Below are 72089 nucleotides of genomic sequence, written 5' to 3' on the forward strand. Positions count from 1 at the left end.
AGTACGTACAGCTGCAGTCAATTTGACTGTCGCTGGAGGAGTGGAATTGTAGTCTGCTCACCGCACAAACATCAAACTGGCCCAAGTGATTTTCCAAAAAAACAAATGGAACATTGACAAGGCTCGACCACTATTGGTTGGATTTTTGCGGTAACTGTCTCTTGAGTGGTAGTTCTTGCTAGGAATGTTTGTAGCTAAATCACCAGTGGTTTGCAAAAAAAGAATGAAATGAACAAAAATCTTGGTTGAAGGCATGCTTTTATTTGGGGGGGGGGGTATAGGTGATAACAGAATAATTGTCGTACTGATGGCTGGTAACACCTTTGTAAAAGTCATGCCATGCCACTGGAGAACATCATCATGCACAATAAAATGTTCTACCCCATTCTTATATTCATTCTTCTTCAAGGTTCACATAACCACGTATTATAGATGCATCCCTTAGAAGTGTAGGATGACTAGTCATGTAATGTTTAGTGATGTGCATGGGGTTATTTTGGCTTGAGAGTTCTGGGAAACAAGACAAAACATTGCATGAAAGATAAAATGATCAATCACGGCTGTGAGTGTTCTGCACTGTTAGAAAGCATAAATTCTAATGTAGGCCGACACAATGCAAGAAACCGAAAATTATTCTACACGGAGAGCTCAAGGGTCAACACGCATAGGTTTTCACCTGCAGTGCGCATGCAGGACACGGTGAATGAAGTATTAAAAAAAAGTGTAGACTTTGATATGTTCACAGACTCACTGTGTGTGCTGAAAAAGAAGATAATCACAACAATAAGTTCATAAATTGATGTAAATACTGTGTACATAGACGTTCATACTTTCATGTATTCTTTTTTTTTCTCTTCTATCTTGTTATTTATTCACAGTGAATTATGTTCAACGTAATTTTGAAATGTATCCTGTGCTGAACAAATAAATAATAATAATAATAATAACTGTATATTATTTTGCATCCATTATAATATTTATTAGGTGCTTTTGTGGTTTTATATCTATTTTTTTTAAATTAAGTGACTAAGTTATATGTTTTTGTTATTAATTTTAAGCGCCATAAGATTCAATTTCCCTAGATGCAAGGGTGTTGCCAGCCTGGCAAGGTTGAGAATCCCTGAATTATGATTATAACAAAATGCCCATTTGAACTTGGAACTCATATTTTTCCAAGATCATGTGTCAATCTCTAGATTATGGAGGCACACAGAGTTCCTGTTATAAACTTTCCACAAAACACTGGAAATGTACATGGTATAGATTCTCAGCTCACTGAGGTACCCGCTGAAATTTGCTACTCCTCAACCTTGCACATAACCTGTATTCAATTTCTGGATCTACACCTCGGTCTTAACCACAATTGAAACCAACAACCGATGGCAACGGAGTGCACCATGCTAACCATTCTGCGACACAGATCAGCACACACTCCTATCTAATCTGAAACATAATAGAATAACAATAAAACAGGATAAAATTGTGGAGTCCACTTACCTGTTTTGGAGAAGAATGCGACCGGATAGTATGTTCAGGCGTGGGGGCAACTCTTGATGCTAACAATGGTGATGGGTGAGCTGGCGAATGGTGCAGAGTCATAGGCGATGCATGGCCTATTGGAGGCTGTTGCTGTTGTGGCTGGGGGCGTAGGTTCACATGACCCTCTCGGTTTCTTTTCTTTGGGGCATTCTTCATTCCTTCTAGAATCCTCATGAGGAGGACATTTGGTGGGAGCTCTTCGATTTTGGCTTCCACTAAGATTCTGCATTCCGGACATCGGAGTTCTTTGTGGGTGCTTACAATTTCCTCCAAACACTTTTTACAGAAAGTATGCTGACATGGTAAAACTTTGCTTGAAGTGTCCAGCCGTTCCAAGCAAACTGAACACTCTAAAAGGTCATTTAACGTCCATTCATCCATCTTGGCTTACAAATGCATCATACTCCCTTGGTGCACTTAATATAAATAATCACACACACTAGTTTATTGGAAGAGATATACATCCTCAAGTGTCATCCATCACAGAACCCGCAAGACCCATTGCAGAAGTAGCTGAAACAAAGGAAATAAAATACTTTACTATTATTACAATAACTTCAAAATTATAATAAATGCAATTCCTAATATTAACAAACGAGTGCTAAAAACTCTCCATACCACAGCTAGAAAAAAAGGGGGGAATCATCTCTGTTGTTTTTAGTTATACATGAGATTTTTGTAATTCTAACGTGAAGCATTATCAATTCAGACAGACAAAACGGCTCGATACATTCCAACTTCCTGAATATGTTTTCCACCCTGCTTATCCCTTCATATCGGAAGTAACAGACACTCTTAGAAATGCAAGTTGCCTATTAACTTTGACATAGTCCTCTCTCAAAACAGTAATCTTTAGATAAGAAAAACTGATCCTAATGTTTCAGCATGGAATATAACATCAGCCTTCTTGAAAGCAAATATTCATATGGCTTGAAGACCCGAATATAAGCATTCTGAAGGAGAGCTTATAAAAATAGTATGAAACTTTAACAAAACTGCTTTTACATAATTCATAATATTTATTTTATAAAATTGAACTTTCTCTATGTAGCAGTGGAGTGACTTTTTCAAAAGTGTTAACGGCCATCAGTAGACAATTGTTCTGCTAAACGTTATCACCTAGATTCCCCGATCCAAAAAAATGTGCCTTCAATCTAGATTTTTTTATTCTGTTCAATGATTTAGCCACAAACACTCCTAGAAAGAACTACCTACCACTCAGGAGACAGTTACCGCGAGAATCCAATTAATAGTGGTCGAGCCTTGTCAATTCTTCATTTGTTTCTTCGCAATTGAGGTGGAAAGGGGAAGAAGAAAGACCACACTTTTCTCGGGTCAGTTCGACGTTTGTGTGGTGAGCAGATGACAGAATTCCGCTCCTGCAGCGACAGTTAATTTGTGAAAGGAAAGTCCAGCTGTACGGATTACTGTTGCCAACTTACTTATTTGGAGCTAGGTTTGTCCAAATCACGAATCGCACCAAGTAACTATCTATTCGTTTATTACCTAACCAGTCTGAGTTGTTGTTAAATCCAGCCTTGGCTTTGCAGTCTAGCTCTAGTTGTGTCATAGAAATAGTATCCCTAGTTTAGATGGGATTTAGTTCTTTTCTGGCAATTCAATGTGACAACACTGGCCTGTACCGGCAGGCCTGATGGGTATAAGAATAACCCCATAGCACATTTCCCCGCTCTTTCCTTGCATTGGCCTACCTCTTCAGGGTAGAGGAACTGCCTCCCTCTTTGCTTCTGTCGGCTGCAGAAAAACTGTCCTCTGCATTATATACTAGACACCAACGACTGTATTTTATTTAACAATGTTGTTATTTTATAGATAACATGTAAATCAGGAACATGAAGATCAAACGATTGGATATATTAACTTACAAGGTGTTGACGTTCTGTATGTTAGCATTTCAAAAAATTTAATATAATATGAATTTATTAGCAATCCCTGTTCATTTGTGCAAATTTACTGGTATTTAATAACTTTAATTTTCAATGTGAAAGGCTTGTTATAACATTAATTAAGCATGACACTGATTACAAAAGACAGTATTGGGCAACATATTTGTTTTTTTTTACAAATACCAGCAAGTTTCTTCCATATCTGGTTCAAACCTATCAGAGATGTTAGTTTAGAGTGGCCATACATCCCGTTTTGACCGGCAGAGTTCCATTCCAGAGGCATGACCCGTTGATTATTAAAATCCCACTAAGTAGGGAGGGCAACTCGCCCCTAATCGCTGTCACTTATCAAAATGTTCCATTGTTGTAGAGAACTTTCGAGCAGACAGCAGTTCACTTTTACTGTTAAGTTAGCTCACGTCTTGGGTTGTATTTTCTTGTGTGCTTTCAGTTATTTGTAGAGCTGTAAATAAGTATGGCCAAGAAGCGTAGTACAATGTAATTTCAATACAGACCTTCAACGAGAATTTAAATTCCTGCATTTTGACAGACTAAAAATACAAATTTAGCATTGTGCATCAGGTACGCCGGGTAACTTTTGAGGGAGTTTTATGAATGGTTGGTGAAGGATAAAACCTCTCAAGAAGATTGGTTGTCCAAATAAATACTTCTGGTTATCTTCGGCATAGAACTAACAGCAAAGGAACCACTATCTAAGTCACATCGAGATTCTAATAATTATACTCTTTCCCAACTGGAGATCATATTTTGTTTATTGTTTATGATATATAATTTATGTGAATAAATAATAATTATACATTAATAATAACAATAATTTTATAATTAGACCCCACCGATTTTTCAGAGAAGGGGAGAGGGATCAATTTACCTCCTTGGGATGTCCCGTTTTTGGGCCAAAATATTATGGTCACCCTATGTTAATTAGATATGAAATCTTGAAGCTATTATGTTCCAGAGGTGGATATTAGGGGTATCTAGGCTATCTGCGAAGCCCAGACTAGGGGAATAAAATACAGAAAAAATATCTTCAGAAAATGTGCATAAAATTATTCATTTCAATAAGAAGATGAACCTGATTTCTTAGAATTTGGAAACATTGCCCGCTTTCTTTGAATTCGCGAGACGGCTGGCCCAGCTGGTGGGCAACTCCACAGAGGTGATGGGTAAGCTTGACAGGGCTCCAATCAGTGGGTGATGGGTAAGCTTGACAGGGCTCCAATTAATGTAAAGGTAAAGCTTTCCCATGTGCATAGCACCATACCATGAAGGCGTATAGGGGGTGTGGGGGTAACGCCCCACACTTTCTTGATCCGGTCGTGAGTGGGGGTGATGTGATCAGCATCACGCCCCTGACAGCCTTTACCCCCCAGGGTTTCCCCCAGGTACCCATGTTATTCGATGCTGGGTGGGTGCCGGGGCCGCTTCCACCGTTAGAAAAGTTCCCGGATTTGAACCGGACGGGGATCGAACCCAATTAATGTTGCAAACCAATTTTTCCAACCATGTAATTTCCCCAGGATCGGGGAATTGTGGAGTCAAACTGTTACAGGAGAGAGAGAACAGGGTTGCATATGGCGGGGAAAAAGCCCTCTGAACTTCCTCAACAGTCTGGGTCAATGTTGCAAACCAATTTCTCCCAGGATGTAATCTTCCCAGGAATGGGGAATTTTTAAGCCAACTTATCGCGACCAAAGGAGAAAGTGTCGTGTGGCAGGGACAAGAACATCATTGAACGCTTGCAGAGGAGTTGAAAAAGAGGTTGTTGACCTTCAAACAAGTAGATACAGTGGGGAGTAGAAAATTGTTGGCTGAGCGGGAATGGTTTACCGAAATGACAAGGACCAGTTCTAGTCCAGATCGCGTCAAGTGGTCTTTGCGCGTGGAATTTATTTAGAGGCAGCGTGTGAATGCCGTAGTGAGTGGATTGTATTTTTGTGAATGATATATGCTATGTAGTGAACTGAAATGAGGGACATAATTAACAAGCTGTCTTTTCGGCTTACGAATGATTATAAGCTCCAATCGTTGTGGATTTTTCTTGTATGTCCACTTTATGAACAGATAAGCTAATGGGGATCTGACCTACAGTTAAAGTGGTACCTAAACCACCATGCATCGAACCCGGGACCCCTTAGTTTCAAGGCAACAACATTTTACTGCACCAACAAGGAGTACCCGAACTTAAAATCGTGAAAATAGGTAGGTTGAAATTTTATCTTTATTCTCGTATATAGGCCTACATAATATTTCACAATATGGGCCTCTCATGTATGCAAAAGAATGAAATTCTTGAAATACTTACCTTACTGACAATGTATATTTCCATGTTTTATTTATGAGGTATATATTTTAATCACAGTCACATCACTTCAACCCGCCACCCCAAATGAGTTAAAAAAACAAAAACACCCCCACCAGCAAATTTTTGTTCATTTGAACACTATGATATGGTGCGATAGCCCAGGTTCTTAACCCAGTATACGCCACTGCTATGTTCGTAGTTAAGGTTTTCAGTGACAGCATCTACACCATATGATTATGCACGCGTGTATTAAATGGAGGGGGGACATGAGATGCGCCACTACAAACTGCATACTGTTACTATAGTTGTCACGTTCATTGGTTCCCCAGGCGGCTGCCTTTGGAATCGTACCCTGCCCGCCCCTCTTCTAATGAGCCACCACCTCCTTAGCAAGACCACCCCAACAAAGCTCCAGGCAACGTGTTGTTGCCTTGTTTTAAGAGAGCAGCAGAGGGAAGTTGACGCGCTGTTCGTCCACTACATATATTTTTTTTATGTTTGCAGATTTAATAACATTAATAAAACTGCTTTTATTGGAACTGGGTTTGGTATCGGGATCCTGTGCTGTCCCATGAACGAAACAATATCCTGCGACTTGGTATTCATTGTTGGGATTTTGACCAATAGGCGTGAATGGTAACTAGCATTATCCATGATAATGACGCATTTCGTATCGACTGTCATATTTGCCAAAAGAAAATTTTCGAACCAATTTTCAAAAAATTTTCCTGTCATTTCATCATGGCTGTCCGGTTTGCAATCTCCAATGTTCTTTGCTGACAGATAGAGACAATTTGGTACCCATCCCTCATTGCCCCCAGCATGGAGCACCATAATACGTTTTCCCCTCCCTGATGGCGACTTCAAAATACAATTAATTGCATGTGCCATCGTCCCACCCCTTCTTGACTGCATCGTAGGTGTCATACCAAGTCTCGTCCAAGTAAATGAGTTTGCAGCCTTCTGAACGCAGCTCCTGTAGTCTCTGTAGGTACCGGTATCTCCAAGCAACAATTCTCGCCGATTCCATTATTACATTCTTTTTCCTTAAGCGACCAAACCGAAAACCAAGTTTTTCTTTATTAGTTCTTGAAGCATTGTTTCTTCATAAGGGAAGTCCGACACACTTTTTAAAAGTTTCAATAGTTTACTCACTGTCGGTGACTGTCCTTAACTATAGAACTTGTAAATCTCGCGTCTAATAAAATCACAAGTGAACTCGTCCACTTTGATAAATTTTCTCTTTTTATTTCCAGGCTTCTTTGGTGTGACTGGACCTCTCCGAATCACATTTCGCACAGTTTTTCTGTCTAACTTTAATATTTTGGCTGTCTCTGCAATGGCTCCTTTTCCTAGATTTTTCTTTTCGACATATTCGTGCACATTACACACAAATAACTGACTTTGTTTGTTCAACGTTTTGGTTTTGGATACTTTTCTGTTCGGTGCTCCGGACGTGCTTGGTTGAGGATTATCTTGGTTTGTTGAATGATCTGGAACTTCGATTTTCCCCCACGGTCGCCACATGTCGATACAAACTCTGTTTCCCGTAATATTTCTAAGATATAACAATAAACTAGATAAAAAAAATACACTTGTCAATCCAAGAATACGAACTCCCATACGCACTTCTCACTGCTCTCTTCTTGCGAAGTTTGTGAAAGGCGGCGAAGTGAAGGCCTTGGGGAAGGAAGTGACTTGGCAACGTCCAGCCTGTTGACAGCATGCTCACCCTGCATGTGTCGCAGGATTGCAATATATCCTCGAGGGTGGGAGGATCAGGTTTCCAAAGCAAACCAGCTTGCTTTGATGCTGCCTGGGGATCCAAAGAATGAGGCAAGTATACATACATGTCAGCAGCGTATTCTCTGGGTTATCTAGGTGATCAGAGATGACCCGGCTATAATTTAAAAATAAGTTATTTTTCATTTCTTCGCAATATTCTTTCCAACCAACCATACATTTCTTTCCTTACAGCGTGCAAATGTTTTCAACAGTTTGCCGTGGAATGTCCGAGAGCATTTCTACAGCTGGTAGACTCTTCTCAGCAGGGTGAGATTCCACCAGCTCCCTTTAAATCCTTTGGCAGGGAGGGAGGGGAGTGGGAAAGGAAACACTGCTTCTCACGCATGGTGATTCCTTGGCCAGGTAACCTCCTTCTGGAGAGAGTCGCCATTTGCACTCTCCACCTCAAAGCCTTTGCCCTTCCCTCGGCTGGTACCCTCTTCTGCCATTCTTCCCCGATGGCCTTTGTATCGCAGAAGCTGTGTTATTTACGACAGGGAAATTTCTTAGGGGCAGGAATTCTGGGTTCACAAATTACGTACTGAAAAAGAAAGTAGGGAAAATACATCTGGAAGTGAGCGAGAAACAGGGAAATCTGAACAACATTTGCGAACCAATTTATGTTAATTCTCATTTTACATTTGCTTCTGTTTTCCTGATCTCTGCTACTTGAACAGAATTTGTCAAAGGAGAAAAGCTTAAATATTGAAGATCAAAGTAATTAAATAAATTAAAATTTAAAGTACATATTCAAGAAATTACACCGACCTCTGTGGCAGAGTGGTTAGCATTATTCTATACGACGTCAGAGTTCCAGGGTTCGAACACCAGCCTGGGCATGGGTGCTCTTTGTAAATGTCCCTAATTTCATATCACTCGTCACGATTAGCCAAAAGTGGCAGAAAAGCGACGTAAAATAACATTTCATCAATCGATCAATGAAGTAATTAAACTATCCTATAAGCTTACTTTTTTTCCCCCACTTTTATATTTTAAAATGCATTATTACTTTCTCTTTGTAACCTTTAAAACCAGTGAGAGTACTTCTTTCACGGATATGAATTATATTTGAAAGGTAAAGCTATCAGAAAAATATATATATTAGTTACTTAACGTTGCTTTTCTCCCCTCCTTAGATTAATAGTGATCATAAAGATGTACGAATGTAAAATATACATAAAGAACAGACACAATGATTCAAAGGGAAATTTTCAGCATCCATAGGGAATTTCATTCTTAGTCAAGCAGGAACACTCAGAAGACTGGCACGAGGAATTGAATCTGTGTGGAAGGTGGCTTTGGGTTGTGCTTGGTGTTCCTATCGGTGATTCGAAAATGTATTTGTTTAAGTGTTAGTGGTTTCGTATTCTGGCTAGTGCTGTGTTTACTGAAGTTAAAGGCAATGGATATAATTGAGCATTTGCGTGGGAAAATATTTGGAACGAGATCTTTTCCGGAGAATTTGCATGCAGTTAGGCCAGTATAGCATCTCTTGTACCACAGCTGCAGGTCTTGAACTTATACTTCCGTGATACAATTAAAAATCTGGAATGCACGGATAACTGGGTACTGGGGTAACTTAAATTGTACCCTTAGATTGATATTGAGGGTTTTTTATTTCACTAGCACATTCCTTTCATGTTGTAGTTACAGGTTGTTTTTTTATTAGGTTTATTATACTTTCTTGTTTTATTGTTTGAAATTCTAAACGTAGATTAACTGCAATCACAACAATTAATTGATAGCGGTCGCAACAATAAGGTAAAATTTTCCACATATATATTCAAAAATACTGTATGGATGTTGAGGCAAATTTGCAGGGAAACTTCAGGAGTGGGTGGATGAATCAAGGGTCGGAGATTACCTACTTGTTAAAACTAGCATACGCCACTGACACATGTGATGAAGAAATTGTGAAATTACCCAGCTATACCATACAAATAAGCAATTTATATTATTTCTAGTACTCTTAACCCGTGAGTGGTACACATGGGTCCTCAGAACCCAATGTAATTTTGTTGAAGTGTTTCCTCACAGATGAGATGGCAGGTCTGATTACTTTCATCTCCGCAGTAGTCTTTTGACTGGCAGTGGTGAATGTTGTGCTGAAAAGGTTTTTCCGTAAAGTGCTTAGAAGCTTGTGTATTATAGGGGAGTTTGTCCCCAGGACCCAAGTGTACCATTTCTGTAACTTTCTTTCTGGATGAGGGATTGTTGATCATTTGTTATATTTCCTTCTGGTCCAGACATTATGGTGGGAGGGAGTCATTTAACCTATGATGAAATAGCAGACCTCAAGAATAGGGAAGAAAATTCTGAAAATGACGCAAATTCCGTACAGAGTGAACATGACAGTGAAAGTGAGACATTATATGATAACGACATTGCTGTAACAGAGGAAATAGGGATATCCATGGTTTAGTGCTGCGTATTCTTGGAGAAGCTGATCAAGAAGAACCACCAGCTGTTGTAGTAACTACTAAAAAATCCAAGATGCACATTGTGCCCCAGCAAAAAGTACACGAAAACAAACAACTACTGCCACCATTGCAAATTACCAATCTGTAAAGAATGCAGCCGCACATTATGCTCACACTGTTCAGAAAAATTTTGATCTCTTTTGTAGCAACTCATGAGAGCATCTATATTGTACCTGAAAACTTTTGAGCAATAAAGAAAATGGTTAAGGTCAAAATTTTCCAAATTTTAATAATACGGGTCTCTAGGACCCAAGTGTACCAGTCATGTAACTTTTTTTTTAAGTGATCCACTCAAGGGTTAAACTTACTTATCATGGACCAGGTACAACAGGCGATTAAAAGTTGGAAAGAAAACTTGATCCTTGCCAGCAATACCAATAAATACCTTTTCAACTTGAGCGCCCAGATGTCAAAAAATAGGCAAATAAACCTAATAATTACTATTTTAATTTAAAAACAATTACCGGTAATCCATATTTTATCGGCTGCATAATCTGTTATGTCCATACACAAACGTCTTATATCACGTGTGTCTGGTATAACAATGAAAATGTATCGAATTAGGCCCTTTAATATGTAAATAAATAAAATCACTATCACATGAAAACGTGTATCAGAACTTTTCGCATTATAATGAATGTGATTTTAATTTACAAGTATTAAATTAAACACATGTTTAACGCTGTTTGAAAATCAAATGCAGGACCAAACCATGACCTCCACCCCCACAAAACACGAGCGTAATTCATACGGTTGCTGGATAGTGGAACGTCAGTTCTATTTTTCATTTATAAACTACATACTAGCTACTATTTTTTCATTTCAAGACAAACAAATACTCACATGCACAAACTTCACTTTCAGCATTCTTACTTTTCACACGGATTTCGAGATCAAATCACACAGCCCGTAACAACGGCTCGATACATTCCAACTTCCTGAATACGTTTTCCACCCTGCTTATCCCTTCATATCGGAACTAATAGACACTCCTCCAATAAACTTTTTCACATAAATATCCTTAGAAATGCACATTGCTTATTAACTTTGATATATTACACTTGATTAACATTATTGTATTAAACGGCACATATAACTTCCACTCGACGTGCTGGTCATAAAATTCACTTTCCCTGCAGAAACATCACCACACAAGTCACCAAGAACTGCGCTGAAGCACGCACAAATCGTAGCCGATGCACTTTGCCTGAAGTGGCGTTCGGTTCGGTCAGCAAACTCGCGCACCACCTTTCGGTGAAAATGTGAAATTCGTGAACCTGCATTGGATCATAGATGCCAGATGCAGATATTCTTTAACACCGAACACCTGCAGTTCCCGGGATGTCGACAAGCGATAATAATTGAACCTTGATAAATGAAAAATAACCATTTTAAGATCTATTTCATGTAGTTTATCCAGGGTGGTATTTGAAGAGAAAGATAAGGGAATCTCCCCTTGGAGTGCTTGGAGTAAGCAAGCCCGTACTCTGTGGAGGGGCCATGACCCCTCGAACTATGAAACATAACATATAAAATCGTACGAAAAGAACATTGACAATGAAAATTTTTCAAATTATGCGAAAATGTCGATTTCTACTGTAAATTTGATGAAATCCGTCTGTCTCTTACGAGAAATTTACCTATTAATGAATGGTTCTGTTGTGGAGAGAGGCAGACTGGAATAATAATAATTATTAATATTTCCGTAAACCTGTGATACATAGGCATGGAAAAAGTCTGAGAGTTTTGTCTACAAATAATTTACACACTCGATAATTGTTAAGAATATGATGTCCTAAAAAGATTACAATTTTTTTCATTAACAAAAGAGATGTTACTACATAGAATTTCACACATGACGGCATACATGTTATAAATAGTGTAAAATGATTTATAAATTATAAGTTAAAGGAAATAATAATGAATAAATATGTCAAAATTATTTAACTGGAGGTATTATTAGTTAATGTCTAGTCCTTATGTATTTTCCATAAATTCAGTTAAGACTATAGATGCTTTGTTTAGCAAATAGTCTTTTATAGCTAATGTCTGTTTATTTCGGGGCATGAGCATTTTAATATTGTTTGGAAGGTTATAAAGCCATATTCCAGCATTCACTGGTGTATTTTTTGATAACTGCAGTCTGTTGTATTGTGCAAGTTGTTTCAAGAGATAAAGAATTGTGGCTAGTTGACTACAAATATTCTGCTTGTATTTCTAAATTATCATTGAAGCTAGTTTGTGGGTATTCTTGTTGTTTTTACTTGGATAAAGGCCATAAATTTAGTTTTATTATTGTTAATAATTAGTTTATTTTGGTTTAGATATTGAATAATTTGGTTCATTTTTACAAAAGTACTAATTTCAAGATTGGCAATATCCTTGTCATTAACCCCTTCCCTGGGGCGATCCTGAAGAGGAGTGCTACAAAAAAAATCATCTATATAAGATGCAGCTGCAAAGTCATTTCATTGTATAAAGACTGGCCACAAAATGAAGCTAAGGAAAACAATCTATATATAGACTCTGCGGCAAATATGCATTACATATTAATTTTTAATTAATAAAATATATTTATTTTTGATATTTTTAAAGTGCACAATTTTTATTTTGTACATTTTTAAGGTAACATGTTCAATAGATTTTTGTTTATTAATATTTGTTTATTTAGTTAGTAACAAAGTGACAAAAATACATGTAAATAACAAAAATACTGATGAAATATTCACATATCTTTTTTACATTTTGATTGCAATGATAAGAAAATTATAATACCTCTTAGCACAAACTGCTGTTGCTTTAGAGTCACAGTCAGTCACATACAATACTATACCTAAACTTACAATGAAAAACTAAGCACATGATTCATATTCTGCATGTAATGTCACTTTCTGGTCATCGGGAGATGTGGCGATGACAAAGCAAAATTATTCAAATATTGCTTTTTAAATATTTTAGAGAAGAAGTAAAAAATAAGTCAGAACATTCGCATATTTGAGCTAAATTAGTCAAGTGATGCCATGAAACAACTAGAAATACGTAAGAGATTCACTAAGTTTAGCACATCGAAAGGAGTGTCCAGTCCTACCCTCGTGCCCAACTGTCCCGCTATGTTTCCTGTTGAGTGCAGGGGTGTCAGACAGCCCAGGTCATCAGGCACATCTGCTAATCCAAGGTCCTTCGACCGCTTTTCCCCCGCTCTTTAAGTTCTGATCATAAGAACTTTTTTCAGCCCCTTGTTTACACACACAGTAAAGTTTCTGTGACGTCATCAAGATGAAACTTCTCAGAATGTTGAGCACTGTTTTTAAGAGAACAACACATATTGAAGAGAATCGCAATGCAACTTACACAGAATACATGAAAGCAATGGTGCATAGAAAAAATTACCAGTAAGGAAAATAATAAATTTCCTCACGGTTAGTGCTAGAAAGAACTGGAAAAAAGCAGTACTGGATCCATTGCATTTCCTTCATAGTATTTCTCCTTTTATTTATTATTATTATTTTTTCAATCCTGCGGTTCAAATATCGATTTCAGAAAAGAATATTTCTTGCTTTACAAAACACCAAGTAACCCTATAGCGCTACAGCCCAATATTGGACCCTGGCTTACCTACAGACTGCTGGCCTCCCTTCCACGTGGGTCACCAGGGGCGCATGGAGATCTGCAGCCAGACTAGGGGAACAGGTGGTCAGCCCAACCAACCCCCAGCCTTGTAGGACTTTGCGACTGGATTACGCTCACTCACTTGGAGCTTCCCAATTCCCTCACGATGGTGGGTTGCCACCGGCCCTATACACAGGCCGAAAATTCCCGGAGACTGAACCCGGGATCGAACCCATGCCGTGCCACACAAAACACCAAGTACTTCATGTTAATTTGTGTTTACTATGCTTACAAATAACAAGACTGATGAAGATTTTTGATCTCAAGGTGACAGGCATACTTACTCAGACAGAACCTTATTCCTAACATATCTTACTTTCACACCAGGGATGGCCAAATATATATCAGGATTTCAGAAAATTTAAAACCTCAATTCGGAAATTTTACTGGAGAGGTAGGTTTAACAATTTTTCCATTCTTTCGGGTAAAATTTATTAAGAAAGTTTTGTCTTCCTTATGCTCAGTAGAAAAAAAAAGATTTTGCCATCATGTACAAACACTGTTATCATCATTATCAATGTAGGGATCCAGCCCTGGATGAAAGATTGACTCTAACGTTTGGCAAATTTGTGATGACTACATAAAAATGTCACTCCTCGCCACTGTCACTTTCAACAGTCATTTCTTTGTTTAGGTTCATAATTTACTGTGGAAAGTTGTCCACTGTGTGATACTCTTTGAAACGAGGTGTAATGCACAATGCCACTTCTCATACATCACAGGGATATATAATCTTTTTGACTCTTTTGTGTAGTGAACAATACACACATCATCTTTGAATCTTCTTCTTGGTACCTGATTCATCACTTGAAACAGTTTCGACTGGGAAATGTCGTCCTGTAAGCCTTGTAGGACACGTTCCTAAGTTGATTGAAGCTGTCTGCTTTCTAAGCCAGTATATCTCTTTTCCATAAGTACTGATGAGCTGCTCAATGAGATCTAATTTGAAATCAAGAAATGTCTCTCCTCCTCCATTGCAACTATGTGGCTATTGAGAAGAGTTATCTCAATCAATCTGAAAAATATCTTCTTGTAATACTTCTTGACACCTTTTCTTGAAGGGGAGGAAGCAGATGTAACTTGGTCCATTAGATCTATTCCTCCCATGTGAAATCTTTTGCACTGTACACACAGCGTGGGTTTGCTAACAGTATTTCCTGCAACCTGCACTTCTTCCATAGTCTTCATAAATGGTACTCAACATATTTATATACTTTTTATCTCTCCACTTCATGTGCATCATCTTATTCTTGAACCTAACAATAGTTTTGCCTTTTTCAACACTTTATCATTTACTTCCTCTGACAAAGGTTCTTCCTGGTGAAGCACACTGTTCCTACAACATCTGTTTTGTCAGCGAGAAGAATCTCGTAGAGCTCAGGAGAGGCATAGAGATTGTCTATTCCAAGGGTGTATCCTTTATTCAATTAAGGCTCAATAAGACTCAAAACTATCTTCGTAGGCTTGGTGGATCCTTTAATAATCTCTTCAGATAATCCAGGAATACAAAAGGGGTAAGTCGCTCTTTTACCCATGCACACCATACGATTCCAAACATAGCCAGTTTCTGCCTCTGCTAATATGTAACATTCAATGCCAAATCTGGCTCTCTTGAGAGGGATGTATCTCAGTGGCGATGCTACATAAAGGGCAACTAGGGCACTGCCCCACAACAATTTTAACATAAAAAGTTCATCTGAAGAGACGATCAGTATATACGCGTAAATATTTTTTTTGTTTTTTTCCCCTCAACCCCTACGTTGCTGCAACCAGTCTTACAGGGTATGCACCCTGTGCAAGGTTAATATATTTCTCCGTCCTGTTGGAGAGAGTCCAATCTCGGCTCTGCCCCGGAGACGTGACGTCACTGACTGATCCAAACATTTACAGCATAGGCAAGGGACCCAAGGGACGGTCCCCTCACAATGGAAAAGCGCAAAATTCGTAGCCGTCTTTGGGCAGTGGACGAGGTGCCCTGCCCATTCATGTTTGCCTCGTTCACTGTTCAGTGTTTCCAACGCTTGGCAGGCAGTTCATTCGTTCTTCCAGCCTGCAGCAATAAGATAGAAAAAAATCCCTCGAATGCTTTTCTTCGCGCTTGTTCCGGCGACCTGAAAAGTTGACAACACTTTTTATTGCTCAAACTAGTCCCTCGTATTTTCAAAAAGATCCTCCTTTCTTCCCATTGTAATACGGATTTGGATTTGAGTTAGTGTGTGAGTTTGCGTTGCGTTCCGTCTGTGCGTATTGGTCGCTTATGAAATAATTCGTTTTTCGCAAGTTTATAGTTACTGTACGCGTTTATTTATTTGTGTGATTGTGTCTGTGTTCCAGCAACTTGACATGCAGAATATCGTCGTAAGTATAAACGAAATTTTTGGGGGTACATGGCCAATGTAAAGTGTTGTTACTAAACTTAACGCTGCATCATCTTCCAAGTTAGTCCTTGATATTAGTGGATACTTGGTGAATATAGAATATTTCTTTTCATTATTTTGGAAGACATTTTGCGACGCTAAAATGACATTGAATCATGTAGAAACTTTAATATCTACGCCTTTCAATTCATTGACAATGGAAGAGAAACTGCAGATAAAGCTACTAGGACCACATCGACCAAATATTTCAATTCAGCATTCAACAACATGTAAGGGAAAGCAAGTAAATCGGAATTTTAACATGGACTGGTATCAACGAAAAGTGTGGCTTTGTGGTTGCGATAAACGCATCGCTTTATGTTGCTTTCCTTGTATTTTGTTTGGGGGCGACTTTGCTTGGACACGTACGGGTATAAAGGACATGAAACATTTGTCAGAAAAGATAAAAAGCCACGAATCTTCCAAATTGCACATTAATGCATGTACGGATCTTGCATTACTGGGTCGTGTAAGTATTGCTAAACAACTGGACTCCTCATATCGAATAGCAGTGAAAAGGCAAAATGATATGGTTGACAAGAACAGGAAAATTCTATCAACTATTATAGACTGCATTAAATTTTGCGGTGTATTTGAATGTGCATTGAGAGGTCATGATGAATCTGCAGATTCACTTAATAGAGGAATATTTCTTGGCCTTGTAAATTTTGCGGCAGAACTTGATTCATCATTGAAAGAACATCTTGAGTCTGCTAGTGTATTTAAGGGAACCTCAAGCACGGTTCAAAATGAAATTTTGGACTGTATTTTGGAAGTATGCAGAGAAGAAATAAGCATTCAGATAGAAAATGCTCATTTTGTTGCAATTCAGGCTGACGAAACTACAGATTCTTCTTCACAGCTACAACTTGTTCTCATTTTCCGCTATGAGAGATCTGGAAAAGTTTACGAACGATTCTGGGGATTTTTTAATCCTGCTCGTGCCAGAGCAAACGATATTGCAGATATATTGTTATCCGAAATAGGTCAGTTCTTAAAAGATACGCCATATAAATTAATTGCTCAGTGCTTCGATGGGGCAGCTGTAATGAGCGGGCAACATGCAGGTGTTCAAACACTTATTAGGAAGCATTATGAATGCGCATATTTTATTCATTGCTATGCCCATCAATTAAATCTCACCATGCAACAGGCTACTCTGCATATAAGTGGGGTCAGGACATTTTTCATGCATCTTGCTGGCTTTGCATCATTCTTTTCGAGGTCACCTCAGAGAATTGCTGCTTTAGAATCAGTTGCATCAAAGCGGTTGCCCAGGGCAATTCCTACGCGGTGGAATTTCAATAGCAGACTGGTGAACACAATATTTGAATACAGGACGGAAATTATTGAATGTCTTGAAAACATAGAACAGAGTGCCATATTCGACGGTGTGACAATTCGAGAGGCAGCTGGTTTATGTCATCAATTGAAAAACAACACCTTTATGTATTGGCTGTCACACTTTCACAAAATCATGCCGCATGTTGACCACTTGTACGCTGAAGTTCAGAAAACGAACACGGACCCAGTACAAGTGCATGCTGCTATAAACAAATTCGAAAATGCAGTCACGGACGTGAGAAATGGCATATCCGGAAGAGAACGTTCATCCGAGGAAGGAAGCAATCCAAAATGTCGGCGTGAATCGAACTCAACAACAGGGAAGCTAGCGGCATCTCTAGAAGTTTGCGATACCATAACAACGCAAGCCTGCGAGCGCTTCTCATTCATAGGGCATCTTGTGGCTTCAACACTTTTTAGCTCAAATAAGTTTGAGACATATGCTCTAAAATTTCCTGAATGTGAGGTAAACGCTGCTGTTGATGCATACCCCTTTCTAAATAAGCCACGGCTGAAAACTGAACTAACTACGTTGTACACGAGAAAAGATTTCAGAATCAGTGGTGGAGCAACCTCCCTCCTTCAGTTTTTCCTTCATAACAACTTAGAAGGGGTATACGCTGAAATTGTGAAGCTGTTACGTGTTATTGTAACCACTCCCATGAACACTGCGGAATCAGAAAGGTGCTTCTCTACGCTAAAGCGCATTAAAACTTTTATGCGTAACACCATGAAAGAGAAGAGATTAAATGCATTGGCCATGCTATCTATCGAAAAAGAACTTGTTTGTGAAATTCCTGACTTCAACAAAAGAGTAATGGAGAAGTTTGCATGTTTGAAGAACCGCAGAATGGACTTCTTATACAAAGACATAACACATTAATATTAGTTTACATTATTGGCATGGTGAGGTGCAGAAAGGATGAGGAGCAAGATTCCCTCCCCCCAGTGTTAAAAGTGCGAATGTGTGAAATTTTGACATATTGTAGTGAATCAACTACTCTGCACTATATAACTTTGTGTGGAATCCAAGTCCATGCCCCCTTCCTCTATTAAAAGACGAGGAGCAGCCGCTCGCCTGGAGATAGATGATGCATATAGGCTTCATTCACAGTTCATCGTACGAAGGAAAATATTCATCGCAGAAACTGGAGAAGCTCTTCTATCATTATAAATGGAAAGAAAGGTATTTTATTTTATCTTATTTCTGTAATTAGTATCTTCACTTCTTCATTTTATTTTGTTATTGATCAGCAGTGAGGGGTGCTGACCATTTCACAGATTTCACCGTCGTTGTTGAAAGTACGTTTCGCATTGCTTCCTTTCTCATGCACTTTATAACAGAGTTAACAGTATAACATTTTCCTAATCATTCCAGCATCTACCTAAACTTTAGTTACTGCAAGAGTATAGGGTTCCGACGTCAGTATTAGAGTTTTTTTATTCATGTAATTTGTTCCATATGTTGCTGATATTTCGTAATCCTACGTAGTGAGTATTTAATGCTCTTTGGAGAGATATCTTGATCAGAATGTTACATTTTATTCCAAATAGTGACCCATTGTTCAAACAATTTACTTACTCCATGTCAAGGAACTTCACTCAAAAAACTTAAAGAGGAATATAGAGGTTAACTGCCCCTCCCCCTCCCCACCCAAAAAGGAAAATGTGCCCTGCCTGCCTGAAAAGGCATGCGCTGCCCCTGATGTATCTTTTCCATTTGAGCCTGCCTTTCCAGAGAAGCAATGATTCATTAATACTTATATTTTTGTCTGGAATGTAGTGCAACTTGAACTTGCCAAGAAGAGAGTTGAGTACATCCTGAAATTGTATGGTTGTTGTTCCTTCTTTACCAGATAAGTGGATTTTTAGAATGGTAAGAATGGATGGTTGGCTTTTTGACGATCCCTTGTAGAATAATGAGAGCTATGACGATGTACATCTCTCCAACATTTCTGTCCTTCCATAAAAGGTCTCTGCTTTTCCGTCACATTTTACCTGATCTCCTTTCCTCATCTCCTACTTTACTAGCATATTTGTTTGTTTCATAAACAATAAATTCTATTAGCATTTTATCAAAAAAACATTCAAACATTTCCAATGGACATTGGGGATTCAAGAGTACTAACTGGACACCACTGTCACCTGTAAATGGTAAAGGATTTCGGCTTACAAGTAAAGATTCAGTCCATGTATCAGATGGAGATTCTCCATCTAATTCACTGTGAGTTGTATCTTCTTCTTCTTCAAGTTCTCTCTCATTATCTTGAGTATCTTGATCACTTGAGACACCATCATCACTATGAATATCTTGACTTTCAACTTCAGAAATTTCGTCTATAAAAATAAAATCATCATCTAAGTCGTGCTCCAACAGAAACTGAATATCACTACATCATGAGGTTTTCCTTGCCATTTTAAAAATTCTGTTCGAAATGTACAACAATGTACCACTAGCATATGAACCTTCCTCTTGGAAAGCAGATGAACAAAAAGAGAAGCCACCGATTACAAAGCAGTACATGATAATCCATAGAGTCCACACAACAATGGTAATATGCAGGAAAACACTCATTAGAAAAAAAAAATAATATTTTTCAGGTACTGACAAAGCATGGATTGCTTGATTGCCAGTTGCTGGCATAGACTTGCAAAAGCATGAAAAAGAGGCATCTATAAAAATGACTTACCACAATACAAGAACCGTTAACTTTTAAATACTCTTTATATATAGACACTCCGCTAAAAAATGCACCTTCACATGTAAGATAAATAGCAATGGTCCTAAAATTGATCCCCGAGGGACGCCTCTATCAGTGAGAGTTCCATGTATATTAAAACGTATTTGTGTATATTGCATTCTTTCCTGTAGATATGATTGTATTGTAATTTAAGCAATTATAATAGAATAAATCGAGAAGTTAACCACATGTTCAGAAGTAAAAAAAAAAGAGATTACTTGAAAACCAAAATTGAAACAAACAGCAAAAATAAAAATATCAGAGTTATATAAAGGGATAAATGAATTTAGAAAGGGATAGCAACCTAAAGTAAACTTCATAAAAGAAAAACTGTGAACATTTGGCTGATCCAAGCGATATTTTAAATAGATGGAAGAACTACTTTAATAATCTTTTAAATGTTCATGTAGGAGATAAATCAGAAGTAAATGAAATACACACAGCAGAATCTTTAGTTCCAGAACTTAACATGACTGAAGTTAAAGATGCTATTACAAGGCTAAATAATAACAAAGCACCTGGCATTGATTTAATACCAGCTGAATTAATTAAATATGGTGGGAATTCGCTAATATGTCAAATTCATAAATTAATTTGTTTAATATGGAATAAAGAAGAAATCCCTCAACTGTGGAAAAAATCAATCATTGTTCCTGCAATAATTACCTTGGAATTTTTCTACTCTCAACATCTATAAAATATATTATCTAACATTCTTTTAACAAGACCAACTCCATATACTAATGAGAAATTATAGGTGATTATCAATGTGCATTTAAACGTAATAGATCAACTGTAGATCAAATATTTCACATCAGACAGATACTTGAGAAAAAAATGGGAATATAATAAAAATGTCCATCAGCTATTCATTGATTTAAAAAGTATATCATTCGGTTAAAAGAGATAAATTATACAGGGTGAACAGAAACTATAGGGACAAACTTCAGGTGGTGATTCTTGACAGGTAAAGGAACAAAAAAGTGCATATCAACATATGTACGGAAACACATATTTGCCAAGGTAGATCGCACTGAAGAATGACATCATCCTTGTATAACAACATTCACAGTGTGCTTTTTTGTGTTGCAAATTGTATGATTGGAGCTACGTCGAAGCAGCATGGTCCGTTATTCATACTTGGAATAAGCCGAGATGGTCTTCGTATACGGTCAAGCAGATGGAAACGGTTGAGAGCCCGCACAGATTTATCGAGCCACGTACCTCCACAGACAGCACCACACAAACCACAAAACCTTTGCAGCCATTTATGGGCGTTTGTGTGAGCATGGGTCCTTCCATAGAGGACGGACATGGAGGGCGGCCACGGCATTTTTTGTACACCAGATCTTGAGTGACATGTGCTACACGATATTGAGAACAACCCCAGTACAAGCTCCACGCAAGTGGCCCGCCAGCATGGTGTAAACCAAGCGACGTGTATCCTGCATGAAAACCGCTACTATCCTTATCACCTGCAACGTGTGCAGGGATTATCACCAGCGGATTTTCCTCCAAGGGAACGGTTTTGTCACTGTTTTTTGCAACAGGTCATGACCGTATTGTCGTCAGTCCTCTTCACCGATGAAGTGACCTTTGGTAGCGATGGCATCATCAACCTACACAATCGTCATCCGTGGGCTACAGTCAATCCTCGGGGAATGGTTCAATCGTCTCATCAGCCTGTTTTTGCGTGTACTACTATATGGATGTGAAACTTGGCCCCTTACATTGAAAGAGGATCATAAATTAAGAGTATTTGAAAATAAAATCCTTAGGAAAATATTTGGACCTAAAGGGGATGAGGAGACAGGTGAGTAAGAGAAGGTTACATAATTTAGAACTACATAATTTGTATTCTGTCCAGATATTATAAGAATAATTAAATCAAGAAGACTTAGGTGGACAGACCATGTGGCACGAATGGGAGAGGAAAGAATTTACAGGATTCTTATTGGGAAACCTGATGGTGAGAGACCCGTAGAAAGGCCAAGACGAAGATGGAGAGATAACGTCGAGATGGACCTAAAGTTAATCGGTAGACATGTAAAAAGAGTGGATAGATCTTGTTCAGTGCAGCCATAAACCTTCAGGTTCACTTTTTTCGAACTGCAGCCATGTTGCAATTTCTTTTTTTTTGTTAATCACATTCAGACAAGTTCTTTATTTTAATAATCATTGCTAATAGGCAACATTTAATATATAAATATATTATTTTCTAAACATAGAATTATTATGGCTGTTCAGTGGTGCTGGTATAAGAAAATTAAGGGAAATTTGAAAACTGTTAATTTGTGGAACATGGTCCATTCAAAAACTTACACGAACTGAATGTAAACAACAAGCATCAAGCTGTACGCAGTGTCAATCTTTGTGTCTGTGTTGCGGATTATCTGGTGGGGGGGGGATGCTATCAGTAGTTGATTCTTTCTCATTACTTTGAATTAGGCCCAACTCTTATTGGTAATTCTTCATAAGTGCTTGACACTTTCCCGGGGGTTAAAATCCAGTTTGATTTTCACTGCTTACCTTAGCGTGTGGGACTCAACATCACATTCATGATGGATGAGGTAAACGTGGTTTAAAATTACTTAGTGAAATTTAGAAATTTTGTATTTCCACGTTGGACAATTTAATAATCAAATCCTATTAATTTCGAAGATCCTGTCTTCATTCCTAAACTTCAGTTTTTTAACGTATCTACTCACTTAGAAGAGCTTTTGGAAAAAAATGAATTGGAGATGCATGTATGTTTGTCAACCATCCTGGAATAGTAGTCTCCTGGAATCGAACTCGGTCCACCGAACTTTATCATCTCCCAAAATGGTGCAATTTACTATTATTACATTTTTTATTTCTGGTATGCATTTGCCAAGTGAAGAAATTTGTTACTGCAAACCAAACAATTAAATCTCACAATATTATTTTGAAGGCTCATGTAAAACTACTCATAGTAGTTGCACCAAAGCATCTGCAGAAAATTAAAATAAAAGCATTGTTGTACAAAGTCTCTACTTCTTTATCTCCCTCCACCCAATTTTGCTTCATAATACAGATTTAGTTTGTAGCAGCAGCAATTGAACGGGGTGGGGGGGGGGGGGCAAGGGGTTTTTCACCACTATGCTAAACCTTATATACAAAGGAAAATATACTGTCTTTGCCCCCCCCCCACTTTTGGCACCTTGCCCCCCTTGTTTTGGAACCCAATCGCCACCACTGGTTTGTAGTATGTATTCACAGTAGCAAGACCACAAACAGTTAACATCTGGTATTCAGGACATTAGTCTTCCAGAACATTTTAATCCAAAGGGTTTGAAGGCTGTAAAGAAATCTCGTGGAATTTTACTTTTCAAAGATGGCAAGCCTAGATACACGACACCTCTTTACTGCTAAGCAGAAGAGATGGAGACAGGCTGATCTGACTTCAGAGCTCTTCAAAAGGAACAAATGTGTTATAAAACGGAACACAGACATTTTTAGTTACGTTTCTCCTGGTTCTCATGGAGTGATTTTTCATTTTAGTATCAGCATTCTCGAGGTGGTGTGGAGAACATGAAAGAAAAAAAAAACACTAATCTGCACAGCCACAGTTAAATTATATTCCACACCACCACCAACATTGACTTCCATATTCGAAACTAAAGTAGCAAATCAATATGACATGTGGTAACCAGAAATGTTTCAAATTGATACCTTCATTGTTTTTAAGAATAAAATTGCAATGCAAATTAAGTGAAAACGTCTAACCTGAACAAGTGACTACAAGAAGATGGCAAAATGTGGAGAATTTAAAGCATAATTGGCATTCTTTATGCAAACTGCACCCCACGTTTGTATTTTTAATGTCAGATAATTAAACAATACATGAGCAGAATAATAAATTATGAAGAACGTGCAATATCTGGATTTGTAATTTTCGTGGTAGCAATTAAAATCTGTGAATTTGTAAATTTAGGTACTTTGCAGATTATTTTCCATATTTTTTACTCACATTTGACGTGTCAAATGCACGGTATCCCATCTCACTACCTTCAAACTAACCTCCTTGGCACAACAGAGCTTGGAGAGCCAAAGTCTCTCAAGTGGTCTTTCATTGGTGGTGATGCATGGTCGGTAAACTGAGTCCTACCCTCACTGTTTTCTGGGCTCTGAAATCCGAATCTGGTACCACTGCTTTGAAGTAGCTCCCAAATAGTCCTCACGATGCTGGGCCAACATTGAAATTCTGGATCAAACCGAGGATGGCTTTCACCAAAGGGAAGAGTGATAATGATTCAGCTATGCACGAGCTCTCTTCATTACATTACATTCACAAATATTCAAAATTGATAACTGGCATATATACGAAAATAAATAAAAGTAAAAATTTTGTCACAATGCGTAGCGACTTTATTATTAATGATAATTTTATGAAATTTTGTAAGTTTTTCTTCTCTTTATTTTGTGGATTAACAAGACATTCTTTGGATAAAAAAGGTATTATTCTTTGGTATATTTATAATTTAATGGGTTCTTCATATTACACATATATAATATACAAACATAATACAAATTTTTCAATCACCAGAAGACTAAAATATAAATTATATAAAGTGCTTAAACGAGTTCTTGCTTGTTACTTTTAAAAGCTCGTTCATGAACAACTTCCACCCCTCTTTCGATTTGCATTAGGAACATTCAAAATGAAGTATTACTTGAACTCAGTCAGATTTTAGATATATGTGTCACAAAGCAGTGGGAGAAATAGGCAAAAAAGGTGATACTTTGCAATTAGATTCATCAGGAATGCCGTTAGGAAATGTGAAATGTATCCTCGAGAGCCTTCTATACAATTGCAAAATACAGACAACTTGTATATTTATTTTACGTAACAGTTTGTAGCAAATCTAACACTATTATTATTGTTTTAATGGGTATCAATATTTTAATGCTAATTATTATGGCATTTAGATACTAACTTTCAGAGCACAGAGAGAAAACTCCAACTACAATTTATTGCATGCATAGCTGCACCCAGAACATTTTTAGGGAGGAGGTTTAGCTGTTGAAATAACATTTTGAATATTATTATGATAGAAAAATGGAGCAAAATAATTATATTGACCTATTTTCTTCACGAAAATTAAGTACAAAAGGGAAGAGTAAGCCCACGTTTGCATGCTTGGTTCTCTGAAAATCTGCCAGAAACAAAATTCACACATATTTTTCCACCATTAGAAAAATAACACAAATCACAATGAAATCCCTGAAAAAGTTATCTCAAAAATATCTCATTCTCATCATCAGGACAAAAAGAAGGAAAGAAGGAGATTAAACTAAATGTTACAACTTCCTTTCTATTATCCTGACAATCCAGACGTAATATTCCAGAAACTTTGATAGCCTTTTGACACTTATTAATTGTTGTCCTTTCTGGACTTCTCCGTTTTCATCCTGATTTTAATAAAGGTTAGAAAAATGAGCATCACAAGAGGGGAGAGGGGTTTGAACTGCTCATCCAAACCTCACTGGAAATTGGCATAATTACTTTCAAATTAGAAAAACTTTCATAGTCGATATCTGAAATAAACTTTAGTTAATTAGAATTTTAACAGGATAACACTTAGGAAAAGTGCATTAGATCAAAAAATTGAGTGTAAAATGCAAGAACGTCAGGTTTACATACTCCACAAGTTTTCAAAATTTCAAGTGCCTTCCCGATGGCATAGTGGTAACGTCATCACCTTGTAATCAACGGGTGCACCCGGTGGAGGCACACAGGAGTTCGGATCACACCTTGAACTATAGGTGCAGTCCTGGTTAGCCTTTCTGTGCATAAAGTGGACTTAAAAACAAACTCAACCAATCAAAATTCCAAAAATGAGATTTTAATGAGAGAGATCACACAATGTAAAGTTTATGACTAAAATCTCTGCCCTCATTTTCAAAGATTTTTCTTGAATGAAATGTATAACAGTTAATAACAAAATGGTGGATGAAGAAGAAGAGTGTCCCTAAGCATATCATAATCATTATTTCATCATCTTATTTCTATTATTTGCTTTCATGTCATCAGCTTGACTTCTACAAAAATTGTAAGAAGCACTCCTGTAGTTAAATTTCACAAATTTTAAAAAGAAAAAAATATACCATAATCCCTTTCCTCTATTTAATCACATACATGCACTTAATGGCAGACTTATAACAATATGTCAAACCACAAGCACACTAAATATTTGAATGTTTTAGTGGTAGTACTGTGCTATACAACAACAAAAATTTCATAAAGTTGATTTCATTTATTCTTTTATTTTGTATATGCTAAATAAATTTACTAATTTCTCCTGTATTAATACATATTTTTCAGTCAGTGCAAAGGCCCTATGTAGCTGCATGTATCACACATCCATAACGGCATTTTCCATGTACACCTTTGTGAAATATAAAGTATTTAAGGTAATACATAAAGAGTAGTTTAAAATACCTTCCTTTACAGAGATAATAAAAATAATCTTAGAAAGTACACAAAGTATGCAAGAACTCAGCAGTTACAGATGTCTCATACCAGTATAATTGCGCACTCCCATTCTTTCCCCTACACAATTTCTTACTTCTAAGTAAAATATACAATACACTACAAATACTAAAAACATATTACACTCTACGGGCAGGATAGTTTTGAAAGATTCTGTCACCATAAAAATGGCGGAGTGTTCATTGTTAAGAGGCACCTCTGATAAGATGCTTTACGAAATATCAAAATTGCTCTTTAAGTGATTTAGTTTATCTTTGAAATATGATACATTCCTCAGCTCCATTGGCATATACATTAATCCTACAAACAATTATTAAAATAAAGGTGATTGTACCATTAATAAACTATAACTTCCTTGTTTTATACATGAATAGTTTTTATAAGCATTCGGGTGCAAAAATTTCACAACATGGTGTCTTTTTATAAAGAATGAATGCACTAAAAATAAAACATAATACTAGCGAGTGTGAAATAATGTGTTTTGGAAAAATAACTGTTTGATACATGATAAAGGAGGTAAAAAAAGATCACCAACTTAGTTATAAAAAAAGAACACTAACTTAAGTCATACTTCTTTTACATAATCTACATATTAGTATTGATATTGTGTCTTGTCGGTAGAGATTTTAAATCATAAATTAAGCACTATGTGCAGCTGCCTAATTTCTATTAATGAATGCATAAAAAATGTACTAATGTAAAAGTGCATTCTCACCATATGAATGTCTTAATAATGCATATTAATCCCTTAATTCCCACTGTTGATCTCCAATTTTGAATGTAGGCTTCACTGATAGACACTTCACTACTGATTGTTTACAGTTGATTTTAAAACTATGTATACTTTTTATCCATTATTTAGAATAACACTTGCAGCATCTAACGCAGCAAAATATAATTACTGCCAACATTCTAACATCAAAGTGTGTGTCATTTAGCACCCTATGATCTGAACATAATGTACATATACACAAACACCAAAAATAACAATTAAATATGAACTAAAATAAAGTGCCACTCTTTTAATGCATAAAGTTGGATACTTCAAGTGCATGTAAATCCTATAACTTACAATAAAGATTAAAAAGAAAGTGGATGGCAGATAAACTACATGCAACAAATCTAATTAAAAGTTGGTGTTCATTTTTTATTCTTTATTATGCATCATATAGATATTGTGCCTTTGACACAATACCTACAGGACAGTTTCCTTATGTATTTTATGATCACTGGACACTTCTCATGCGACAACATACCAGCATAAGATATATTTACATTTCTCATATTATGCTTTACAAATTTCATTTGAAAATATTACATATTCTTCACAGATTCATGAAATGATTTTTAAATCAATTCCACCATCATTTTCTTTTTTCTTTCTATCCAGGAAATAGAACACTTGAGCAGAATTTTATTATTTCTTTTTAAATTTCAAATCAGTGTTAATTGTGCAATGCTTACTTGATCTGTCAGATCTGAAACACAAAATCGAGAAGCATAGCTACCAATACATGTATTCCATATTAGCACAAATTTTGAGATTATGTGGCATTGTCAAATCCATTTTAGTAGAAGAAAAACATCCTCTCTTGAGCACTTCTTGAAAGGACTCTCCATTCCTTCTTGATGTGCAAGTACTGAATGATAGCTCTTATGCAAATCAACAAGCCTGAAAGATTAAATAAGTGGACAATTTATAAGAATGAGTGGTCACATCATGGGCATTTACATCAGAGGAGCAACCACGAATTTTTATCTGGGGGAAGGGTGGGGGGGCAAGTACCAGGATAAACATGCCAATAATAATTTTATTATTAATAATGCTAATAATAATAATGTTATTATAACATTATTATTACTATTACTATTGTTATTATTGATTTGCTTTATTTTATGTTGCTTCTTGTGCCACTTTTGGCTAATTTGCAAAGATGGGGATGAGTGATGAAATTGATGATGGACACTCGCAAACATCCATGCCCAAGCCAGGATTCGAACCAGGGACCATTATTATTATTATTATTAGTAGTAGTAGTAGTAGTAGTAGTATCAAAGATGTTATTACCCTTGTAAATTATGCAAAAAGGGTGTAGAAGTTGGTGCTAAAGCATTTGTGTTCGAACAAACGATTTAAATTATTTTTTCAACACGTTCAATTTCACATTAACAATGGACAAGAAGCACACAAACGATTTTTGAAAGACAGAAAATTGATAAATGCATTCCAAATATAATTCTTTTTTACATTAACATGTAAAACTTTCATGCACGATATAGGTTTCACATATATGCAACATGGACACTAAATTGTGTACGTATTCAAAGTTTCTTTAACACATATTATGTACAACATATATTATATAAATACATTACACATCCAATTCATCATCTCACAATAAACCAACAGCAAAAATTACATAAATTTTCTCTCAAATGTGCATGTTTCCTTTCCTCAAAATAATTGTTCATGGATTTAAAACAACATCAATTAAGACAAGCCTTATTTCTCTGACTGAAAAATTACAATGCATTACAGAGAACAATGAACCAATGTGAGCAAAGCGAGGAAGAACATTTTTGGATCCAATTTTTTTGCAGGCTGTAATCTATTGATTTAATAGGGCGCAAATAATTTCACGGGATGGCAATGCATTATCTCTTTTACAACTTTTGTGCCTCCCCGATGGTGTAGTGGAAACATCGTCACCTTGTCATCAACCGGTCCCAGATTCGATACCTGGTGGAGGCACATGGCACAGTGGTTCACATCCCACTTTAAACTGTAGGTCCACTCCCGATTAGCCTTTCTGTGTGTAAAGTGGACTTAAAACCAAAAACCAGTCACTTAAAACAAAAAATCAATCAATCAATCTTACAACTTATTTTCATTTAGATCATTCAGCACCCAGGGCCGACTCCCGCCGCCCCCTAGCTACGGTTATGAACTTGATAAGACTAAGAAAAGCAGGCACTGTGCGAGCAAGAAAATTTTACGAAAAGTATTTTTATTTGCATAAAATTTGAAGTTGTGGGCGGTAAATGCTTCCTGCATGTACACTTGGCCCTCAATGTTCCCCCCCCCCCATGATCTCATTTCAGCCCAAGTTTGGGGGGGATGACCCCCGTCCCTCTGTGGTTGCGGCACTGATTTATGTACACATCAAAGTTAAGTTGCGCCACTGATTTATGTCCACATCAAAGTTAAGTTAACTGTAAAATTTATGACACGTCAACACGTTGGCTATTTGCATCTGTCACTAACACAGGGACAAGCCCCATTAACAAGAACAAAGTCAGGGACAGCATATTATAGAAGAATGAAACTTGATTTTAAAGCCGACTCATTTTCTAAACCTACCACTGAGACAAATACTACAGAGCATTCCCCGACATTCGCTACGAGACTCGGCGGCAAGCAGCCTGGCTTGTCTTTCCCGGTGAACGGGTAAGCGACAGTCGCTTATATTAAACCTTGTAAAAAAGTTTAGAGTAACAGGGTCAGTTCTGAATAAAAGTGGAAAGAAAAATGGGGAAATAAAGTATACAAAGACAATCCGCACATCATTCGTGAGTTAAAAGAGAGTATTGTACGAAAAATCGGGAGAATTACAGTAGACGAACTTGCACGTGTAAATGCCAATTTCCTTCAGAGATGCCAGGAATGTGTTGCAGCAGAGGGACATCATTTTCAACACCTTCCGTAGTCAAGGTTAGTACACAATATGAAAACTGTAATTTTAATAGCCGACTCTAGCGACTGTCGCTAACCCGTTCACCGGGCAAGACGAGCGCTGATGCCGGGCCGCTTGCTGCAGAGTCTCGTAGCGAATGTCAGGGAACACTCTGTATAACCAGGGATAGACAAAACTAGAAATAATTCAGGTGCCCCTTTTTCCTAGGATACAGGATTCGTTTATCAAATACAGGCCAAGAAAACCATGAATCCAACTAAGATAAAGCTACACATTTTGAAATGTGACGTTTAAAGATTTAATACAATACTGGATTAAAAATAATTAATTCTTCCACCTGAGTGGCCTTTCTAAAGAAGGATCTACCACTAACAACACAAATAACTATGCAATACATTCATCACTGCAGGTTTAAATATTTGGCTAGCAACAGTGATAATGGTATGTTCTTAATCATACACATGATACAGAACACACACAAACATGAAAAAGCTTTTACTGTACTTGTTATGTTTTTTTTAAAGAAAGGCAGTGGAAATGAAATTTCCTTAATAATTTTAATAATAATAATTAGGGCTCGGAAGTTGAAGACCTATAAATTGCCAAAAAAATACCTAAAAGCGGAAAAAGGGACGTACAAATGTGATCCAAATTAATTAATAACTTCAGTTTTAATTACATATTTCATGATTAGAAAAAATACAAAATTCTGGTGGTATGGAACACACAGTGCGAAAAAACTATATGAATGAAATACATCTTCTTTCAGTCCAAAAATGTTTTTCCCTCATTTCAGGGATGGTTCAAATATATCTCTTTCTTTTTTTTTATTTCTTTCCTACAGAAAGGATGTTTAAGAGGTGATGAACTGATGATGATTTGAATTGAGAATGGGCAGTAAAAAAGTAGTCGAAAGAAGGTGATGTTACAAAAAAAGCCGTTAAGACCTAAAAAAGGACCAATAAGCGAAAAAATGCCAAAAAAGGACAAATAAAACCCACCTTTTTGTGGCCTACAATGACCCAAAATCAACATATATTATGTTGGGCCTCGTCTTCGGACACTAGGGAAAAAAAAAGGATTTTTCCTCAACTTCCGAGCCCTAATAATAAATCATAAAAACTGAATTTGGAAATGAACAGGTGCAAGGTGAAAATTCTCAGGTATCATGGTGACTGGGAGCTCTGTATTCTACCCCTGACTATGACTACACTGTTGTACAGTGGGATGCATAAGTATTACCTGCACATGGTCCATCATCATGTTTTAATCCATTTGCTTTATGCCCAACAATCTCTGCACTGGCCAACATAAAAATCCATTCCTTAAAATCTCCCATACCTTAGTTAAAAGCTGAGACTGCAAAGGGGCACTCCACACGTATAAGGAAAGCACACAACCCCACAGAAAATTAACTGGCTGTGGATCAAAGTGTCAAGAGCCTTGTTAGTCTACAAGAATGCAGCCCAGGGTGTGTTATGTGGGAAAATGTTGACATTCGGGTGCCCATCCCTGTGGCAATCTGAGGATCAATTATCTGTGTTTCTATGTGATTCCAAAATATACCACCATATAGTTTTACTAGGATTTTTTTTTGAGGATCAAAACCCTCAATAGTCAATATGAATTATGACTATACATATAATGCTACCTTTGAAATTAGGATTAACACATTTGTACTCTTTGAAAGCTGTACTTTTTAGTTGTTCACAATTACATATCTTACAATGACATGCATCTCAGCTTTTTTAGCAAATGCAAGTATTGCTTATCTTGGTTGATCTGTTACATCTCTAGTCCATTAAGTGATTAATTTTCATCAGGGGCAGAAAAATACATGGTGCCCAGTCGCCATGGTGTCTGAATTTATAAATTCAGTTGGATATTTTTTTTGAGCTCACGCTTGCAGAAATTTCCATTACTAGTACAGAATGTATTTTTTTAATGTCGTGTGTTTTCCGTATCACATGTATGATTAAATCAAAATAATAAACATGCAATTATACATTTTTGCACTGTTGCTAGCCAAAATTCAAAATCTGTAGGAATATGGCAGAGATGATCATAGTTATTCATGCTAATACCACTTGAGCCTTCTTTAGGCAGGCCGCTCATGTGCAAGAATTAAATTACTTTTAATCCAATCTTGCATTAATTAATAAATTAAATGTTTTAAGATCACATTTCGTAGCTTATCTTAGTTATGATTCATGGCTTCCTTAGTCCGTATTAGAAAAAAAAATGCTCCCGAGAAAAAGAGACTGACGCCTGAATTATCTTTAGTTCATCTGAAGTTGGGAGCATAATAATGTCTTAAAACTTACCAAAAGCTATGATAAGCCACCACAGCCAATTATTTTCATGTGAAGCAAGGTCAGTTGACTGTTTTACGATCAGTGTCCACTTTGTGAGAGATATTCCAAAGCCAGAAAGGGCTCCGTATCGTGCAGCAATGGTGTGGCAGAAACACATCAAGAGCAGGAATCCAACCCAATTGAGGAGAAAGGCGACTGAAAGCAAAATACAAACACTGTTGTGAAAAAGTATTCAGCAATTTATTAGGTACAGTAAATTACAAAACAATTACATAAAATGTGCTTAATATGGCATGTTCAGTGGAAACTCGATAACATTTTGCTATGTTGGGAACATGAAAACAATGTATAATGTGGGAAAATGTAAAATCTGGAAACATACAATCGGGGTTCCAATGCATTCATCTAAGCCTGTGATTTTTTTTTTTAAAAAATAAACTTCTCATTTCTGACAAAGTATCCACACAAAACGTACTGATCCAATACACAGAGTAGCCTGAAAAAAGTAACCGGAAGCATTAAGTAGTCAACATGACATCTTTATGCATGTAAGCCTCTTCCCATAGAAGATGTTTTCAAACACACTTTTCAAATGCACAGTGACACAAAAAAAATCACTGCATGACAGCTACTTATCTAGAATTTATTATATTATTTTTAAAGAATCATGCTCTTGTGGGTAGGGAAACTATGTTATCCCATTCAAAGCAAACTCAAAAGAGGACAATTTAAATTTTACACAAAAAATCCTATTTGTGTTCCAGAAAAGAACCAAAAGAATTTTTTAAAAAATGTAGTGCTGTCATGATCTTACAACTGTGAGAGGTTGTGCTGATAATCACTCTATAGTTCATAGCAAAAAATATTTAACTAAAAAAAAAGCTACGTAAATATTTATGCATTGTAGGTATCCTGTATAGATATATCAGCACACAATTACAACCAATTTTCCTTTCTTTGCTAAATAGGCATCAAACAGGAGACAAAAGTGTCCTTTTCTTGGAGGGGGATTGACACTTTGGCTGTTGTTCTTTTTTGCAGGTTTCCTCCCCCCAGATCTAAAAAAGTTATATTTTCTCAGAGTACTCTTTTGTGGCATTACGGCTGAGCCGATACCGATGTATCAGTATCAGCCAATACCAGCGGTATTGGCATCAGTAAGTATCGGTTGAATTTTTCCTACCGATACCATCTGATACCAGATATTTTTCAGTGCCTAGAAGAGCAGGCAAAAGCAACAGCTCGTCTCAACATTTGTCCTTTGTAAAAGTTTGTTTACCTTTCTTTGTGACATATTGGGAGACCAGCACAGGAGGAAGTTTCATAGATTTTCCTAGCAACACTGGATAAACGCCCGCCCTCCTGGGAAGCAGATGGTAACATCAAAGGTATGGGTAAGCGAAAGCTGAACCTAAACGTGACCATGGAGGCATGTAACTGCTTAGTTAACGCTGTGGAAATACAATAAACCAATTGCCAATTCTTGCTTGAATGCTCATGGGGTAAGATAAGTGGACGTTTCAAAACAACATGCCATGCTAACACTGGGTCAGGTGGTTGCAGAGTTTGAAAAAAAAAAAGAGGGATGAAGGTTGCTGTGAAATTAGCTTTGTTTTATCTATGTTCAAGTGAGAAGTGGATTCAGCAATTTCTTCTTGTCCTCTTCCATGTCAGTCTTTTATGTAACTGCTGGTATCGGCCAATGAGAGTTTTATATATATTTCCGCCGAGAATAGATTGGGACCATATGGCAAAGAAGATTGATTTTGATTTTTTGTTTCAAGCCCACCACATGGACCTACAGTTTAAAGTGGGATCTGAACCACTGGACAGTGATCCAGAATGGCAGAAAATTCGGCAAAAATCAGGAGCTCATTATTTGATCCCCAAATTAATACAAATGTGTAAGATTAGCATTTTAAAGGACACCTTCGGTCCACAGAATTGACACGAGATTGATTATTTAGATTTTTATACAAAAATTATAATTTTGACCTACGTATTTCAATACACGCTTGTGACCACAGTAATACACTTGGAAAACTGAAATACATTCCCTAAAATAGATTAAATAATAAAAATAATGATAATAATAATAATATAAATATTAAATATTGTGAAAACTATAGTTAAAATGAATTTATGCATAATAAACATTTAATGCCAGGAAAACAGACTTCCTATCAAATCACTTTCAGGAAAAATTAATGTCTTTTAAGGCATTAAATAATATTTATTCACAAGTATCAATGCCCTTGTTTAAATGTGCTTTGGTTGCGAATGTGAGTTTCTTGGGATGTATTTTATCACCAAAGTTCGTCAGTTCATCGCTACTTTCTTCAAAACACACTGCTTTTTGGAGTGCATAGAGTAGAAGAAAAAGCAACTTCAAACACCTCACTTTTCAAAACCAACCAAAATTATTTTTTAAAGAAATTCATCTTTTATTCGGCGACAATTTTCATATCTTTATGAAACACCTTAATGCAGAACTGCAACACATTAACATTAATCTTCTTAACACAAGCTTCAGCGATATTATCAATATTAACACGAATAACACAAATGCTTAATTTGATCATTAATATCTTCGCCAAATTTTTCACGAAGAAGAATATTTTATTGATTTCTGTGATGCACCACCATTAACCCGTATCAGGACACGTGAATGGGAAAAAAGTACCCAAGCAATACCTATTTTGAAATATATTTATTCATCTTTTCCAATGAGTACCTGATGCTATCGTTCTTCGTACCTTTCCAGTGAACCCTCCCAAATGTCATGACCTTCCACCAGCTGTGAGGCTTCGTTAGTTCCCCTGACAGGGCCATAGTAACATTGCCTGTGTAAATTTCACCCATACGTGCGCTCCTACGTTTCAGTTTGGTATTTCAACCATGTTCTTTATTTCTCATATCTCATTTTGAAAAGTAAAGTAAAGTAAAGTGTTCCCCTGTGCTAAGCACAGGGGAACACTTTACTTTACTTTTACATTTTGAAACACAATAAGAATGTTCAAAATCAATACAATTACTTTAACCAATAAAGATATTGTTAATCAAATGATTTAAAGTAATTATAATTAGAACTTATGAAGTAATTTTGCTTCTGTGTAAGTGCAAGTCTTTGGGAAAAATTTTAGGGAGTGTGTTCATGGAAGTTTTGGCGGTGTTGGGATAAAATCACTATATGTATTAAGCATCAGCTGATAGCGAAATCGGATACCTCTCATTCCATAATGCTCGCACAGGTGTTCACGTTTGATTCAGGGTTGCCAGCTGAGCCATACCATTAACACTGGAGCAATAAAATACTACAAATACAAGTTAATACAGAAAAAAATGGTTTCTGGTTCAAACTGAAGTGAAACAGACTGTTGTTATGTTGGCTACTGTTGTCAAGGTCATGAGAAATAGACAAAATTTTATTAGTTTCAGAGCAGCCTTGGGTTTCATTCCTGGTGGGAACTCCAAAATTTTGGTGCTGACCAAGCATAGTGAGGACAATAGTAGCAGACTTATGTCTAGGAAGCCAGAAAGCAACACCGCTGACCATGCATCACCCAACGAAAAGCCTCAGCACCCCAATTGCTGTTGCACTACGGAGCTTAATTCTTATGGAGTGACATAGTATGTGAGGCAGGACGATAGTTGTGAAGATGAAGATCCATATCATGATGTAAAGGTGATTTTTTTAAAAAAATGCACTGCCAGGGAGAATATATATTATTCATGACTCACCAATAAAGGCTGTGAAGAACATAAAGTCAGTTCCCAAGAGTCCATCTTCACCGGCACACTCGTTAGGCTCAGCATCTATAGCCAAAAATGTCAAAGGTGGATTCGGTGGCCTCGGACTACCATTTTCCTGTTGCTGCAAAGACAACAAAAATCAGTAAAAAAAAAAAAATTATCAATGCTTCAGGTACAACACACTACATGTAATATTGCTTAAATTATATATCATAAGTTTCAGTAATACAAACATTTACCTCTCTCAGGACTATAGTATTTACAAGGCTACACTGATTAAAATAGTGATTGACCTTTTTTAATTACTCAACATTTTGACACAGTGTGTTTTTTCCAATAGTTACATAAATAAATAAATGCAACATCAGTTACAACAAATAATCAGAAACAAATGATTAAACAAATAAATATTAATGGTTAACATTGAGTAATCAAATGCATGGAAAACATACACTCACTCCAATTATAGAACATACTCTATTGGCAGGTACATCAGCAACATTTTAGACAAACAATTTTCACACTTGGGCCACCCTTGGGCCACCCTGATGGCATAGAGGTAACATTGTCACCTTGTAATCAAGGGGTCCTGGATTCAATCTGTGGTGGATGCAATGTGGTTTGGATCACAATTTAAACTGTAGATCCAGTCCCAATTAGTCTATCTGTCCATAAGGTGGACTTAAAACTTACACAATTTTCACTCTCAGCAAACATGGCTAGGTAATTTTCTAACTGAGCGCTAACAAGACACAACTGAAACGCACACACAAAGCTCTCGAAGTAGGCAAACAAGTACTTAACCCCTTAAGTGTGGGTGATGTGTATATACAGTATATGGCATCTGCAATGTGCTGTAGCAGTGCAGAAGGCCAAGGTATATGCTTCGTGTTTGTTTTGACTCGATTCGACTGTGGGTGGCATATACATATGTCCAGATGCTTACAACATAAGAATCACATTAGGTGAGTTTATTACATGAAACAGAAAAAAAAAATCTTTAGAATGGCAAGGTAAAAAAGAGGTAAAGTTCCCCGTGCATATACCACCATGCCATGAAGGCACATTCTCGATCTCTGCCATTTTGGAGGTGATGTGATCAACACCATGCTCGAGACACCTTTAGCCCCCCCCCCATCCATCTCACCCTTAACCATTGATTTGAGGCTGGGTGAGCCCAGGAGCCACTTTATACGGGAACAAAGCTGGAAAAATTCCGACCTTAGATCACCCCGGGTCTCCTGAGTGGCGGGCATATGCCCTATCGACTAGACCAATGTTATTTCTGAATTTTGCAAAAATAATACTGGAAAGACAATGCTCAACAATAATGGCAATAATCTCAACCAGAACCATCTCGTCAAGCCTTTGTCAAGTTGACAATGAAGTTATCTAGAAACCTAGTGCATATGCAATGGAAGCTGAGACAATTTTTGGGATGCTTTCAGTTACTGCAGAAACCCTACATGTTTGGTCTTTTTTTCAGCTTATTGGATTTATTTGGACTTGCAGTTCCAAATTCTTCCACACACTATTGTTTACTTTACACTGTTGTTTAATAAATGAAAGAAAAATTACATCTCTTACAGATCATGACTGCACTTGACTACAACATATCATCTCAAATTTTCAACCTTGAAACAACTATGAAGTGTTTTTAACCCGAACCTTTCACCCAGTATCCTCACATGACACTTCTCTGACGTGGCTTGATATTCCGAGCCGAAAACGACAACCTGAGGAAGGAAGCAGTAAAGCTTCCGAAACGTCGTTCACATAAGAATACATACTCACTTGCGTAAGTAGACCAATTTGAATACTCTAACGTATTTTTGTTTATTGATAGTGAGTAACACGCACGTAACCAATATGCTCTTGAAAGACCAGTTTTCAGAAAGAATATTTTTACATCCAGAAAAAACTTGCCCCACTTCAGAAGATATATTGGGCAATATTTTAAGCCAACAATATCCCACACATCAAGTTCGTGATTATCTGTAGACTGTCCTTTGCTATGCAGAATCTCACAAATTGTCACCACAGCTACGTAGATGCTGTTCTTTTCCAACATGAGATAATACACCCAATCCACAGATGTAAAATACAATTCTAATAGTGGTTGTTGGTTCTAAAATATGCAAGAAGTTTATGTGTATGATTCACATTAATAAAAAAAAAAAAAATTAAAACATGCCTTTGCATATGCAACATCAGGGGGTCTACCAAAATAACAAATCCAAAATTAACAACTTTTTTTTTCATTTTTCTTAACCTTTATTTATTCGACTCCTACTTAGGTAAAGTTTGAAATTAGCAATTAAGGATATAAATATTTATCTAACATAAAAATTGAAGCTGCACTTAACAAGAGAATTAGACTTCTTCCATCTATTAATGCACCCTAGACTGCACTTGGCAAGACTAGGGAGGCTCTAGCATCTAGACTCGCAGCCAGTATAATCTTACATGGGGCCTGTGTTGTCATCCATATACATTTGTGATTGTCCCTTGTAACTAACTCTCTAGCCTTCTTAAACCCAAAGGTTTATGACTCCAGCAATACAAGCCTTTCATTTGTCCATATCCTGAGCAATATCTTTCCATCCCTACCGAGTTCCTTTAGGTACATTTGAACGCCATCCCTCCATCTTAGTCTTGGCCTTCCCACTGATCTCTTCCCATCTGGTTTCCCAACAAGAATCCTGTAAACTCCTCTTTCCTCTCCCGTTTGTGCCACATGGCCTGCCCACCTAAGTCTTCTTGATTTAATTATTCTAATAATATCTGGACAGGAATATAAATTGTGCAGTTCTAAATTATGTAACCTTCTCCACTCACCTGTCTCTTCATCCCTTTAAAATCCAAATATTTTCCTAAGGATTTTATTTTCAAATATTCTTAATTTATGTTCTTCTTTTAATATAAGGGACCAAGTTTCACAGCCATATAAATACTACAGGTAAAATTTCTGTTTTGAATATTTTAACTTTTAGTTTCTTAGATATTAAACGAGAAGATAAAATATTATGAAGAGAGAAGTAACGCACATCTCATGAATTTAGCCTACTTTTTATTTCCTCTTTAATATCATTTTTATTTGTTAGTATTACTCCTAAGTACTTGAATTTGGAAACTGGTTCAAACGATTTGTTATCAATAATTAGATTTTGATTATTACCTAACACTTGGTTTCGGCCTGTAAGCATGCATTTATATTTATCTTTACTAACTTCCAAACCTATCTCTTTAGGTGTTGGAAAAAGACTTTAGCATTATTCTTAATTGTATTGACATCATCCCCTAGTAAGTCAACATCATCTGCATATGCTAACAACTGAATCACACCATTTAATTTTAGTCCTTCATTAGTTTTTTTTACCTTCCTAACAGCATATTCTAAGGCAAAATTAAAAAGCAATGGAGATAATGCATCTCCTTGTTTTAACCCATGAATTTTAAATTTGCCAGACAAATTAATACCCACACGAATCTTACTTTCTGTTTCACTGTTGCATACTTTTATCATATTAACAAGCTTCTTAGGTATTCTAAACTTGACTAATATATTTAATTTCTCTCTTTTCACCGAATCATATGCTTTTTTTAAATCAATTAATAGCTGATGGACATTTTGATTATATTCCCACATTTTCTCAAGTATCTGCCTGATGTGAAAAATTTGATCTACAGTTGATATATTACATTTGAATCCACATTGATAATCACCTATAATTTCATTAGTATATGGAGTTGGTCTTGTGAAAAGAATGTTAGATAATATTTTATATGATGTTGAGATTAGAGAAATTCCACGGTAATTATTGTAGTTCATTTTATCACTTTTTTTAAACACATGAACAACGATTGATTCTTTCCATTGTTGAGGGATTTCTTCTTTATTCCATATTAAGCAAGTTAATTTATGAATTTGACATATTAACGAATTTCCATATTTAATTAACTCAACTGGTATTAAATCAATGCCAGGTGCTTTGTTATTCTTTAGCCTTTTAATAGCACCTTTAACTTGAGTCAAGTTAGGTCCTGGAACGAAAGGTTCTGCTGTGTGTACTTCATTTACTTCTGATTTATCTCCTGCATGTAAAAGGTCATTAAGTAATTCTTCCATCTATTTAAAATATCGCTTGGATCAGCCAAAAATTCACAATTTTTATATTTTATCAAGTTTACTTTATGTTGCCATCCCTTTCTAAATTCATTTATCCCTTTATACAACTCTCTGATATTTTTATATTTGCTGTTTGTTTCAATTTTGTAAATTTTGCTTTTCAAGTAATCTAGGTTTTCTTACTTCTAAATGTGCGGTTAATTTCTCGCTTTATTCTATTATAATTGCTTAAATTTGCATCATCAGAGTTATTTAATCACATAAGTCTAGCCTGATTTCTTATTTCTATTAGATTGTGACATTGATTATTAAACCACAGCTTACTTTTTCTTGGTTGTTACCAAATAATTTCTTTAGCTGCTGATTCTATTGCATTACGTATATGATCCCAATTCTTATTTACTTCTGTTTCATAGGGCCTCCCTGATGGCACAGTGATAGCGTCGTTGACTTGTAATCAAGGGGTTCCAGGTTCGATACCTGGTGGAGGCACATAGTGGTTCGGATCCCACTTTAAACTGTAGGTTCAGTCCCAATTAGCCTGACTGTGTATAAAGTGGACTTAAAACACCACGTCAAGAACTTCTGTTTCATTTATATCTTCATCATCATTTAAATACTGCAAAACATCAAATCTATTTGATAGTTTCATTTGGTAATCTTTCTTAATTCCTTTATCAGCAAATTTTTCTGTATTAAATTTTAGAACTTTTAGATTTTGTTGTTCATGATTTATCATTGAGAGAATTTTTCTTAATTAAGCAATTAATAAATAATGGTCACTGGCACAGTCAGCACCTCTATGTGAACGAACGTAAATTATACTAGTATGCCTTCTCTTATCAATGAGAATATGATCTATCTGATTATGAGATTTATCATCTGGAGAAAACCAGGTATATTTATGGATACCTTTATGTTTAAAAGTGGTACTTTTCACAATTAAATTCTTTGAGGTCGCAAAAGTAATTAATCTTATACCATTATCATTACTTAATTCATGAAGACTTTCTTTGCCAATAGTGGACTTAAATATCTCTTCTTACCAATTTGTGCATTACAGTCACCAAAGAGAATTTTCATATCACACTGTCCCTTCATCCATCTTATCTTACAATCATTCATCCTCATCTTCACGATTAGTCAAAGGGGCAGAAAAGTGAAGTAAAATAAACTAAATCAATCATTGTGATAGCAAAACTTCTTGACCACAAGTATATCATCTTGACTTTTTATTGACTTCTTGACCTACTTGTTGATTTCTTTACTTTTTCTTGACTTTCATGACTGGTAGACAACCTGAATATGGAAAATCCATCACTATCCATGTTGTGCATCCTTACCACTGATATTATGATACGAAGAAACACTCGCATAATGATTATACGTGGATTTATTGTATAGAAACAGAAGTGAACTGTAAACTACAAATGATAATACAGAGCGTTATCAACAATGAACTTATGCAACACAGTCTGTCTCTGTTGAACGCTTGATGTTGCTCTATTGTTTTTTTTTATAACACTCAACACCAGGAGATGTCATTGGTACGCTTTTTACACATTTGTTTAGTGATTGATGGAACAATCTGGGCTGTCCTCCTACCATGTATGACCCAATGACCCACTTACGCAAAACTGTTATCCTTCTATAAAGAAGAAACAGTTTGAGAAAACATCCACATACTTACACCTCTCTGGTCTTCCTGCAATTTCTCCCTTTGAACTTCTTCATAAGTGGGAAGTTTGGTAGCAACCTCATATGGTGGTGGTGCGTAAAAGTCTGCTTTAGGAGGTGGGAGGTCATCAGTCTCCTCAGTAAGCTGAAACTGCAGTTGCATCTGCAATATCAGGAACAAAACTTATTATACAAGGATTTTACCAGACAAAATTAGTACTTGTTTCAATATTATAACGTTACAAATTAGTGACGGGTCAATTCAAGGTGGATTGAATTAATCACTTTAAATAAATAATTTATAGAATAATGCACATAAATATTTTATAGATATCGGATTCAATTTTGGTGAAAGTACATTAATCCTGTCATCATTTAATAGTGTTTATTAGGCTCTAAGAATGGAAAAGAAAGGAAACAAAATATATGTACTGGTGGGGTGAAGCTCATAAGAAAGAAAATGTAATATGTAAACTGTGAACAGACTTAAATTCTCTTGATTTAAAATTCAATAATTTTTATAAGCAAAAATAGCAACCATTTTTTGTATAAAAATATACAAAATACTCATCATGTTAAACCGTAAATAGTGTTATTATCATTAAACTGTAAATAAACATGGAAGCTGGTATTGTGCAAATTATTATTAAAAAAAGGCCAAAATTTAGGTACAAAGACTTTAAGAAAATATTTTAAGTTACAATTATATAGTTCACTGGAAGAAAAGTTACTGAAATTATGTATTATAATTTCATTAATACACTCAACAAACATTTCAATTGTAAGTTCATATATATGGTATCAGAAACAGAAAACTGTATGTTTACAAATCATTTTTATTTCCTTTAATCAAACTGTTCAAATATTTTAGAGCCATTTACTACAAAAAAAAGTGTATAAAGAAAACATATCTATATGCATGGTGAAAAAATCATACCAGCAATTTTAAACGTTTTTTTTAAAAATTAAAAATGGGTTTAAATAAAAAAAATCCAATTGAAATATTAAAAAAAAATGATCCAAAATGATTTTTACCCACCCTGGTCAACATGAATGTTTTTGCTGATAACGATTAAGTAGCAATATAACATTTATCAGAGATAGGGTTACCAGATCGGTATAAGGGGAAAGTAGGACATAATGTTCCAAAATGTAGGATGCAAAACACTTGCAACAAATAATGCACATTTCTAGAACAAGTAAGAAAGTAATTTAAAATTGACACTTTTCAGTTTTAAAAAAATATGATTTCTTAATGAATTATTAAACGCAAAATTCCCAAAGTTGTAATCAATACTAAACAGTACACTTCTTACTACTCGCACATGTATTAACTGGTACATCTCAGAGGAGCCAGTTTCTCTCTAAATTTCATATATAGTCAAAATATATTTCTTAGAGACTGAACAGTCAAAATCTTTGAAAAGATATTGAACCAGTACCAAACAGACTTTATAAAAAAAATATTTCTCTCATGGGTCCGTCGTGCTGTTAATGAAAGTACTCTATCAACATTTGCATTATGACTCAGCAATTACCATAACTTGAAATAGTTCCAGAAGTTTCATCCAGGGTAGTTTTTAGTTCAATAACTTTTGTTCCCCGGCTTTACAATCTAAATATTGAATAAGAATGGGAAACACTTTCCCCAGGCAGGAAATTTCGCTCATGCACCGAACATTGACATCATCAGAATGTGGCCCAAAACGTTCATAAATTGCTTCCGTTTTTGTTTTAGCAGGACAAACTTATATTTTATTCTTGGGCAATGACTATTGAACTTGGGAGTGCAGTCCGTACACTTATAACTTGCATGATTTATTTTTGTTCAACTGAAACATGAAGTTTTTTATATTTATATCATGTGGTAGTTTTTTATATTTATATCATGTGATGCTCAAAACTTAGGACATTTATGATATTTTTCAAATTCCTCCCGGACGCCAGACATAAGGCTAAAATGTAGGACATGTCCAGGAAAAACTGGATGTCTGGTAACCCTAATCCGAGATAAAATTGCAAATGTTCCTTGCAGAACCTTAATAGTTAACATTAAATATAATGTAGACAATCCTAATTTTCTAATTCCTGCGTCTACTCTTTCTGCCTGCAGTCGGGGTGTGAAAATGTGTTAGTTATCAAAGGAACATGGGCTCAATTTCCACTGGAGGCACATGTATATGTGTAGTAGTTCAGATTCATTTTAAACTACAGATCCAGCCTTGTTTAGCATGTTTAAGACATTTGAAAGCTATTTCACAGCGAGAACAGTCTGATGCAGTAATCACGTTCCCACGTAAACTCTAACTGCATTTTCCCTGACTTTTCCAGAATCAGCATATTTTTTCCAGGGTACTTACCACCCAGTACATTACTAGTCTAAATATATTTTACAATGGCCTATGGTGCATCTGTTTTATCAATAATATTACCGATCTGATAAATTTATAAACAATCTGTAATTTAGTGCAATATTCTGCAATCTTGTTATTTATATGAATAAGAACATGTAATTAATGTTATGGTTTTGCAAAGTAAATGTCTAAATAGGTTGTTCCTTTTTAAAGGCAAAACCCACCACAATCACCCAGTTATGTATATTAATTAAGGAGGTGAATGAACGATTCATCGATCATTCAAGGAGCACTTGCAATTTTGTATCGGAACAGTAGACCTATTAGTAAATTTTGTGTAGTACTTTATCAGTATTAGCCAATAACAAAACAAAATCTAGAATAAAGTGATATTATTGTGTACTTAATTAAGGGGCAAGATTTTTTGGGGGGAATTTTCACACTTTTTTACAGCACACAAAATAACAAAACAAATTTCAAACACCGTCACAAACTTTGGGAGGTGGCTCATCATGTGGTGTTCAAAATCATTGCTAATTGACCTACAGAAGTGATAGAACATTTTGTCTTTAGCTTTCATAATGCAATGGGGCAGTTACAAAAACCAAGTCAGCTGAAATTTTCGAGATTCTCTAGGAGTTTCAAATCTCCAAAGTGATTCAAGTACCGTACTATTCAGCATTTCAGTGACACTGGAAAAGTGAAAGATTGGCCCAACCAGGGACAGCCATGTACTATAAGGACTGTGCAACTGGAAAAATCAGTGATGGTCTGTGAACTGACCATGTCCATGTCTCGTATGTTGCAAAGTGACCTAGGACTGAAAGCTTACAAACAACAGACAGACCACTTTCTAGTCTCAGAAAGCAATAAAGGCAAGGTGCCTACTGGATCATTAAGCATAAATTGGCACCGAAGAATTATCATGGAGGCAGATTTCAACTTGCAGAATGACAGATTATATGCCACAAGAAGTTAGTAGGGGTCACATTCTACTTCAATCAAGGTGTGATGGGAAATGGGGCATTATGATAGCATCGCTGAGCTCCTTTTCTGCAAGAAAGAGGTAAAAACATCAGCCCGTGCGTACCAGGAAACAGTCCTGGAGACAATTGTCAAGGATCTAAGCAATATTATTCCATTGCCAGGAGTAGAGTTTTCAGCAGGATTGCGCACCAGTTCATACGGCTCAAACAACCCAGCAGTAGCTTCCGACAAATGTGATTGCTCAACTTTATTTCCTCTTCAGATGAATCATCTGCCAGTGTCGGCCTTAGCTCCCTGGACTAGAAATTGTGGGCTGTACTTCAAGACATGACTGCATATAATGCAGTAGTGTCACTTTGAACCACTATCTTGTGAAGGCAGTTGAAGATTTCCCTCTTGATACAGGCGTAATGCAATTGATGAGTGGCCTATGTGGAGGTCAAAGGCAGTCATTTTGTGATTGATTGATTTGGTGTTTTAAGTCCGAACCACTATGTGCCTCCACCGGGAATCGAACCCGGTACCCCTTGATTACAAGGCGACGACGCTACCACTGCGCCATCAGGGAAGCCCTCAGTCATTTTGTGTTTTGTGTACACAATATATCCACGTAACAAACATCCATAGGATATAATATCTTAAAAGTATATTCTGTTATTTCATTCAGAGCTTTGAAATATTTGTATGGTAAGACTGGGTTTGTACGTGTAGACTACTTTCAGCAAACAGGGTGTCTACCAAAATAACAAATCCAATGTTTTCGACCTATCTTTCCTTTTTCTTGACCTTTTTTAATTTTTATTTTATTCTTAACATTTACAGGTACAGTTGGAAATTAAGAAAATATAAATTTTTATTCAATAAAAACTCCTGCCCCAAGGCCGGTTACGATGAAAATTGAAGCTGTACTTTAAAGAGAGATTTAGACTTGCTTTAATTATTATTAATGCTTGTAAAAATTATTCTTAAGAAATAAAGTGAACAAAATCACAACTCAATATAATTTTAGATTTCCAAATATTCAATTTTATCAAATCATTGTACAGGTATATAACAATGTAAGTTCACTATACTATAAAAAAATAGCAAAAGTTATTGACCTAAAGCATAACTTCTTGACCTATCTTTTGGTCACCCTGTTATAACAACAATTATTCTGTGGTGCAAAATTAACACACATCTAAAGCCTAGTTAGTGAAGTTGGAATTATTAATACAAGAACAAGAATATTTTAGTCCTTCAGATGCGCTTCATTGGGACTCAATGATAATTAGATGATTTTACATGACTTTTCTTCAAATTCCCTGAGAATTCCAGGTGTGTGGGAACCCTGAGTAATGTACACCATGCCTCTATGGTTTCATAGTTTGTGGATTCCTATGGTACACTTTACCTGACAAGAAATACTAGTGTACTAAAGTGTAAAAGCCAGATAACAATGGCAATATGTTACCACCTCCAAACTTCATTTATATTTTCAAAATGATTTAAAATATTATAGTGATTTTGGTCAAATCTTGATACAGTTATTCAATTAATGCAAATATTCAATAAACCAATGGGAGAGATTTAAACACTTTAAACCCTCCCCTTATATATTGCCATGCTATAAGATAAAACATATTTGAATATGTTTTAGAATTTTCTAAATTGTAAAAAATAAATCTAGGGTGACCAGACGTACTCTTTTTAAGAGTATTATACTCTTTTAGAGGTTCATATAGTCTATACTCTTTTCAATTTGCAAAAATCCCCAAATATACTCTTATCCTTGCTATTTAATTTCATTCATTATTTTACGCGTAAAAATGCCTTAAAATCCACAGAAAGAAAAGAAACAATGATGTGTAAGTGGAAGTCAGTGTACAAAGATTTAGTACAGTCTGGGTCAAATTTAAAAATGATTGTGCCTCTCATAAAATTCTTGTTTACTCTGCCTGGTACAAATGTTGATTGTGAAAGACTCTTCAGTGTTATTAAAACTTATTGGCGAGAGGATAAAAGTACACTCCTGGTGTCAACTCGAACAAGTAATGAAAGTGAAATTCAATTTGGACAGGCAATAAAGGACGATTTAAACATACTCAAGAAAGCAAAATTATCCCAGAAGTATGAATGATGGCACCCATTGGTGAGCAAGTATTTGTAATTAGATAATTACATTAGACCCATAAGTAATTTGAATCTTTAGAGTGTAGGCCTATTTTATAGGGGCTATAATAGAAGCAATAACAAATAGCCACCGTTATTTTTGTTTTCTTTTTATGTTTTGTGCATGCGCACCTTCAACCTATAGACTATACTCTTTTTGGTCAACAAATATCTGGTCACCCTAAATAAATTGAAATGCAAATGTACTAAAATGTACATACCTGTGGTGGTGGTGGTGATGGCGAACCACCAACTGCAGTCATTTCAGTCTGAGGTAAGACCTCTGGTGGGAGAACAACAGTCAAAGCAACTGGTTGAGCTCGAACATCCTGTTCTTCCGTGGGAAGCTGTTGCAGGAAAAATGAATATCATTAAAATGCACATATGCAGTCAGTTGACATTTGAATTAAACATTTATTGAGTTTATTCCCATATTTCACTCCATAATTGTCTCAGATTTTATACAATTTTTTTTTGTTGCAAAAAAGTGGGATATGAAAATTATGTGAAGCTTTTTAAGACCTTTAAAGTTTATATATTTACTTGACCTTTGTCAAAATTGCGCTCCAAGTTTGAATCATTGCAAAGCTGATATATTGCAGCCTCTCTACAAAGAAGTAGTTGCTTGATTAGGTATTTATGGTGTAAATAATTACATGAAATTTCAGACAGAACAACTGCAAGCAACACTAACTTTGATGGGAGAGTGCCAGTGTCCTATCTACCAGATATAATACTGCATTTTAGAAATGAGATTAAGATGAAACAATTTCATTATAAATTTGTCATTCGGTAGCGAAGTAAAATAAAAAATCCACTGCAACACATTTCTTGAGGAATTCAAATTTAGAGTACCTATGCGCTCAACTTGCAATAAAAGATTATACACTCTGTAAAAAAAAAAAAATAGCATCACTGTATTCTTATTACGGATGTTGACAATTTTGAGTTTCACATGCATGCATCTTTCCTGCACAACTTGAAATCAATTGATTGAAGCATTGGTCTGGTATCACTGCATAGTGTGGTGTTATTCTTTTGTTGATTTAGTGTTTGGATTGTCTGCTAGAGGGTGTTGCAATCAGTTACTGCTGCAAGGCTTTGTAATCAATTGTCAGGAATCTGTAAAACGATTGTTAGTAGTGCAACTTGTGACGTGTTTTATATTGCAAACTACATGTTCATTATTGATAGTTTGTATACGTTATCATATTTGTGATGTGTTCTGGTGGTGTGTAGTGTATTTGAGCGTGTTTTCTTGAAAAAAATGGGCAGAAAGTGTGACATTTCACCACGTAAGCAAGGAATGGTTCTTGCTTTGCATATAGATGGTCATTCTCAGAGAGAAATTGGTCGACAACTTCAAATGCATCAATCCACAGTTAGCCGCTGCCTGCAAAAGCAACAAGAACATGGAAAATCATCACTGAGAAGTCAATGTGGCAGAAAGAAAAAGACATCACCTCGACTGGATCGTATGATAAAGGACATGGCACTGAAGAACAGAGGAATGAGTTCACGCCAAATTGCACATAAAATTCAAAATGAGGTGGGCGTTAATCTTACTCATGCTACTGTAGTATCCCGACTAAAGAAACAGGGTGTTTCTAAACACGTCCCACGTAAAAAACACAGACTAACTGACGCACATGCAAAAGCTAGACGTGAGTTTGTCACACGTTATGGCGCATGGAATAATACAGATTGGGAACATGTGATATTTTCTGATGAAAAACGATTTAAATTGCTGGGGAATGACAGCTCAGTTAAACTGTGGATGCGGAAGGGAGAAGAACTTGCAAAATCTTTTATTTTAGAAACTCAAAAATTTTGTGGCAGTGTTATGATTTGGGCATGTTTCTCTGCAAAAGGGATTGGCAGGATGCATATTTGCACAGGGACCCTTAAGGCTGATCAATATCTGGAAATCCTGAATCGGAAAGTTCTACAAACTGCAGGAGATCATTTTTCTGGACAGAATTTGGACTACTTTATTTTTCAAGACGATAATGCAACCTGTCACTGTGCTCAGGTGGTGAATAACTGGTTTCATCATATGAATATTGAAAGACTTTGGTGGCCGCCCAACTCTCCAGACATGAATCCTATAGAAAACCTTTGGGCTATGATGTGCAAAAAACTTGGTAATCAGACGTACAGGTCAAAAGAGGAACTTATGGCAGCAATTGTACATGTTTGGAATGAAATTGAGGTCAAATATTGTCAAAATCTCATTCATACCATGCCTCGAAGGTTGGAAGCACTTAGGAAGGCCAGGGGTGGCCACACTAAGTACTAGTCAATGTATTTACTTACTATCATTACAAATTGACATATCATGATGCATTTAAATCCTTTGTTCAATCTTTATACTTGTAAAAATTGTCTTTGTGCGAAAACGTTCCAGAAGCTATATTTGCAATAATTTTGTTATTAGTTCTGTAAAGTGCATTATGTACGTAACTATGACTTAAATAATAAAAATATATTGTACAGATATAGTGTTTTATATATTTGTTAGGAAAACAAATCGACAAGTTGAATTAAATCAATAAAACAACTGATAATTCACGAGCGAAATGCTGACGACCAAAAGTAATGAAGTGATGCTAATTTTTTTTACAGAGTGTATTATACGAAAAACCTAGACTTCAAATTCAAAAAAGATCTATCTTTTACAGACTTGCCACACAATACAATGATCTATCATCAAGAATCAATATATTTTCCTCAGAGTTTGCATTTCGGTGCAAATAATATCAAATAGTGTCATCTTTGGTAAATGTCTGTTATATCGGAGACACATTTCTTCATTTTTACAGAAGAAACTACTTACGGAAATGAGTTTCTGTAGCATTTTGAAAGTTCGTGGAGGTATTTTCTCATCTTAGAATGCTGCACAACAAGAAATAAGCACTTTTGATATAATAAACTTGCTTTTTGTGCAAAGCGACAACATTATGCTGCTGTTTCCATTATGTACCTGCAGATGGTGCAAGCGTCAAAAGTCACGCACTCTCGCCAGTGTTTCCAAACGTGCCTTTTTTTTACCGAGATTTTTTTTTTTTTAACTATGCTTACCTAACCTAACCTAACCTTGCCGGAAATGGTCCGTGGGGCTATCGTGAATGGTTTTTGGGGCTATCCGTCCATGGTTTGTGATGACATAATGAACACTAAATTAGGTATTTTTCGGTTAAGAAGGTTGAAACACTGCATACCCACTCCCAATCGACAAAACACAAGCATGACGCGCGATGATCCACAGCTGTGCGTGCCATATTGTATGTTCCGCAACGGAAGAAAGGACCCAATAGAATTACTCGTAATGTGAAAAATCGAAGTTATTTTCATGTAAAAAGCATAATGGCACCTTCAACTATGTTCCGCAATACACAATTGGTAAGTACGAACCATTTGAAACTGAAAATATCAGATAGAAATGTGTAACCGATATAACAGACATTTACCCTATCTTTTACTTACTTTTTGTTAATTTGCTATTTACTTTTGTTACTTTCATATTTTTTTAAATATTTTTTTGCTTATTATTATTATTGGTAATATTTTAGTATCCGCAAAACTTTTTTCTTCAATTTTACAGGAGAAATTACTTACCGAACTGAATATATATACTTTTAAAAGGTCGTGGAAGTGTTTTTTCCCATCGCTTAATTTAAATCGCCGGTAAATCATGTATTTTTGAAGATTAATGTCTCTATGATGCTTAAAAGCTGTTGCCTCTATGTCCTTCTATTACGTGAACCAAATGTTGTGTGCGTTCGATGATGTAACCCCCGGTCAGTGTTTCCAACCATGCAGCTTTTTTTGCAAGAACATGACAATTTTAACTATGTTTGCCTAACCTAACTGAACATAACCTTGCCGTGCATGGTTCGTGGGGCTATCCGTGCATGGTTCATGAGGTTTTCGAACCCTAAAAAAAATACAAAATAAGTAACGTCAAAGTAGGTATTTTTTGGTGAAAAAGGTTGGAAACACTGCACACCCAGTGATCATGAACAACGCTAGTCAAGATTTGCCCGCCATATTGTGTGTACCACAACCGGAAAATGAACGAACCATAATTAATTGATATGAGAAAATTGAAGTTACTGTCATGAAAAAAAAAATCCCACCTTCCAGAATCCTTAGCAATGCAGAATACGTAAGTACCAATGTGAAAAATAAGAAAATAAAGGAATTTCAGACATTTGGCGGATACTAAAGGTTTACCCAGCTTCTACTATTGACTTATTTTAGAATGCAAGTGGTTTATCTCATACTAAGATGGTGCTTGTGGTTGGTTGAGGGAAATTATCGATACTACTTTACTATACCGGAGACACCTATCAATGATTTATTTCGCAATTTTTTACATTGCTAACGTACCATTCTGCATTGCGGAACATTTCTTTACGTGAAATAATGATTTTCTAACGAAAATAATGTCTATTTCTTACATTAACGAGGACTTACTGTTGTTCATTTCCCACAAACCATTCACGGGTAGCCCCAAAAATTCACAATATCCCCACGAACCATCATGGGGAAGAGGTATGCCTACTAGGTTAGATTAGGCATGTTAGGTTAGGTTCCATTAGAACTCCTTTCGTTCAATTTAGCATATACGGACAACATCGGCTTGTAGCAGCAGCAATAGCGCGTATTGTGCTCTCGTGCAGAAAGCAAATGCCGGCAGCAGCAAAAGCGCATCGGAAATAGATTTTCGTAGAAAACCACATGTATTCGCAATAAAATGGATCAAAACTACATTCCCGAACATCAACAACGCTACAGAAAATGATTTGCGTATGTACTTTCTCCTGTAAATTTGAAGAAATCTGTCTCCGGTATAGTAAAGTGTTAACAAATTATCTTAAGGTTTCATTGGCTGTTGGAGTTTTCCTTCTCGTGGCTGCTTCCAAATTCTGTACACACACACACACACAACACATCACTACTGGTTGCATGTAAGCATCAGACGATAGCAGAGATGAAACTATGGCGTCCTAAATAGACCACAGCCAAAATATCTGGCTTTGTTTACAAGGAGATACTACATTTACATTCTCAACGGACGACATGTCTATGTGCACATACTGAACAGGTTTTCTGATTAATTAGTGTGTTTATGTGCATAAATAATTTTTGCATCCAACTCCTATTTGCTTATATCAGTACGTTAGATGGGTCAGGGTTGGTACTCTTAGCATTATAATTACGCTCCTACATGCATTTATACTTACACATTTTGAGCAGGTTATGATTGGTGTGTTTGAATGACTTTAGTACTTAAAAATAATTTGCAGAAATTAGTTACCCCAAACTTCAGAATTACTTTTACAATTATTACACAATGATGTTATCACCACATAAAATATTTTCAGCAAAAAACATATAAAGTCTTATAAGTCAAGGAAAATATACCAGCCTGTTATATGCGGTATGTGTATATGTTATGTAGGTTTGATCCATTTGTTTCGAGGTACTGACTTTGCAATATTTAACCTGGCAAAAATATTTAGTACATCAGTTATTGTGAATGAACAAAATTTGGTTGATTACATATGATGTGCTATTTTATGGTTAACACATTAAGTAGAAAAAATCTTTGCATTAAAAACGGTATTTCGTATAGTACACTAGAGGGCAATTTTGTGTTCGTGATCAAGTAAATGAATTATTTTTTGTATGTGCTGAAAATGGACACTTATCCACACATTCTTAAACATAATTTTACTACTCTGAAACTTACTACATACATCTTAGAAATGGCAATGATTAAAATATAAATTGCACTTTAATTTTATGGTTAAAATATACATTGCACTTTAATTTTAATCACTTAAACCCGATATTTGACCACGCAAATATCTATAGATCAAATAAATTATTCTAAAGTAGAAATCAGTAATTTTTCGACGGAGCAGAAAAATGTCATCTGCATTACAAAAAACGCTGATAAAATATTGTGCCTCTATAATGTATCTGCCATTTTGTGCATTGGATATAATTAAATCATGAAAAAAATGTGATATACACTTTCTTATTTGTACTTGAGAGAACTTTCATAATTTCTGGTTACGTCTGAGGCTTTGACCTCGAAGGAAACATATTTGTATATTTGCAAGTGTATGTATCTTTGTTGCTTTGTTTTTTGTTTAAATACACTTACCACTTCATATCGAACATTCTTCTCCATACTCCTATACGCCTACGGTTGTAACAAGTTTTTAAAAGTCCTCGTACACGAAAAAATCCGATGTCAGATATATGTTTTCCTACGCACCTACACCAAATACCATAGACCAAATCGATGCAGAAGGTCGACTGTTACTACATCTGACGGGAAAAACATCAGAAACAATTGAAACGAGATCATCCGTAGATTCTTCCACTAATAATAACAAAAATTATACACGTCTTCTCCCCTTTTTCTAACTCTCCAGTAACATACAGGCATAGCCTCACGTATAAAACAAATATAAAGCAATTTCTGAAAGGAGCTGGCTCCCTGTCCCACCCCAACTCGGACATACAGACTAGAGCAGTGTTTCTCAACCGCTGGGCCGCGGCCTGGACTGGGTGACAAGAGTGCTGAAAGTCGTTGACAATTATCGGGCGGGGCCACGCAGAGGGTGTGCGTGGCGATCAACCAATTGCAGGAGTGCAACGCTGTACAGTTAGGAGACTGCGGCGCGGAAGTTAAAAGCAGTGTTCTGTATTTTTCTTGCGCGCAAGAAGTTTTCATAAAACTCGCCACTTTAAGGTTCATCATAAGATGGAGAAAGACATTTTGAACCTGACTGTCAAAATCCCATGAATTTCCGTCGCCTACAGCCGGAGTTATCGTTCCTTGAAGAAACAAGGGAAACACCTTTCATTTCCTTCAGCCTGTTTCTTTCGTTGCCAACTTGTTGACGCAGCTGAGTTGTTGTGTCTAGGGAAAACTGTGGGTGTTAAATTCGCCTCGATATAAACAATGACCCTTCATTGTTCTGGGCGTTCTCGAACATTGAAAGCCTGGGTCAGTTTGAGTTCAGCGTTTTCGTATCAAGGCCGGTGTAAAATTATTCGCTCATCGTTCACTCGTGCGCCACAAAGAACAATTTGTGAAAAGATTAAATACAACCCTTTCGTGCGATAGCGTGTGTTCCGTGTGTTCTTTTTATTTTAAATAATGTCACTCTCAAAACTTAGCACCAGTAGTACAGGCACCAAGGGTGCAAAATCTAATCATTAACCTCCAGGAGAGTGATTCGGAAATGAGTGAAATCAGAGACACGGAGACCCATGGGCGTCCGGGAGGGGGGGGGGCCGTGGTCCCCCCCCGAAAATGAAAGTCAACCTAAAATTATATATTTTTCACATATAATTTCATTACAGCCACAATAATATGTGTTAATTATTGCATGAATATGATATTCAAATTTAAGCAATGTTTTTGAGGGAACAACACTATTATGGAGGAAAATGTGCCTTGTTTGTCCCCCTCCTGGAAAAAAACACCTTCCTTGCCCCTCCCTGGAAAAAATCCTGCGGACGTCCATGCGGAGACCGAGGAAGACGACGAGAGCGGTGATGAATAAATAAATACCTTCAAGCTTCTTTCAGGTATGGGTTTCTCGTATATGCTACAGTGATATGATATTATAATCCTGTGTAGAAATATTCACTATATTATTTCACTGTACTCATATATACCGTGCATGCATTATGAAAAATAATGGACACATCGCGAATTTTCTGTCCTTCCGTTGCGCTAGGAGTTAGTTTGGCAACAGCGCAGTAGCACTGGCTGGGTATTGGCCGAACTCATGTTCCTTCTAAAAGCGTGCGCCGTATAACATAATCATAATATCATATTTGAGTTGGAGTTTTTGTACTTTAAGTCCACTTTATGCACAAATAGACTAATCAAGACTGGGCCTACAGCCAGACTACTACAGTGGTAGGTACAAGCAGAGTGCGAAATCTCTGCAGATTGGTGGGGGAGAGGGGGGGGAAGGAGCAGACAGGATGACACACACACACTCACACACAGACATACATACCGTAGGTTCGAATCCGGCTCTGGTCGGAATTTATTCGGCCTACGTCGGTGGCAACCCACCATCGTGAGGAAATTGGGGAGCTCCGAATGAGTGAGCGGTAACCCGGTCAAGAAGACCTACAACGGCTGGGGGTTCGTCGGGCTGACCACCCGTCACCCCAATACTGGTCTAAGATCTCCACGCTATAACAGGTGACGGAGGAACAGTGTGGGAGGGAGACCAGCAGTCGGTAGGTAAGCCAAGGCTCTCAAGAGCTGTCGCGCTGTGGGTTATTTTATATATTTATTATTAGATATATATGCATATATATGCATATATATATATATATATATATTTAATATGTCATTACATATGTGTCAATTATTAAATAATCAAATTATATTACAAAATATACAATATATTATATCGACTGTCCTTCATTCAAAGTGTAATTGCAAATTGAAGATTTTAATGTACTACTGATGCATAAGTGAGGAGGGGCAAAAAATAAGAGACATTAAGAAGATAATAGCTTCCTGTATAAAATTCACATATAAATGCTATTACGTGTTTTATTAATATATTTATATACTTCGTGGTTGCTAACGAAAGGCGATGAGAAATGGAGAAGAACCAACAAGTCGGTGTAATTTCTGTGTTCTGGGGATTGCTGGGTTCAGTGTTCGTAGAGATTAGGATCTTTGTTGTCCTTTCTTTTTGTATGTTTTCGATATTATTCCAGTCAAGTATATTCGAATCCCAAACTAATTGTTAATTTTTGATATTAAAACAAAAGCTCCCCCTCAGAAGAGTTTGGTAGGGGGGGAAATTTCAGGACAAGATCGTTGGTAGGGGGGATTTCCCCTGCCCCCCCCCCCGGGATTTCGCACCCTGGGTACAAGTCTCCCTTTACCGCAAGTATACCCTGTCTCAGCTATCTCTAGAGCAAGGTCAAGCATAGCGTCTCAGAATTGGGGGGGGGGGGGGGTCGAGTGGAGAGAGCGAAGGCTGGTAACTGTAGTCGCTTCCCCCTCAACGCAATCTCGTTCCTCTCACGTGTTCATTGGTGGAGCCGTCTCGCGTCACTACTTGCGCAGAGACTTATTTTCGTTCGCTTGCTCCATAGATAAAGGAGACCGAGTGTAGAGTCCAAGGTAGACCCATGTTTTAGCGAAGTTAAAAAAAAAATCTACCTTATGTTTCCATGATATTCATGACAATGTGGTAAAATGTATACCGTATTTCTTCGAATGCAAGGCGCACATTAATTATTCCAATCAGCCTTTGAAAAAAAGAAATACTTCCGATTTAAGGCGCACACAGGCCCATAGCCAGAATTTTATTTCGAGAGGGCTCATGTTATCAGCAGTCGCCATCTAAAGGCGAAAAGGTTGGGGGTAGAAGGCCTGAAGATGAATTTCTAAGTATATTACAACTTCTTATACAAGATGGATAATCCTACCAAGGAACTAAAATTAATTAAGACTATACACTATTTAAATGAGATATTAGTAGAATTTCGAGGGGGGGCTCCCCGTTGGCATACGTGCCTGGGAGCACAGATGCACCTACCGGTAATACAGGAACTTTATTATAACAATTCTGTATAATGTTCAAATCACCAACCCTGAGACCTTCTGTAAACAAAACCACGTGCATGCAGAAAGCATTGCAAACTCATACAAGTAAAATAATCCACACGAAAATCCCAAGGTTATTAGAAGTATAGGTTGGGCCAATCCGTTGTTTACTCGTGATGACGAAACGACGGTAAGAAGTGAATTTATCAATGAAATGAATTCCAAATCTATGCGCTAGTGTTGCACTATGCAGATAGGAAAACCATACCAGAAACTGAACACACGAAATCGAGTACACAAATGAGCATTTCCACCCATTTACATTTTGTGGTTTTAGACAAATTGAAAATAAATATCCATAGGTACTTATTGTTATGCGGGACAGAATATTATTCATCGGAACGGGATTTTTTTTTTAAATCCCGTCATTCGGGACGGGAAATATTCGCAATTTCTCGACTAGTCGGGAAATTTTCGGGACGGGAAATTTCCGAAATTTTCCGACGCTCTGGAAATTTCAAATTCTACACGTCATTTTCACCTTAAGTGATTGTCTTTGTATTTCTGGAATGAAAACTAACAATTTTCGATAAGTTCCAGGCACTTGCAATGTAGAAAAGAAAAGAATTAATACCGTTTTGAAATGACCATTCGGTATTTCCCGACTGCTCGGGATCCAGAAAAGTAGGGAAGTCATTTGCTGAAGTCGGGATCGGGACAGAATTTTTCTTTCCGATCCCGGTCCCGACTGTTCTAGATAACGCACACTACTTGTTATTATTATTTATTACAAGATACATCTTCCAAGTACGTTGAACATAATGTACTGTGTATATCAGAAAAGAAAAGTTCAAATGAGCATTTATGTACGCTATATTTACACTAGGCTATGCACTTGTATGTTTTTCTTCAGTGCACAACATGTTTCCTCGAATATATCAAAGTCTGCCTAACATGAAATGTAATAGTGTACAACTTTGCTTTCACGCAAACTTGGCATAAAGTAATATTTCATTCTCACAGGCAGTGGCGGGCCCAAGGGGGAGTTAGTGGGGGTTATAACCCTTCCCGTTGGCCCAGTATTCCTAAAAAGAAAGAACGTCAAATGTAAGAAAAGATGGCAAAATGAGGGATGACTACCAAAAATAGTGTACGTAACGCCTCCCTTTCGAAAATCCTGGGAACGCCACTGCAGTCTCAGGTCAACATGCAAGGGCAGATTTTTTCCACCTTTCGATGTGTAGTCTTTAATTTCTGCAGTAGAAACCAAGTGTGGCTTCTTACCGATGTGTAAAATGATTAATACAACTTTCGTGTCGGTATTTTATAAGCACAACATATACGCGAAGTTTTGTTCAAAGCTAAGTTGCGTTACTGCGAAGCCGTAATTAGATTTTGATCAGCTGTAGTAGTTTAGCTTAATGGTTTAATTTTTGCTTTGTAACTTGGCCATAAAGCAGAATTGAGTTGCAGAAGTATTGCATTTTTTAATATCGCTTATACGTTCTATGAAATAAATGTTAATGTGTCTGTAATGGTCTTACATAGTAGTATACATTTTTAAGAATACTTCAGTGAATTGAACACGTTGCCACAAATATTTAAAATAGTATTACTAATTTGTATAATACATTTTAAACTGCTGCTCTATAGAATCCTTCAAAATGTCACCAGTATTTTTTTCATACAATCAAAAGAACATCACGTTATGAATCTCCTGCATGTGATTGCAGAGTAATCAAACAAACGCCAAATTATCTATTCTTCCATTGCACGTTAAGGAACAAACACAGACACGCACTTTTTTAACAGACTACACAGAGCCAAGATACCATTTCCTGTATCATACACTCCCTGTTATCGTCTCCCCACCCCCTCGTACAGTGGGATCCTTTAGTATTACCGTGCAAATTGTCCATGACTATTTTCATTAATTTTTCTCTTACATCCTATGTGGTTTTAAGCGTTGGACTTTTCTGTATGCTGGTGTAGAAGTTGTCAACAGCTTGTTTTGAGTTTTCTTTTAATTCTTGAAGCTCTTATTGGGTCAAATAAAATGCACGAAAATGGTGATGGACAATTTGCACGGTAATACTCATGGATCCCACTGTACAATGTGGATACTATAAAGTTTTGCCCGCCAGATTGGTATTTAATTTTAAAATTTGTGTATATATGCAAGTTTGTGATCAGTGTTACAGGTCAGTGAAGTGAAGTATAGTATTGCGATATCTATATGACCACAGCTACTACTACGAATTCAATTCTATGGTACTCCTCCAAAATTCCCAGTGTTGTACAGTGGGATCCATGAGTATTATCGTGCAAATTGTCCATGACTATTTTCTTTAATTTTTCTCTTACATTCTGTGTGTTTTTAAGCGATGGATTTTTATGTATGCTGCTGCAGAAGTTGTCAACAGCTTGTTTAGAGTTTTTTCTAAATTCTTGAAGCTCCTATTGGGTCAAATAAAGTGCACGAACATGGTGATGGACAATTTGCACGGTAATACTCATGGATCCCACTGTACACCTTCTTGACCAAGACTGCCACATACCCGGCGGTGAGGGTCACGAAGGAGAAGAATTACAAACGCTGTCTTGACTTTTTTATATTGTTTAATCAGCACTATATGCCTTAATTTTGTTGAGATGTCAAATGGGAGAGGTCTATGATGCGCTCCTTCAAATAATTGGCGACAATAAAACTGTCCAAATGGTCGCACATGAGGCTCGGTGTATTGCAAACTAGTTGTGTGGCTTCATTTCTTTGCTCACTAGTTATATGGTACGTATGACTTCTTATTCCACGTAATGTAATGAGCAAATGCCTTCAAAATATTAATCTACGATGTGTTTGATGATTTCTTGCAAGCATATCGGCGTTTTGAAAAAAGCAGGAGTGATGAAAATTTCAAAGTTTCTTAGACGCCACTTGGCAGCCTGGTAGGACTTCCCCCCCTCCACTCGTGGAGGCGTCGGGGGGGGGGGGGCGACCTTTGAGTCCAGGTTGATGAGAAAGAATTGACATCGAATTTAGATATAGATGATCCAAAGATAGGCAACACTGTACAGGGCCGAAATCGAAAGGAGAAGCAGTTTCAGTATGATGAAAGTGTTGAAGATCCACTAAAGCGGTACAAAGTTGATATTTATTACCAGGCCGTAGACGATTATTTTAGCTCTAAGAGAAAGATTTGAGCAGCTTAAACATCATAGTGAATTTTCCATTTCTTTTATGATATTAGTAAGCTTAAAGACATGCAATCTTACCTTTAATTGAAAATTGTAGAAAACTGCCGGAATGTTAACACATGAAAGCTACTGAATTAAAAGATGAACGAAAAGCTATAAGAAAACAATTACACAAAAGGAGACCTTAAACTGATAAAGAGTCATGATTTTGCACCTAATGTGAGTGTAGAACTTCGGATTTATTAACTTTGTCGGTAAACGTGGCAAGTGGCGAACAAAGTTCTTCTTGGAAATTAAGGCTAATAAAAATACTATCTCCTATCAATCATGTCTGAAACACCCTTGTTTCTATTTTATGCAAGATAGCTTTATACGAAGAAGAATACTAAATGCAAAGGTAAAGTTCCCTGTACACATAGCAGCATGTCATGAAGGCACGTTTAGGAGATGTGGGAGTAGGCCCACACACATTCTCATTCTCAGCCATTTTAGAGGTGATGTGATCAGCACCACTCTCCGGCCGCCTTTACCTCCCAGGGTTGCCCCCATGGTACACCCATTCATTTGAGGCTGGGTGAACCCCAGAGCCGCTTTATGGAAATAATTAAGACCTTAGATCACCCACATTTTAAAAATCCAATCATGTATCACAGACCTACAACGTTAAACATATAAAGTCAAGCCTTCATTTCTTTCCTAATACTTGTTACATTTAAGATACATTTAAAAGAAAGAGAGAGTTTTCATAAAGTATAATAATAAGTCTAATATAAAATTAGTGTTTAACTGTGATCGAGCGAGATATCCTTTTTTGGTTAATAGTATAATAAAATTATTTATTTTATAGTTTGATGTTTTACTTAGGAATATATTAATTTTCAATTTACCGTTGCTACGTAATGACGGGAGGGGGGGGTTCGAGAGGGAGAGGCATCTGCCGCCACCTCCCAGGGCGGCAAAATTACTAGCTCCGGCCCTGGTGTACACTGTATGTAACACACCTTATTACTGACTTCCTTGACCCTGGATGTACAGGGTCAAGGAAAACAAAGAAATGAGCATAATTTTCTCTACGGAGAAGATATTGAACCTAAACCAAAAAGAACACAAATAATAAACTCGACAATGTAAATTGATGAGATTTAGTAAATCATTTAATGAAGTGACTAATCACAAAGGACATAATCAGCTCAGATCCTATTACTTCTTCAGGGTATGTGACGTAAAGTTCCCGCCCAACCGTTTGACGGCGTTAGTGGCTATCCCATCTCCTTTTCCACAGCCTGTAGTACACATCCTCATCTAGACATTGTTCTTGTTCTGGTGTTTAATATCTGCATACTGCAACACTGTCGTTTTGTCATTTCACGTGACTTTACATTGAAGTGATGGATTCACTTGGCCGGTCACACGTCATCGCAAGCAAAAACTTCAACCGTTACCATGGTATTGGGCCAGGGCTGCGAAAATCCAGCGTTGTAACAGGATTCATTACGTAAGGTAAAACAACGGCCAATTTGTAGTATGGGATACGCTGCCGCAAATGACGTCTCACTTTAAACCCAATGCTCTTTCTTTTGTACTTATTGCTTCACCTTTATGGTTAACTCTTTGCACCATAAATTTGGCTTCTTTCTTGCATGCGAATTGAATATATTTTACTTGCATTTTTTTTTAGACAAAATGATATAACATGGTAATGTATATTTCTAAGGTTTGATTTAGATAGGAGCGTATTTGAAATTTGTTTGTAGATTTTATGTAAATTGTATCTTATGTAAATAAAATATATAATGGGCATAAACAGCCATATGCAATGCTGTAAGTCCAATAAATATATTGACGATGATGATCAAAACAAGACAAAGAAAGTTCGTAAATTTGTTGCGGTTAGAAACTTCGACAAGCATCCTTATAACGATTTTTGTTCCGCCAAATATGGTGCACTTCGTAAAATAACTTGGTGGCATGGGAAGGCAAGATAAGTGTGAACATTTAGTAGGAATATACATTGTAACTTTCAATGAGCTTAGAGATTTGTGTACATAATGATATTTTAAAACATTCCTTATTTTCTAAAAATAATCATGTGAACAGCAAGGAAGTAGTGCAGGGCCTCCGAGATGCGAACACTTCGTGTATACCCCGTATATAAAAAAGGTAAAGTGCTCCCCTGTGCTTAGCACAACGCCATGAAGGCGTATAGGGGGTGTGGGGGTAACGCCCCACACTTTCTTGATCCGGTCATGAGTGGGAGTGATGTGATCAGCATCACGCCCCTGACCGCCTTTACCCCCCAGGGTTTCCCAAAGTTACCCATGTCATTCCACGCTGGGTGGGCGCCGGGGCCGCTTCCAACGTTAGAAAAGTCCCCGGATTTGAACCGGCTGGGGATCGAACCCGGGACCTTGAACATGGTAGCCAGACGCGTTACCGACTGAACCACCGCGACTACCATGACTACCATGTTCAAGGTCCCGGGTTCGATCCCCAGCCGGTTCAAATCCGGGGACTTTTCTAACGTTGGAAGCGGCTCCGGTGCCCACCCAGCTTCGAATGACATGGGTACCTGGGGGAAACCCTGGGGGGTAAAGGCGGTCAGGGGCGTGATGCTGATCACATCACCCTCACTCATGACCGGATCAAGAAAGTGTGGGGCGTTACCCCCACACCCCCTATACGCCTTCATGGCGTTGTGCTAAGCACAGGGGAGCACTTTACCTTTTTTATAGTTTACATCAACCTTTTTTCTTAATGAACTCGGAAATGATCAAAATGTCAGTTACCATGTTTTACACCCGAGCCCTTCAATTAATGTAATTAGTATTTAACAGTGATCAGAACGCTACATTTTAAAAGTAGCTTCGCTACCGCTCGCTACTAGTCCAAAAATGTAGCTACAGCTACATTTTTCAAAAGTAGCTCGCACGCTAGTTATATGCGCTACTCGCTACTTCGCGAATATAAACAAAAACTTAAAACAACCACATGGATATTCAAGAGAAGCCCGTAGTATGACTGTTGTACTTACTGGAAAATAGACGTTATTTATTATCATACAGTACAAGCGTAATTCCTTAGATGTTTGCTCTAACTTTGCGGATAGCTGGTGGGTGCTTCTTTGGTATAGCTAAATGAGCAACAGGTGGAGATATGCTTTACGTAAGTTTCCTGTTGGGAATGCTCCCCTGAAGACACAGTGGAAATTTTGTCACCTTGTAATCAAAGGGGCCTCAGGTTCGATACTTGGCAGAGGCACTAGTGGTTCGGATTCAGTCTCGATTAGTTTATCTGTGCATAAAGTGGACTCAAAACAAAAAAAAACTAGGAACGATGCCTAGTTGGGTGGATGGATCCTCCTGCTCCTCCATTCCCCACACTGCTCATCATTCATCATTCTTCCTCATTCTCACAATTAGCCAAAAGTGGCAGATTGCGACTCTAGATAAGAGAATAACAAAATTAACCATTCATCCTCATTGCCATGATTAGAAAAAGTTACAGAAGAAATACATACGTTTGGAAACTGTATATTAACTAAAGAAAATTGTCGTTTCTGCAGAAAAGTCAATAACTCGTACATACTTTTTACAATATCATAAAATATATTGAGGAAACTGATGTGTAAACTCGAGTGTTCTAAACGTATTGCAATTTTAAAATTTCTGAACAAATATTATGACGAAAATAATTGTAATTCCGGAAAGTGTATGTCTATCATTCTTGTAACAATAATTTATTTCTGGTGAGATCCTATATGCTGGCAATGATCAATGATGAACCATTGATTGCTGGCATTATTGCTTTGTCATTGTAGTGGAGAATGGATCGCTCGTTTTTACACTGCAAGATGTGTTTTAGACAGTTATTAATGACATTTACCTGCCTCTTACACCATAGATATCCACAGTATTTGTTCCTGGGGTGGCGCAAATGAGGCTTTTTTTGGGGCTGCCACAAACGAGGCATGTTTCTCCCCAAAATAGCGATGCAGCTCAAAAAACGTAGCTGTTAGACAGAATATATTCATATATGTCAGTTCAGTTTAGTGATCTGGATATTAGATTTTTTCTGTACTAATAAAATCAATTACACAGATATCTATAATCTGCGATATCAAGATATTTATAATCTCGGTTATCCATATTCCCATGTAATAGACTTTGTCTTTATGAACCTCCTGCAAATGTAAGCGTTATTGTCGATTTTCTTTTTGACGCTCTGGACACTTTCAAAATTTTACTCAAAATGCAGAGAAGAAATGTAGCTGTAGCGAAATTTTCGCTACAACTACAGGAATTTTGTAGCTTCGCTCCATCCAGCTACAGCTACAATTTTCAAAATGTAGCCCTGCTACAGCTACAACTACAAATTTTGTAGCTAGCTACAGTAGCTACAGTAGCTACAGTATACAAGTAGCACGCTACTTCCGACCACTGGTATTTAATTACTGGCACATTAGGACATATCACATATCAAGGATGGAGAGAATGACGCAGATAGTTGGTTGATTGGTTGATTTGGTGTTTTAAGTCCACTTTGTGCACGGTAAGGCTAACCGGGACTGGACCTACAGCTTAAAGTGGGATCCGAACCACTATGTGCCTCCCGGGACCCCTTGATTACAATGACGCAGATAGTTCTTTACATATACTCATTTCTACATATGCATATTTTGTTATGAAGTAAACACATTTATCAAAAGACATTTATTTGTTTCAGTGTGTATATATTTTTTTTATCATACCAACATACTGTTGTTACAATTACCAATACACGCGTTTCAAGGCAGCATAAACAAATTTTGTGTATTTCAACTTTTCCTGTACATAAAGAAATCAAATAAAAATATGGGCCACAGGGACCAAGGTGTGTCTTAAGTGTAACATGTTTCGGTGTGTCACTGTCAGTTAAGGGATAAACAAAATGCCTCATTCTCGTCTTATCTCTAGTCTTAAAATACACCGTATGAGAAACACAATTTTCTTAGCGTATGGAGGTTATTAAGGATAGAAACAACCTTACTTAATAACATTCTTCTGTGGACACATCGTTTCGATCCTACAATCTTTGCCTTGTAATCAAGGGGTCCCGGGTTCGATTCCCTGTGGAGGCACATAGTGTTTCGGAACTAACTTTAAACTGTAGGTCCAGTCCCGATTAGCCTTAGTGTGCATACAATGGACTTAAAACACCAAATCAATCAATCGATCCTACAATCTCTCGCGGGAAAAAATCTTCTATGTATGCAACCACCCTGCACAAGCACACTGTTGCAATAAACTGATTAACTTTGCAATTACGATAAACACGTGTTATCATACATGTATGACCTCTATATATACTGCTGGACAATGAAAACCGGACACTTTAATATTTGACATCTGAATTGCAATAACAGCTCGCAGGTATATTACAGAATGTTCGGCAGATCATGTAGTACCATATGCACCATTCATAGGCTCGGACTTTGTTTATGCATTCGTACTTAATTCAGTTTCTGCAACATTTAGTTAGCCCTTGTACCAGAGCTTTTATCGACCCATTGCGTTATCACAAAAAATGCAAGTGTCCGGTTTTTTTTGTCCAGCAGTATACATAATCGGGTAGATATTCGCTTGGTATGTCTGAATAAGTCCTATATTTTACACAAACTTGTCCGTTCTCGGTACGAATTTGATTTAAGCCCAATACATGCACAGAAAGGTTAATTGGGACTAGACCTACAGTGGGATCCAAACCATTATGTGCTTCCGCTGAGTAGCCGGGACCCCTTGATTACAAGGCGATATTGTTACCACTACGCCATCAGTTAGGCCGACTCTTATTCAGGGTAACAGTTTTATCGAACCAGTTTCAAGATTGCTAACATTATTTTCACACCACATTAGAAGTTTTCTTGCTTCGCAGAACTGAGTCATGCTATGCACTATTTATTCCCAAGGGAATAGCAGAACTCAGAACGTTCCGCTCTGTAATGACACAACAAATATATTACTTTCTGAAAGTGCTCTTGCGCAGACGAAAGCAATTTAAACTCCTGTGTTTGTAAGTTCGATTCTTACGGTTTCAAACACACTCTGTTGCTCCGTTAGATTCGCTTTGAATATGAACATCGGAAGTGGAAACATATGAGTTGAAGGTTTACGGAAAGTTCTAGTGGTAAATTTTCCCGATGGAGGCGCTAGGGTAGTTGTGTCCAGAGATAACTTCGTTCGTCATTTCGTCGCCAATGTCTTTATTGGTGCCCGATGTTTTGTATTATTCCATCGAATTCTTTTTGCATAAACCCGCACCGGCAATGTATCGAGTTGTTTCCCAAGTTGTTTCCACCATTCTTAGCCAGTGAAGAAATGAAAATTGGAACAAAATAACTTGGAATGAGCCTAGTGGCGTGTGATGCTGTGGTGGAAAGAGCACAATACTTGGGTGTTATTTGGGTCGTCTCTAGTTTGGTAATGCATGACAACATTTCTGTTTCTAAAATACGTTTAATATTCGCTACTGGGGTCCCGGGTTCGATACCCGGTGGAGGCACATAGTGGTTCGGATCCCATTTTAAACTGTAGGTCCAGTCCCAATTAGCCATACTGTGCATAAAGTGGACTTCGAACCCCAATTCAATCAATCAATAATATTCGCTTCCGCTTTCGTTGGGACACTATGCGCTGATCGCACACCACCTACAATATTACACGTATATGTAACTTTTCCCTTCCTTAACGATCCTATCTATTTTAATTCTAGACCCTCGGTCGAAGTGAACAACAGAGTACAAATGGCAAACCAAGTGTACTATCAACTCAACAACACATTAATTGGTAAAATGGAAATAAGTGAACAAACGAAGATGATGATCTACAAGGCAGTCTACATTTCCACTATACTGCATTGAACAGAGAACTTAACATTATTACCAAAACAGTAACAGTTTTTAAGCAGCGGAGATGATATACCTACGAAGAGCAGTAGGAAAAACTAGAAGAGATAGGATTAGAAATATCACCATTAGAGATCAGTTACAGCCAAAACCACTATTAGAAACAATAGAGAGAGAGGCACTACAATGGTTTGACATGCTACAAGAAAGGAGGAGAATCGCAAGCCTAGACAGGTGATGGAGGCCAGACCAAAAGGCAAGAGGGGAAGAGGTTGACCAAGAGTTCAATGGGAAGAGTATATGGAAAATATAGGAAAGAAGAAAGGGAAAACAATGCCTGAAGTCCGAAAACTAGCCTTGCACCGAAAAGTGTACAGGGATTAAAAAGAAGAAGAAGAAGATCCTCAGTCGTGCCGTATCTCTACATATGGCTACAGGGGCGCCGACTTGTCAAAATTATTGAGGGGGCTCTGATCACTGAAATACATTAATGACTGACTCACTCTCTCTCCCTTTTTTAAGTTTTGGTCTCAGTGTTCAGAATCTCATAAAAGCCGATGAATTCCTCAAAAATATCAAAATTTTTATTCACAGTTCGAATACAGAATATTAATTGTCCATGGATAGATATGTCACAAGTTTCGTCAACCATAATAGAAAAATATTATCGACTTTTAATTTAATATCTGCTACCACGGAGCGCAAAACAGATCTCCCTAATATATCAATGATCTCGTTCTGAATGTCATGTGAAAGCCATTTGTAGCTCGAACGTCTCATCCACTACCCTAGTAATGCACATCGTCTTTTGAAACTCTTTTTAGTAAAAATTTTAACAATACTCATAATTACATACTTAGTATATAGTAATAAGTCATGTGTAGAGCCCGGAAGTTCAGGCATTTATTTTAGTTAAAATAGGGAGGCAAAAAGGCATTTATAATGTGGAAAATAGGCACTAAAAATGAAAAAAAGGCAAAATAAACCGAAAAAAGGCACATTTGGAAGTCGCTTACTTTTATCTATAATTCCTGGCAACATGTTAAAATCTACATTGGGAAGAGCATTTCAATTTCCTCCGTCTTGATTGCAAATAACTACAAGGTGTTTTTTTAAAGTTCTCAACATTCATTGATAGTAGTCTGTCAGAGAGAATGTTTTTCATAATAGAAAATGATCTTTCAACTTCGACAGAAGTTATTGGAGCATACATAAAACAAGCTAATGTAGCTGGACTCATTTTGGTAACAGCATTTTCACCTTTTAGAATATCACAAATTGTTTTCAATTCTTTCAAGTCATCATTTACACTCACTACCCGTTTGCACTTTTCCGCAACAGCTGACCCCTTTTCTCCTGGCACTTCCATCATTTGCTGCATAGATTCCTCGTAGATTTTCATGGATGCTATAATTGTAATTGTCTCTGGCAATGCACCATAATGTGCAAAAATAAACTTGAATAGCACAGGAGTTTTTTTTCACTTCACGAATTGAAGCCGCTTCATTTTCTGGAAGAGCATCGATCACCTCACTGATTTTTTCAAGGTTGTTAGCATAATATATAGCTGCTGATATCCAGGTTCCCCATCTGGTCAAGACTGGTTGCGGAGGTAAACTAAGCTCAGATGCAACTTCCTTAAATTTTCGGGTTCGAGAGGAAGATTTCAGAAATATCTTCTTTGTGTTCGAAATCAACCTGTCCACTTCAGCAGTCAATCATGCACAAGGAAATGTTAACCGAAAGGCAATATCCTAACTGAGCATGAAATACATTTTTCTCACACTTTTCTCCTTCAGCAATGTTGAAACATGCATGAGTTCTCAATATTTCTTAAATAAGGCGAAAATTATTCACATAATAAACGGAAGAAAAATAAATGCCAACAACGTTTTTTGGGAGAAAAATAATTTATATACACATTTGTTTTTAAAAAAATGGTCAAATTTCATTGAAAAAGGCAAAAAAAAAAGGCATTATATTTTTAAAAAAAATAGGCAGTGGGGTCCCAAATAGGCAAAATAGGCAAAATGAAAAGGCTTCTAAAACATTCGAAACAACATAAGAAACGTATGCGTTCATTTCGATCTGCAGCCGAGAGATCGGGAGAAGCGTGGCGGGCGGCGCTGACCGAGATGCCGACATTTGCGGCCTGTAATGCCCGCTTATTTTTATAGACATATGCAGACATTTATATAAATATTGCAAAACGATCACTAACCTGTGTTATAACACGCAAAAGTTCTTCTGTAATTCATCCAAGTTCTGCTCTTATATACACAAAAAAATATGCTTTAGAGACGATGTTAAGAGCCACAGATAATAAAACATTTTAATCATAGTTTTGACCAGTAACATCCTGCTTAAGTTTATATCCTTGAAAGAGTTTTGTGCCGATGGGGATCGTTTGGAGGTTTTGAATGTGCAACACTGTATCAGGATTACGCTGTAGAAGAAACCGTTAAAAGTCAATAGTGTTCGTGAGCTTCCTTGCAATCCGAAATCTCCGAGCTCGAGTTTTTTGTTCCTTCGCGACTAGATGAAGACAGAGTTGTAAATATAGTGGCGAGCAATGTAAACCAAGAGCGTGTTAATTTCGTACTGTGCGCAAGAGTGTTATTCTTGGTTACTTGCAGTTACTTGTTTGTGTTATTGTAGTGTGTATGTGTGACGTGTCAGTGAGACGATTGGAATGCCAGCCGTAAGATTCACGTTAGAACAAAGATTTTTTTATGTATGACACGTACCTACGTGAAAACAAACTCGTGTCGAGACGTGTGTAGGTAATTTGTACAGAAATTCCCATGCGTTTCAACTCCACACAGAGATACGGTTAGACATCTTGTCCTTAAATTACGAGAAACTGTATCGTTAAATTTTAAAACACCTAAGCAAAAACGACGGATTCTAACCGAAGCAAAACTCGATGATATTGGTGCAGCGTTAGAACGTTCTCCAAACAAACCTCTACGCCGTGTTTCACAAGAGGTGGGCGTGTCAAAATCATCGGCACATACAGTCACTAAGCTACTAAAATTAAAACCATACTCTTATAACACAGGTTAGTGCTCGTTTTGCAATATATATATAAATGTCTGCATATGTCCATAAAAATAAGCGGGCATTTCAGGCCGCAAATGTCGGCATCTCCGTCAGTCCCGCCCGCCACGCTTCTCCCGATCTCTCGGCTGCAGATCGAAATGGACGCACGGTATATCCGGAAAATTTTTATCAATATATGCAGTAGATAGAAAGAGGCATCTCGCCAAACTTCCCGGCTCTAGTCATGTGTTTTGCTGTCTCTGGTCATAGCCCCCCCCCCCCCCCAAAGTTGATGGTTTAGCGGTCTCAGCCCCCCAAAGTTGATGGTCTAGAACATTTCAAATGTGTATTTAAAGTTAAGTTCATGTGCAAATTCAGAGTAAACTTTACAAGAGAAGCAAAATAATACATTAGATCCTCTTCAGCAAAATTATTTGGGGGCTCTGCCCTCACATCGTTAACATTGGGGGGGGCTCGAGCCCTCCCAAGCCCCATGGAGTCGGCGCGTATGTATGGCTAAAATTGATTATTTTTCAGAAACGATTAGGCGTGCTACCTACGTCCATTGAAAATTCCCGAACTGTAAATAAGAATGTGTAGGTGTTCAAATAGAGATGGTAAAGAAACGAGACGAGGCCAGATCAATCCGAGTATTCTATCGTCTAGTGTCACTGGCGTACGAAGGGGGGAGCTGATGGGGCTAGAGCCCCTCCTAAATTTGAGAAAATCGAAAATCAAATGAAAGCAGTAAAGAACTCAAGGGGGGGGGGGACAAAGTGGTGAAAGTAACCTTCTCTCATATTGATCCCACACTACCATCATTGTCATTGAACAACTTTTTAGACGAAGGTTAAAAATAGTAATTACGAAATAGTTAACTGTGTATACTGCCTCCCTAGAACGTAGCTATGTAATATCCACCTTTACAATTCCAGCCCCCACCCTCACCAAAAAATGCGTGTGAAAGAGATCTTTATCCTGAATGTATGCAACCACGTCGCACAGATTCACATTGTCTTCAATGAGGTAACTTTACATTTACGATTAGCGAAGTTACCCGTAATCAGGTAAATATCCACATTTGACACTCTACACAAGTGGCAATTTTTAGTTCACACATTTCATGCTTTCTATTGTAGTTTTTGAAAGATTCGAACAATACAGACGGAAGACTCGTCAGAACTCGAACCAGGGTCGTGTTGTATACCGTGCATTTGCTCTATTAACTGAGCAACCTTTTTAAAGCCTAAGGGGCAGTTTCCTCTGTCATCCTCTTTCTCATGTCAATGCGACTTAATGGTCTACGTCTTCATTCAGGACAGACAAACACAAACGTCCAACTCTTATCAAGGGTTCGAACCTGGGTCCCCTGGCATCGTAGCGCGCTGCGCTGATCAGTTCTCAACGCAAGCCGACTGCAACCGAGGCAGTCCTGGTTTTGCCTGATTTTTCGTTTCCGCTTTTGAAACTGTGTGGAATTCTCTCTGTCAGTGTTTCCCCACCACAACCGTACGGTTGGAATTTGCTTGCCTGCGAATTCATTCGAATGTCTCGGCGTAGAACAGGTTTTCTCATT

The 72089-nt window shown here is 37.0% G+C and overlaps 3 protein-coding genes across 4 annotated transcripts in view; 1 reads left to right on the forward strand and 2 right to left on the reverse strand.

Annotated features, from left to right (window-relative positions):
- Positions 1–11255, reverse strand: part of POSH (SH3 domain containing ring finger posh) — a 162631-nt gene extending 151376 nt beyond the window's left edge. For both annotated transcript variants that reach the window (XM_083123643.1, XM_083123642.1), the window contains exons 1-2: positions 10878–11255; positions 1498–2052 (exon numbers count right to left, since the gene is read on the reverse strand). In XM_083123643.1, the coding sequence (XP_082979769.1) occupies positions 1498–1920 (423 nt within the window). In that variant the 5' untranslated portion in view covers positions 1921–2052; positions 10878–11255. The remainder of the gene's footprint in view (positions 1–1497; positions 2053–10877) is intronic.
- Positions 11256–16502: 5247 nt separating this feature from the next.
- Positions 16503–18347, forward strand: LOC145989014 (zinc finger MYM-type protein 1-like). Its single transcript, XM_083124314.1, has one exon. It carries the CDS (start codon positions 16503–16505, stop codon positions 18345–18347), a length of 1845 nt encoding a protein of 614 aa, XP_082980440.1.
- Positions 18348–24674: 6327 nt separating this feature from the next.
- Ndfip (Nedd4 family interacting protein) lies at positions 24675–54207 on the reverse strand. Its single transcript, XM_083123644.1, has 6 exons — positions 53959–54207; positions 48002–48127; positions 42302–42451; positions 36471–36603; positions 32739–32924; positions 24675–28391 (listed from the first exon to the last, which is right to left on the reverse strand). Exons 1-6 carry the CDS (start codon positions 53983–53985, stop codon positions 28288–28290), a joined length of 726 nt encoding a protein of 241 aa, XP_082979770.1. The 5' UTR covers positions 53986–54207; the 3' UTR covers positions 24675–28287.
- Between the last annotated feature and the right edge of the window lie 17882 nt (positions 54208–72089).

This window comes from Lepisma saccharinum, chromosome 6 (assembly GCF_977018435.1).
Source record: "Lepisma saccharinum chromosome 6, izLepSacc3.1, whole genome shotgun sequence".
Lineage (NCBI taxonomy): Eukaryota > Metazoa > Arthropoda > Insecta > Zygentoma > Lepismatidae > Lepisma > Lepisma saccharinum.

Bases quoted from the DNA above. Each gene is read 5' to 3' on its own strand.
- LOC145989014 (XM_083124314.1), top strand. From the start codon at position 16,503: ATGAAACATTTGTCAGAAAAGATAAAAAGCCACGAATCTTCCAAATTG.
- Ndfip (XM_083123644.1), bottom strand. From the start codon at position 53,985: ATGGAGAAGAATGTTCGATATGAAGTG. The intron at 32,925-36,470 runs GTGAGTCATGAA...TTTTGCTTTCAG, and splicing joins GTTCTTCACAGCCTTTATTG to TCGCCTTTCTCCTCAATTGG. The intron at 28,392-32,738 runs GTAAGTTTTAAG...TTAATCTTTCAG, and splicing joins GTGGCTTATCATAGCTTTTG to GCTTGTTGATTTGCATAAGA.